Source organism: Ranitomeya imitator, chromosome 4 (genome assembly GCF_032444005.1).
Source record: "Ranitomeya imitator isolate aRanImi1 chromosome 4, aRanImi1.pri, whole genome shotgun sequence".
NCBI lineage: Eukaryota > Metazoa > Chordata > Amphibia > Anura > Dendrobatidae > Ranitomeya > Ranitomeya imitator.
This window is the reverse complement of record NC_091285.1, coordinates 675,045,257-675,117,345: the sequence shown is the minus strand read 5'-3', so window position 1 is coordinate 675,117,345 and position 72,089 is coordinate 675,045,257. Positions and strand designations below refer to the sequence as shown.

At 52.9% G+C, this 72,089-nt stretch overlaps 2 protein-coding genes across 2 annotated transcripts; both read right to left on the bottom strand.

Moving 5' to 3' along the window:
* Positions 1 to 2,072: 2,072 nt before the first annotated feature.
* Positions 2,073 to 6,670, bottom strand: RNASEK (ribonuclease K). The gene is made up of 3 exons (XM_069767322.1): positions 6,515 to 6,670; positions 2,568 to 2,650; positions 2,073 to 2,491 (listed from the first exon to the last, which is right to left on the bottom strand). Exons 1-3 carry the CDS (start codon positions 6,590 to 6,592, stop codon positions 2,347 to 2,349), a joined length of 306 nt encoding a protein of 101 aa, XP_069623423.1. The 5' UTR covers positions 6,593 to 6,670; the 3' UTR covers positions 2,073 to 2,346.
* Positions 6,671 to 15,082: 8,412 nt separating this feature from the next.
* On the bottom strand, positions 15,083 to 50,688 carry PELP1 (proline, glutamate and leucine rich protein 1). The gene is made up of 17 exons (XM_069767318.1): positions 50,528 to 50,688; positions 42,156 to 42,223; positions 41,959 to 42,064; positions 41,335 to 41,484; positions 41,182 to 41,253; positions 38,171 to 38,230; positions 37,555 to 37,705; positions 37,310 to 37,439; positions 32,412 to 32,499; positions 32,235 to 32,323; positions 32,033 to 32,155; positions 31,795 to 31,945; positions 25,631 to 25,757; positions 25,423 to 25,478; positions 21,112 to 21,318; positions 19,714 to 21,033; positions 15,083 to 15,672 (listed from the first exon to the last, which is right to left on the bottom strand). Exons 1-17 carry the CDS (start codon positions 50,657 to 50,659, stop codon positions 15,583 to 15,585), a joined length of 3,120 nt encoding a protein of 1,039 aa, XP_069623419.1. The 5' UTR covers positions 50,660 to 50,688; the 3' UTR covers positions 15,083 to 15,582.
* Positions 50,689 to 72,089: the final 21,401 nt, after the last annotated feature.

Sequence of the window (72,089 nt, the reverse complement as noted above, 5' to 3'; positions counted from 1 at the left end):
GTGAGATTTGGGGGTGACTGGCTGTGGTGGGAGGATAGACGAGGGCCCCCACAGCACAGAGGATTTCAGCACATGCCAATATGCCATATTGTGAGGTTAGATGAGGCCCCCCGCAGCACAGAGGATTTAAGCACATGCCATATTGTGAGATTTGGGGGGGGTCACTGGCTGTGGTGGGAGGTTAGACGAGGCCCCCCGCAGCACAGAGGATTTCAGCACATGCCGATATTATGTCATATTGTGAGATTTGGGGGTCACTGGCTGTGGTGGGAGGTTAGATGAGGCCCCCCGCAGCACAGAGGATTTCAGCACATGCCATATTGTGAGATTTGGGGGGTCACTGGGTGTGGTGGGAGGTTAGACGAGGGCCCCCCGCAGCACAGAGGATTTCAGCACATGCCATATTGTGAGATTTGGGGGGTCACTGGGTGTGGTGGGAGGTTAGACGAGGGCCCCCCGCAGCACAGAGGATTTCAGCACATGCCATATTGTGAGATTTGGGGGTCACTGGCTGTGGTGGGAGGTTAGACAAGGGCCCCCCGCAGCACAGAGGATTTCAGCACATGCCATATTGTGAGATTTGAGGGTCACTGGGTGTGGTGGGAGGTTAGACGAGGGCCCCCCGCAGCACAGAGGATTTCAGCATTAGCCATATTGTGAGATTTGGGGGTCACTGGCTGTGGTGGGAGGTTAGACGAGGGCCCCCCGCAGCACAGAGGATTTCAGCACATGCCATATTGTGAGATTTGAGGGTCACTGGCTGTGGTGGTAGGTTAGACGAGGGCCCCCCGCAGCACAGAGGATTTCAGCATTAGCCATATTGTGAGATTTGGGGGTCACTGGCTGTGGTGGGAGGTTAGACGAGGGCCCCCCGCAGCACAGAGGATTTCAGCACATGCCATATTGTGAGATTTGGGGGTGACTGGCTGTGGTGGGAGGTTAGACGAGGGCCCCCGCAGCACAGAGGATTTCAGCACATGCCATATTGTGAGATTTGGGGGTCACTGGCTGTGGTGGGAGGTTAGACAAGGGCCCCCCGCAGCACAGAGGATTTCAGCACATGCCATATTGTGAGATTTGGGGGTCACTGGCTGTGGTGGTAGGTTAGACGAGGGCCCCCCGCAGCACAGAGGATTTCAGCATTAGCCATATTGTGAGATTTGGGGGTCACTGGCTGTGGTGGGAGGTTAGACGAGGGCCCCCCGCAGCACAGAGGATTTCAGCACATGCCATATTGTGAGATTTGGGGGTGACTGGCTGTGGTGGGAGGTTAGACGAGGGCCCCCGCAGCACAGAGGATTTCAGCACATGCCATATTGTGAGATTTGGGGGTCACTGGCTGTGGTGGGAGGTTAGACAAGGGCCCCCCGCAGCACAGAGGATTTCAGCACATGCCATATTGTGAGATTTGAGGGTCACTGGCTGTGGTGGTAGGTTAGACGAGGGCCCCCCGCAGCACAGAGGATTTCAGCATTAGCCATATTGTGAGATTTGGGGGTCACTGGCTGTGGTGGGAGGTTAGACGAGGGCCCCCCGCAGCACAGAGGATTTCAGCACATGCCATATTGTGAGATTTGAGGGTCACTGGCTGTGGTGGTAGGTTAGACGAGGGCCCCCCGCAGCACAGAGGATTTCAGCATTAGCCATATTGTGAGATTTGGGGGTCACTGGCTGTGGTGGGAGGTTAGACGAGGGCCCCCCGCAGCACAGAGGATTTCAGCACATGCCATATTGTGAGATTTGAGGGTCACTGGCTGTGGTGGTAGGTTAGACGAGGGCCCCCCGCAGCACAGAGGATTTCAGCACATGCCATATTGTGAGATTTGAGGGTCACTGGCTGTGGTGGGAGGTTAGACGAGGGCCCCCCGCAGCACAGAGGATTTCAGCACATGCCATATTGTGAGATTTGGGGGTGACTGGCTGTGGTGGGAGGTTAGACGAGGGCCCCCGCAGCACAGAGGATTTCAGCACATGCTGATATTATGCCATATTGTGAGATTTGGGGGTGACTGGCTGTGGCGGGAGGATAGACGAGGCCCCCCCGCAGCACAGAGGATTTCAGACTGCCCGGCTGTGGTTCTATCACACAATTCTCAGCACTTTATTTCACATTTACATCTTTTAAATAACATCAAGAACTCAGAAAGATTTTGGGGGGTAAACGAGGGGTCCGGAGCCAGGAGGGGAGGTGGTTCCAGGAATGTGCACAAAAGTCAAATTTCAGGAGACCCTGCGGATTCATGATGCGAAGGTCCGAGATCCGAAGACAATGATGGAGGCCGGCGGATGATGGGGGGTCCTGGTGGCCTAGAGGGAGGAGGGGGTCCAGCGCCGGCTCGGCGGTCCTCAGCGCACCATGTACTCCTTCCTCTTGTTCAGCCGCACCTGGCAGAAGGAGAAGCCGCCCAGGAGGACGTAGATGGCGGCCGCGATGAAGCAGTTATACGAGACCTGCTCGTACAGGCGGTACAGCTGGGTGGGGGGCTTGGGGCTGCAGGAGACAAGACAGGGTTAATCAGCGGCCGGAGGAGGCGACGGGAGGAGGGCTACCTGCAGCCATCACTCACTCCTTAAACAGATCGTCCTCGGTGAAGGGGACGTCCTCGATCAGAACCGCGGAGTGGACATTGAAGAAGATCCCGAGCAGAACCTGCAGCACAGCGGACGGGGGGAGATGGAAAGTAATAAAAATATATTAACAAAGAAAATAAAATTGGTTTCCCCATTCGGAGCCCCCTGTCCGTGTTGTTCCCGTTTACTGACCTCATTCTGGGGGCGTTTCCTCCGATTTCCTTGCACTAGTTATGGGGGCGCAGGGACGGGAGAATAATTTTTTTTTCTATCTCGGGGCATTCGACTTTCTCGGATGCAGCGATAACAAACAGGAATGGTTTTTATTTTTCACACAGCCGGCATCTCCTCAGGGCACGGAGCGCCCCGTATGGCAGATGTTACACAGCCGGCACCTCCTCAGGGCTCGGAGCGCCCCGTATGGCAGATGTTACACAGCCGGCACCTCCTCAGGGCTCGGAGCGCCCCGTATGACAGATGTTACACAGCCGGCACCTCCTCAGGGCTCGGAGCGCCCCGTATGGCAGATGTTACACAGCCGGGACCTCCTCAGGGCTCGGAGCGCCCCGTATGACAGATGTTACACAGCAGGCACCTCCTCAGGGCTCGGAGCGCCCCGTATGACAGATGTTACACAGCCGGCACCTCCTCAGGGCACGGAGCGCCCCGTATGGCAGATGTTACACAGCCGGCACCTCCTCAGGGCTCGGAGCGCCCCGTATGACAGATGTTACACAGCCGGCACCTCCTCAGGGCTCGGAGCGCCCCGTATGGCAGATGTTACACAGCCGGCACCTCCTCAGGGCTCGGAGCGCCCCGTATGACAGATGTTACACAGCCGGCACCTCCTCAGGGCTCGGAGCACCCCGTATGACAGATGTTACACAGCCGGCACCTCCTCAGGGCACGGAGCGCCCCGTATGGCAGATGTTACACAGCCGGGACCTCCTCAGGGCTCGGAGCGCCCCGTATGGCAGATGTTACACAGCCGAGACCTCCTCAGGGCACGGAGCGCCCCGTATGGCAGATGTTACACAGCCAGCACCTCCTCAGGGCTCGGAGCGCCCCGTATGGCAGATGTTACACAGCCGACACCTCAGGGCTCGGAGCGCCCCGTATGGCAGATGTTACACAGCCGGCACCTCCTCAGGGCACGGAGCGCCCCGTATGGCAGATGTTACACAGCCAGCACCTCCTCAGGGCTCGGAGCGCCCCGTATGGCAGATGTTACACAGCCGGCACCTTCTCAGGGCTCGGAGCGCCCCGTATGGCAGATGTTACACAGCCGACACCTCAGGGCTCGGAGCGCCCCGTATGGCAGATGTTACACAGCCGGGACCTCCTCAGGGCACGGAGCGCCTCGTATGGCAGATGTTACACAGCCGGCACCTCCTCAGGGCTCGGAGCGCCCCGTATGACATGTTACACAGCCGGCACCTCCTCAGGGCACGGAGCGCCCCGTATGGCAGATGTTACACAGCCGGCACCTCCTCAGGGCTCGGAGCGCCCCGTATGACAGATGTTACACAGCCGGGACCTCCTCAGGGCTCGGAGCACCCCTTATGGCTGATATTACACAGCCGGCACCTCCTCAGGGCTCGGAGCGCCCCGTATGGCTGATATTACACAGCCGGCACCTCCTCAGGGCACCGAGCGCCCCGTATGACAGATGTTACACAGCCGGGACCTCCTCAGGGCTCGGAGCGCCCCGTATGGCAGATGTTACACAGCCGGCACCTCCTCAGGGCACGGAGCGCCCCGTATGGCAGATGTTACACAGCCGGCACCTCCTCAGGGCACGGAGCGCCCCGTATGGCAGATGTTACACAGCCAGCACCTCCTCAGGGCTCGGAGCGCCCCGTATGGCAGATGTTACACAGCCGGCACCTCCTCAGGGAACAGAGCGCCCCGTATGGCTGATATTACACAGCCGGCACCTCCTCAGGGCACCGAGCGCCCCATATGGCAGATGTTACACAGCCGGCACCTCCTCAGGGCTCGGAGCGCCCCGTATGGCAGATGTTACACAGCCGGCACCTCCTCAGGGCACCGAGCGCCCCGTATGGCTGATATTACACAGCCGGCACCTCCTCAGGGCTCGAAGCGCCCCGTATAGCAGATGTTACACAGCCGGCACCTCCTCAGGGCACCGAGCGCCCCGTATGGCTGATATTACACAGCCGGCACCTCCTCAGGGCTCGGAGCGCCCCGTATGGCAGATGTTACACAGCCGGCACCTCCTCAGGGCTCGGAGCGCCCCGTATGGCAAATGTTACACAGCCGACACCTCCTCAGGGCTCGGAGCGCCCCGTATGGCTGATGTTACACAGCCGACACCTCCTCAGGGCTCGGAGCGCCCCGTATGGCTGATATTACACAGCCGGCACCTCCTCAGGGCTCGGAGCGCCCCGTATGGCTGATGTTACACAGCCGACACCTCCTCAGGGCTCGGAGCGCCCCGTATGGCTGATATTACACAGCCGGCACCTCCTCAGGGCTCGGAGCGCCCCGTATGGCTGATATTACACAGCCGACACCTCCTCAGGGCTCGGAGCGCCCCGTATGGCTGATGTTACACAGCCGACACCTCCTCAGGGCTCGGAGCGCCCCATATGGCTGATATTACACAGCCGGCACCTCCTCAGGGCTCGGAGCGCCCCGTATGGCTGATGTTACACGGCCTGTGCCCACCTGTATATGACTGTGAAGTCACTCTAAATGCATATTAAGGTTTGCTGAGACTTGTAGTCCACCCATCTATTCACTCACATGGACACGATTACTACCCGGTCACTATCGGCTTTCAATGGGTCCCAGGATCAGGACAGAGATAACGGGCACTGCCAGCCCCCACAAGGCAGAGGGCGGCACATTTAACCCCTTAATACCACATTTGCCTTCACCTGCTGTTGAGTTTGTGGGGGGCAGACATCCCTTTAAATGTACAGCACACCCTGTGCGTCCCCTGGAGACCACCCGCGTCACACACAGGCGTGGGGCCATGATGTCGGGCCCCCTGAGAACAGCTATAGGACCATGTTGCTTCTTCCCAAATTGTGGGCTGCTGGGAGTTGTAGTTCGGTGCCTCAGATGATGATGAGCACAGATCTGGCCGGAGGCGGCCGCTCCTGGGTGTACATGTACACAGCGGGGTCTGATTACTGTACACAGCGGGGGCTGATTACTGTACACACAGCTCCGCGCCTCCTGTGTACAGTCAACAACACACCCACATTCCTCCACTGCTGCTCCCTGGTGTCAGCCATTTATAGAAATCAGCGACAAGAACTATTGAAGCCTCAGCGAAACGACGCGGCGCCCCCTGAGGTCAGCCATGGTATTACCGCCAACATATCCCGGAGCACTTGGCGAGATCTCCGCTTGCTGTCAATGACCAGGAGCAGGATTCTGATACTAGCTGCAACTGTAACAAACCACCAGCTGCGAGGAGCGCGGCAGCCGACCACTGACAGCGAGCAGGGATCTGACCAAAGCCGACGCGTCCATTATAAATAAAGCTTTGTCGTTCTACGACGTCCTGTGACGGGAAACAGTCGCCCCATTGTCTGACGACGCGTGAATGACCCCATAATGGAAAAAATAGCGAGGAGGAATGTTAAAGGGGTGGTGGCTGGTACGGGATATCCCTTTAAGATTCCTCCTCACAATTTGGGGAACTCCATGATTCATGGACTCTGGGTGCAGAAAGGAGAAGTGTCTGCCGCTCCCTGCGCCCGGACCAGGAAGGGTTAAACTGCCCCCAACACGATAGTGAAGCCCCCTCACTGAGATCGCCACCCTTAAAGGGACAGACCTTATCTTACACTTAAAGGGGAACTACGAGTAAGTGAATCACGTGACCAATAGGGGTCAATGACATCTCCCCCCCCCCCCCAAAATGGCCAATGCCGCCCGCACCGGGGTCCCAGGAGACGGCACTCACCAGCATGATGACGCCCCACACGCTCAGCACGATCCCGCAGGCGGCCAGCTTAGGCCCGCAGCACAGAAGAGACACCATGACCGACGCCGAGCTCCGCTCTCCTCCGACTGCCCGGCCTAGGTCAGCTGATTGCGGCCAGCGCTGCTAAGCTGCGATCCTATTGGTTGTCTATGAGGAAGTGGGCGTGGTCAAAGAGGCAGGGCAGCTCCGGGCAGCCAGGTCTAGGGTAAGTGAGAGGGGACATTTCCAGAAGTCGTTTTTCACGTGACCTCAGCGGAGACGATGATCACGTGCTGAGGACTGATCCCCGGATGGTGCCTGTATCCTGCAGTTGTGCTGATGCCTCACAAGGGGGCGCCGCTTACCCCCCTCGTTATTACAACCTAACGCCTCTCGCGAGGCTGACATGTTTTATTTTTTTTTTACAATTTTAACCCCTTCGTGACCAGGGGTATTTCCATTTTTTTCGTTTTTCGCTCCCCTCCTTCCCAGAGCCATAACTTTTTTTATTTTTCCGTCAATATGGCCGTGTGAGGGCTTATTTTTTGCGGGACGAGTTGTACTTTTGAACGACATCATTGGTTTTACCATGTCGTGTACTAAAAAACGGGGAAAAAATTCCAAATGTGGTGAAATTGCAAAAAAAGTGCAATCTCATGCGTGTTTTTTGTTTGTTTTTTTTGCTAGGTTCACTAAATGCTAAAGCTGAGCTGCCGTTATGATTCTCCAGGTCATTACGAGTTCGTAGACACCAAACATGACTACGTTACATTTTATCTAAGTAGTGAAAAAAAATTCCAAACTCTGTTAAAAAAAAAATTGCGCCATTTTCCGATACCGTTGCGTCTCCATTTTTCATGATCTGAGGTCAGGTGAGAGCTTATTTTTTTTCGTGCCGAGCTGGTGTTTTTATCGGTACCACTTTTGTGCAGATACGTTCTTTTGATCGCCCGTTATTGTATTTTATTTTGCGACCAAAAAAACGTAATTCTGGCGTATTTACTTTTTCTTCTCGGTTCGCCATTTAGCGATCAGGTTAATCTTTTTTTATATTGATAGATCGGGCGATTCTGAACGCGGCGATACCAAATATGTGTATGTTGGATTTTTTTTATTGTTTTATCTTGAATGAGGCGAAAGGGGGGTGATTTGAACTTTTATATATTTTTAAAAAATTTTTTTTTTACTTTTGCCATGCTTCAATAGTGTCCATGGGAGCCTAGAAGCTGCCACAGCACGATCAGCTCTGCTACATAGGGGCGCTGATCAGATCGCCTGTATGTAGAAGAATTGCTGACTTGCTATGAGCTCCGACCACCAGGTGGCGCTCATAGTAATCCGGCAGTGATAACCATAGAGGTCTGCAGGACACTTCTGATTGTCATGTCAACCCATCGGTGACCCGCAATCACGTGACCGGGTCACCGATGGGCGCGACTGCCGGAAGCGCTTGTAAAATTCCGCTGTCAGCGTTTGATAGCAGCATTTAACGGGTTAATACCCGCGGGTGGATTGCGATTCCATCCGTGGCTGTTCCGGGAACAAGTCAGCGGACATTTGCCGAGAAAGATGTGGGCTCACCGCTGGAGCCCACATCAAAGGGAGGGTGTCCGACGTTGGCGTACTATGACGCCCGATGTGGGAAAGGGGTTAATCAAAATCACAATAATGAAATATAATGCAGCGAGGGCCTGGTGTGAATACACGGCAGCTACAATCATCAACTGGCACAAAACTGGGCCCTGTAGGGCGTTATTGAAAGGGTTAAAGATAACCAGGATTTACCACGTAAACTACAGACAGTGCCATGCTAGTGCTGTTATACTGATTAGCACAACACCAGCGGAGAAGAAATCCGGCTTGTGGTTCTTGTGTAATGAGGCTTTTTTCTAGCTTTCCATGACTTGAGTCCTGCCTCTAGGAGCCTGTTACGAACTGTTCTTGCCGTGCACTTCACCCCAGCTGCCATTTGTCATTCCTTTTGTAGGTCACTTGATGTCATCCTGCGGTTGCTGAGTGACATTAGCGTAAGGCCACTTTCACACTGGCGTTTTTTGCCAGACGTCGCAATGCGTCGTTTATGGCAAAAAACGCATCCTGCAAAGTTGTTTGCAGGATGCGTTTTTGCCCCATAGATTAACATTAGCGACGCATTGCCACATGTCGCAACCGTCGTGCGACGGTTGCGCCGTGTTGTGGCGGTCCGCCGGGAGCAAAAAAACTTTAAATGTAACGTTTTTTGCTCCTGATGGACCGCTATTTATGACCGCGCATGCGCAGCCGGAACTCTGCCCCCACCTCCCCGCACCTCACAACGGGGCAGCGGATGCGCCGGAGAAATGCATCCGCTGCCTCCATTGTGCAATGCGCTAAACGCTAGCGTCAGAATCTCTCCCCGACGCATTGCGACGCGGAGATTCCGACGCTAGTGTGAAAGTAGCCTAAGATGACGGTCGTCCCGGTCAGTGGAGAGTCGTTTTCACCCTCTGCCGGTCTGTAGCTTTGTTGTCCCCAATATCTGCTGCTTGACCTTGTTGTAATGGACTGCAGTCTTAGAAATTTTAGGATGGAGGCAACATGATGCTGACTGTGTCCCTCTGCTAGTAAAGTCAGAACTGAGGAACTGAGCCCCTCTTTTCCTCTCTCTAGACTTTTCTTTTCAGCTCCTTTGACACGGTTAAAAGTTATTTTTTTTATTCCTATTACTTTTGGGATTTTTCTACCAGTTGTTTTGCCATCCAGCTTGTCCTATTGCAAGAGGATTGTGAACACCACAGCAGGGATTTTATACTTTCCTTCATTAAATAAGATTTGGTTCAGGTGATCACCTAATCAGAAGCTCAATAAGTAGAATGAGGTGAACTCTGGTTGGAATTCAGCTGACACTGGAATGGAATGACCGTCAGACATATAGAGAAGCTGATTGCTATAAAACTGTGCAGTGGGCTCTGAATTTTTGCCAGAGCTGTACGTTATAGGCTGTGGAGTGAAGGGTCAGCTCTTCTCCGGTCACTGTATATATACAGTGGGGCAAAAAAGTATTTAGTCAGTCAGCAATAGTGCAAGTTCCACCACTTAAAAAGATGAGAGGCGTCTGTAATTTACATCATAGGTAGACCTCAACTATGGGAGACAAACTGAGAAAAAAAAATCCAGAAAATCACATTGTCTGTTTTTTTAACATTTTATTTGCATATTATGGTGGAAAATAAGTATTTGGTCAGAAACAAACAATCAAGATTTCTGGCTCTCACAGACCTGTAACTTCTTCTTTAAGAGTCTCCTCTTTCCTCCACTCATTACCTGTAGTAATGGCTCCTGTTTAAACTTGTTATCAGTATAAAAAGACACCTGTGCACACCCTCAAACAGTCTGACTCCAAACTCCACTATGGTGAAGACCAAAGAGCTGTCAAAGGACACCAGAAACAAAATTGTAGCCCTGCACCAGGCTGGGAAGACTGAATCTGCAATAGCCAACCAGCTTGGAGTGAAGAAATCAACAGTGGGAGCAATAATTAGAAAATGGAAGACATACAAGACCACTGATAATCTCCCTCGATCTGGGACTCCACGCAAAATCCCACCCCGTGGGGTCAGAATGATCACAAGAACGGTGAGCAAAAATCCCAGAACCACGCGGGGGGACCTAGTGAATGAACTGCAGAGAGCTGGGACCAATGTAACAAGGCCTACCATAAGTAACACACTACGCCACCATGGACTCAGATCCTGCAGTGCCAGACGTGTCCCACTGCTTAAGCCAGTACATGTCCGGGCCCGTCTGAAGTTTGCTAGAGAGAATTTGGATGATCCAGAGGAGTTTTGGGAGAATGTCCTATGGTCTGATGAAACCAAACTGGAACTGTTTGGTAGAAACACAACTTGTCGTGTTTGGAGGAAAAAGAATACTGAGTTGCATCCATCAAACACCATACCTACTGTAAAGCATGGTGGTGGAAACATCATGCTTTGGGGCTGTTTCTCTGCAAAGGGGCCAGGACGACTGATCCGGGTACATGAAAGAATGAATGGGGCCATGTATCGTGAGATTTTGAGTGCAAACCTCCTTCCATCAGCAAGGGCATTGAAGATGAAACGTGGCTGGATCTTTCAACATGACAATGATCCAAAGCACACCGCCAGGGCAACGAAGGAGTGGCTTCGTAAGAAGCATTTCAAGGTCCTGGAGTGGCCTAGCCAGTCTCCAGATCTCAACCCTATAGAAAACCTTTGGAGGGAGTTGAAAGTCCGTGTTGCCAAGCGAAAAGCCAAAAACATCACTGCTCTAGAGGAGATCTGCATGGAGGAATGGGCCAACATACCAACAACAGTGTGTGGCAACCTTGTGAAGACTTACAGAAAACGTTTGACCTCTGTCATTGCCAACAAAGGATATATTACAAAGTATTGAGATGAAATTTTGTTTCTGACCAAATACTTATTTTCCACCATAATATGCAAATAAAATGTTAAAAAAACAGACAATGTGATTTTCTGGATTTTTTTTCTCAGTTTGTCTCCCATAGTTGAGGTCTACCTATGATGTAAATTACAGACGCCTCTCATCTTTTTAAGTGGTGGAACTTGCACTATTGCTGACTGACTAAATACTTTTTTGCCCCACTGTATATATATATACCGTATTTTCCGCTTTGTAAGACGCACTTTATTTCCCCCAAATTTGGGGGGGAAATGTGGGTGCGTCTAACAAAGCGGATATACCGCTTACCATTACAGGCTGGGAGGAGGGGGTGTCCGCCGCCGCTACCGCCTGCCGCCGCTGTCGTCCGCCGCCACTGCCGGGGTTGTCCGCTGCTGCCCCGGGTGATGCTGAAGGCTCCGGTGCTGCGGGGGGCTCTGGCGACATTTTGTGAAAGACCAGAGCCCCCCGGCAGTTCTTCCATGCGTTCCAGTATGACTAATTCCGGGAAAATGGCCGCCGGAATCTCGGGAGATGAGATTTCAGCGCTGAGATCTCATCTCTCGAGATTCCGGCGGCCATTTTCCCGGAATTAGTCATACTGGAACGCATGGAAGAACTGCCGGGGGGCTCTGGTCTTTCACAAAATGTCACCAGAGCCCCCCGCAGCACCGGAGACAGCCCTACAGCACAGGAGCCCCCTGCAGACCCCTCATCCCAGCCTGCAGCAAAGGAGCCCCCTGCAGACCCCTCATCCCAGGCTGCAGCACAGGAGCCCCCCTGCAGCACAGGAGCCCCCTGCAGACCCCCTCATCCCAGCCTGCAGCAATGCTCCACTCCTGCCTCCGGCAACGAGCCTGGGACCCTGATCCACCACAACCACAACCCCTGGTAAGTAATAAGACGCATGGATTATAAGACGCCCCACCAATTTATTAAAAAATAGTTTTTTCCTATTTTTCTCCTCAAAATTTGGGGTGCGTCTTATAATCCGGAGCGTCTTACAAAGCGAAAAATACGGTATATACACAGTGGGGAACAAAAGTGTTTAGTCGGCCACCAATAGTGCAAGTTCTCCCATTTAGAAAGATGAGGCCTGTAATTGACATCATAGATAGACCACAACTATGAGAGTCACAATGAGAAAACAAATCCAGAAATCACCGCGTCTGATTTATTTAGCAAACTATGATGGAAAATAAATATTTGGTCATTAACAAAATTTCATCTCAATACTTTGTAATATATCCTTTGTTGGCAATGACAGAGGTCAAACGTTTTCTGTAAGTCTTCACAAGGTTGCCACACACTGTTGGTGGTATGTTGGCCCATTCCTCCATGCAGATCTCCTCTAGAGCAGTGATGTTTTGGGCCTGAGAAGCACGGACTTTCCATTCCCTCCAAAGGTTTTCTATGGGGTTGAGATCTGGAGACTGGCTAGGCCACTCCAGGACCTTCATATGCTTCTTACGAAGCCACTCCTTCGTTGCCCTGGTGGTGTGCTTGGCATCTTTATCATGTTGAAAGAACCATCCACATTTCATCTTCAATGCCCTTGCTGATGGAAGGAGGTTTGCACTCAAAATCTCACGATACATGGCCCCATTCATTCTTTCATGTACCCGGATCAGTCATCCTGGTCCCTTTGCAGAGAAACATCCCCAAAGCATGATGTTGCCACCACCATGCTTCACAGTAGGGATGGTGTTCTTTGGATGCAACTCAGCATTCTGTCTCCTCCAAACACGAGTTTTGTTTCTACCAAACAGTTCTACTTTGGTTTCATCAGACCATAGGACATTCTCCCAATAATCTTCTGGATAATCCAAATGCTCTCTAGCAAACTTCAGACGGGCCCGGACATGTACTGGCTTAAGCAGGGGGACACGTCTGACACTGCAGGATCTGAGTCCCTGGCGGTGTAGTGTGTTACTGATGGTAGCCTTTACACAAGGCCAGTAAAATACATATATACTTTATTAGTTATAATAAAAGCAGTAAACAGAAATGGGTATATAACCACAGCACAGGCAAAACGGTGGAATACCCAAGCAGCAACTCCAAATATAGTGGTTAAATGACCCCCGGATGAAGCATTTCATTGCGAAACGCGCGTCGGGTGTGGTGGGTCCCCAGGAGCGCTCCATAGGTAATTATTGTATTATTATTGATCTATACACTTGTATCATTTATTATTATTGGCATGTTTGTACATGGTCACATGGCACATCTTTACATGGTTCATTATATTACGGAATGATTATTTAACCACTATATTTGGAGTTGCTGCTTGGGTATCCCACCGGTTTGCCTCTGCTGTGGTTATATACCCATTACTGTTTTATAACTAATGAAGTATATATGTATTTTACTGGCCTTGTGTAAAGGTTTTTTTTTTTGGTGTTTTTGCTACTATTCCCTTCATGGTCTGATGCGAAGGATATATTTAGGTGTTTCTGATGATAGCCTTTGTTACGGTGGTCCCAGTTCCATGTAGGTCATTCACTAGGTCCCCCCGCGTGGTTCTGGGATTTTTTGCTCACCGTTCTTGTGATCATTTTAACCCCACGGGGTGAGATCTTGCGTGGAGCCCCAGATCGAGGGAGATTATCAGTGGTCTTGTTTGTCTTCCATTTTCTTATTAGTGCTCCCACAGTTGATTTCATCACACCAAGCTGCTTGCCTATTGCAGATTCAGTCTTCCCAGCCTGGTGCAGGGCTACAATTTTGTTTCTGGTGTCCTTCCACAGCTCTTTGGTCTTCACCATAGTGGAGTTTGGAGTGTGACTGCTGGAGGTTGTGGATAGGGGTCTTTTATACTGATAAGTTCAAACAGGTGTCATTACTACAGGTTATGAGTGGAGGACAGAGGAGCCTCTTAAAGGGAACCTGTCACCCCGTTTTTTGAGATTGAGCTATAAATACTGTTAAATAGGGCCTGCGCTGTGTGTTCCTATAGTGTATGTAGTGTACCCCGATTCCCCACCTATGCTGAGAAATAACTTACCAAAGTCGCCGTTTTCGCCTGTCAATCAGGCTGGTCAGGTCGGGAGGGCGTGGTGACATCGCTGGTTCTTCCTCAGCTTTACGTTGGTGGCGTAGTGGCGTAGTGGTGAACAAGCAGCGCGCGATCTGCGCTGTCATCCCTTTTGTCGGTGGGGGCAGCCATCTTCCTGGGGCCGCGCGTACGCAGATCGAGTGCTCTGCTGCACGGGGCTTCAGGAAAATGGCCGCGGGATGCCGCGCGTGCGCATTAGAGATCGCGGCGGCCATTTTCCCAAAGCAGAGTTTGCATCTCGGCTTTGGGAAAATGGCTGCCGCGATCTCTAATGCGCACGCGCGGCATCCCGCGGCCGTTTTCCTGAAGCCCCGTGCAGCAGAGCACTCGATCTGCGTACGCGCGGCCCCAGGAAGATGGCCGCCCCCACCGACAAAAGGGATGACAGCGCAGATCGCGCGCTGCTTGTTCACCACTACGCCACCAACGTAAAGCTGAGGAAGAACCAGTGATGTTACCACGCCCTCCCGACCTGACCAGCCTGATTGACAGGCGAAAACGGCGACTTTGGTAAGTTATTTCTCAGCATAGGTGGGGAATCGGGGTACACTACATACACTATAGGAACACACAGCGCAGGCCCTATTTAACAGTATTTATAGCTCAATCTCAAAAAACGGGGGTGACAGGTTCCCTTTAAAGAAGAAGTTACAGGTCTGTCAGAGCCAGAAATCTTGCATGTTTTTAGGTGACCAAATACTTATTTTCCACCATAATTTGCTGTATAAATCAGACGCGGTGATTTTCTGGATGTGTTTTCTCATTGTGACTCTCATAGTTGTGGTCTACCTATGATGTCAATTACAGGCCTCTCTCATCTTTCTAAGTTTGAGAACTTGCACAATTGGTGGCCGACTACTTTGTCTCCCCCCTGTATGTTATAGGCCGTGTTCTGGTCTGTGGAGTGATGCGTCACCTCGTCTCCTGTCCTACGGCCACATTGCTGCCCCACTACTCTACAATACTATGGCGTCTTCCTCCAGCCATACTTCTCCTGCAGGCTGACGTTATTGTCTTATACATTTATGGCTGCTGCAGAGAGATTGCATCTGACTTTTCCTCGTTCTTAATAAATGAAGCCGGAAACGTTGTCACATCCCAGATTTTATTTCCCTCCCCCACCCCACCAAAAAAAAAAAAATCACAAAGTGAAAAAAGTGACAAAACTATCACGTGAACCAAAAAAACTACAGCTGCATCCGCATAAGAGCAGGCGTCCGTCACCTGCCGCAGACATATCCAGAGCCCATTCACCACCCGACAAATCGCTGCACCCCAAAAATAAGGAACATCTTGGCACCCCGACCTGCGCCACTTATGGTAAACTAAGAAATGGAGCTGGACTTGAAAGGGTAACAATAACAAGCATGGATGGAGACCACTTCTGTGAGACCCCCATGATCCAACTTTAGTCAGACTACAACCCCCGTCAATCCCTGAACACCATGGTGTGGACTGCAGGGTATGCTGGGCGTTGTAGTGTTTCTGAGCCTGAGGTGGGCCGAGGATCGATCGCAGGGGCAGTGGGCAGTTTAAATGTAAAAATGCAATGAGATGGTGAGCAGCGGTGAGGAGGGGGGCGGCGAGGTCACGTCACCAGGGGCTCCAGGTCTCTGTCGTCATCCGGGGGGCAGTCGATGAAGTCCGCCAACATGGATTCTGCATCGCGGAGTTCATCCTGGAGGCAAAGGGGGGAAAAAAAACAGTGTGGTGAAAAGGCTGATAACAGAAGACAGCAGCTTTCATTGTTCTGCATGTTAGCACACAGCCCCGGGAGCGTTCCTACCAGTGCAAACCTGGATCCTCCAGTCACATCCAGAGCTGCATTTACAATTCTACGACGGATTTTTCTCCGCCTTTTTTCACATCTCCTGCTGCTTCATACACGGAGCATGCTCAGCTGCGGTGCATTGTGGGAGATGTAGTTTGACGGGATCTCAGCTACCTAAGGTCAGAAACCTAAATGCAGCTTTGGACGTGACTGGAGCAGTAGGCTGGATGTTTGCAATAGGTCAAGTGAACAGGGGGAAGTTGACATAAGCTGAGGGGGTACCACACAGACAACAGACAAGGGGTGGGGGCTAACAAAACAGATGGGGGAGATGTGGTGCAACAACAGACGGGGGAGGGGGGCAACAGACTGCCTCCCTCGTGTAGGACGGTACAACGCTGTGCACAAGTTGTAGGCAGGCAACAAATCCCTCTTGTGTCCGGTGACCGCCGTCGCCTACACCACGGCTTCTCGGTGACTTGCCCACAGTATGGGATGTTGTAGGATTATAGTCGGGTGTATAAGTGACCACTTGTACCAGCAATGGAACACAAGGTAGTTACACTGCATCAGCAAGGTGTCTCCCAGGCAAAGATTTCAGAGCAGTCTGGGGGATTTCAAGATGTGTGGTCACCATTGAGAACCATAGACGCAGTGTTCAGCCAAGGAAACTATGTGCGGCAGACGAAAGACGCGTCCTGCTTACTTGGCTTTTACACTGGAAGATGTCTAGCAGTGCCATCAAGTCAGACGTGGCAGTGACCTGTGGGATCAGCTACAGTCATCTACTGTTTGGAGAAGTCTGGAGAAAAGTCGTCTTCATGGGAGAATTGTGGACAAACACCAAACCGTCTATGTAGGAACAAGGCCAAGTGATTCTATGCATGAAAATATAGGAACTGGGGTGCAGAAGAAGGTCAGCGTGTGTTCTGGACTGATCAGTCACAATGTGAAATATTTGGCTGTAAGAGGACCAGCTTCTGGAGAACAGCACAATAATGAGGGGCGGCAGAAATAGTGGAGCTCGGTGGAGGGTCCTGCAGGCTTGGGGATGAATCTCAGAAAATGGGAATTGGGAATCTGGTCAGAATTAATCGGTGTCCTCAATGCTGAGAAATCCATGGCTGATACTTCATCATGTAATCCCATCATCAGGAGCTGTCTGATCGACTCAAAATTATTAACAATGACCGTAAACATCCAGCGGATGTCCTTAATAACAAGGAGTCCGGGAGTTGATGATCCAGCCATGATCTCACATCATCCAGTCTGTCTGGGATCACATGAAGAGACGGAAGATCTGGGGTCAGTCCTCACACGCGGAAGATCTGGGGTCAGTCCTCACACGCGGAAGATCTGGGGTCAGTCCTCACACGCGGAAGATCTGGGGTCAGTCCTCACACGCGGAAGATCTGGGGTCAGTCCTCACACGCGGAAGATCTGGGGTCAGTCCTCACACGCGGAAGATCTGGGGTCAGTCCTCACACGCAGAAGAAGATCTGGGGTCAGTCCTCACACGCAGAAGAAGATCTGGGGTCAGTCCTCACACGCAGAAGAAGATCTGGGGTCTGTCCTCACACGCAGAAGAAGATCTGGGGTCAGTCCTCACACGCAGAAGATCTGGGGTCAGTCCTCACACGCAGAAGATCTGGGGTCAGTCCTCACACGCGGAAGATCTGGGGTCAGTCCTCACACGCAGAAGAAGATCTGGGGTCAGTCCTCACACGCAGAAGAAGATCTGGGGTCAGTCCTCACACGCAGAAGAAGATCTGGGGTCTGTCCTCACACGCAGAAGAAGATCTGGGGTCAGTCCTCACACGCAGAAGATCTGGGGTCAGTCCTCACACGCGGAAGATCTGGGGTCAGTCCTCACACGCGGAAGATCTGGGGTCTGTCCTCACACGCGGAAGATCTGGGGTCTGTCCTCACACGCGGAAGATCTGGGGTCTGTCCTCACACGCGGAAGATCTGGGGTCTGTCCTCACACGCGGAAGACCTGGGGCCTGTCCTCACACGCGGAAGATCTGGGGCCTGTCCTCACACGCGGAAGATCTGGGGCCTGTCCTCACACGCGGAAGATCTGGGGTCAGTCCTCACACACAGAAGATCTGGGGTCAGTCCTCACACACAGAAGATCTGGGGTCAGTCCTCACACACAGAAGATCTGAGGTCAGTTCTCATACACAGAAGATCTGAGGTCAGTTCTCATACACAGAAGATCTGAGGTCAGTTCTCATACACAGAAGATCTGAGGTCAGTTCTCATACACAGATCTGGGGTCTGTCCTCACACACAGAAGATCTGGGGTCTGTCCTCATACACAGAAGATCTGGGGTCTGTCCTCATACACAGAAGATCTGGGGTCAGTCCTCACACACAGAAGATCTGAGGTCAGTTATCATACACAGAAGTTCTGAGGTCAGTTCTCACACACAGAAGATCTGAGGTCAGTTCTCACACACAGAAGATCTGGGGTCTGTCCTCACACGCAGAAGATCTGAGGTCAGTTCTCATACACAGAAGATCTGGGGTCTGTCCTCACACACAGAAGATCTGGGGTCTGTTCTCATACACAGAAGATCTGGGGTCAGTCCTCACACACAGAAGATCTGAGGTCAGTTCTCATACACAGAAGATCTGGGGTCTGTCCTCACACACAGAAGATCTGGGGTCTGTTCTCATACACAGAAGATCTGGGGTCAGTCCTCACACGCAGAAGATCTGAGGTCAGTCCTCATACACAGAAGATCTGAGGTCAGTTCTCATACACAGAAGATCTGAGGTCAGTTCTCATACACAGAAGATCTGGGGTCTGTCCTCATACACAGAAGATCTGGGGTCTGTCCTCACACACAGAAGATCTGAGGTCAGTTATCATACACAGAAGATCTGGGGTCTGTCCTCATACACAGAAGATCTGGGGTCAGTCCTCACACACAGAAGATCTGAGGTCAGTTATCATACACAGAAGATCTGCGGTCAGTTCTCATACACAGAAGATCTGAGGTCAGTTCTCATACACAGAAGATCTGGGGTCTGTCCTCATACACAGAAGATCTGGGGTCAGTCCTCACACACAGAAGATCTGAGGTCAGTTATCATACACAGAAGATCTGCGGTCAGTTCTCATACACAGAAGATCTGAGGTCAGTTCTCATACACAGAAGATCTGGGGTCTGTCCTCACACGCAGAAGATCTGAGGTCAGTCCTCATACACAGAAGATCTGAGGTCAGTCCTCATACACAGAAGATCTGGGGTCAGTCGTCCTCATACACAGAAGATCTGAGGTCAGTTCTCATACACAGAAGATCTGAGGTCAGTCCTCATACACAGAAGATCTGGGGTCTGTTCTCATACGCAGAAGATCTGGGGTCAGTCCTCACACGCAGAAGATCTGAGGTCAGTCCTCATACACAGAAGATCTGAGGTCAGTCCTCACACACAGAAGATCTGGGGTCAGTCGTCCTCATACACAGAAGATCTGAGGTCAGTTCTCACACACAGAAGATCTGAGGTCAGTTCTCATACACAGAAGATCTGGGGTCTGTCCTCATACACAGAAGATCTGGGGTCAGTCGTCCTCATACACAGAAGATCTGAGGTCAGTTCTCATACACAGAAGATCTGAGGTCAGTTCTCATACACAGAAGATCTGGGGTCTGTCCTCATACACAGAAGATCTGGGGTCAGTCGTCCTCATACACAGAAGATCTGCGGTCAGTTCTCCAAGACGTTTGGAACAACCTCCTGCTGAGATCTTCCATAAACGGTGAACAAGTGAGAAGAACTGATGAAGCTGGAGGGCGGTCGCCAAATACTGATTTTGTTCACTTCGCGCTTTGTTACACGATTATCACTTCAATTTTTGCAGCACCCCTGCCTAAAACTTTTGTACAGCACTGCGCATGTGGAGTATGGTGTCTCACCTGACTGTCCGTGCACTCACCTCGGGCTCCTCCGGGACCTCCTCCTCCTCCTCCACCACTTGTGTCTCCGGCTTCTTCTCCTCCTCCTCACCTTCCACCTCTTTGATCAGCTCTTCCTCCTTGGTGGGGGGTTTCAACTCAGGGAGGGGTTCACTTTCTATGACATCAGGCACAGCACTTTCTTCTTCTTCCTCCTCCTCCTCCTCCTGTATCGGGGAGGCCGGAGGTGGAGTGAGGATTGGAGGAGGCGACGGGCTGGCTGTGACCTCGGTCTCGGAAAGCCGATCCTGAGAAGTCTCCGTCGGAGTCTCCCGCTCTTCGCTCTCCACCAGCATCAGAAGGTCTGTGTCTCCGGGGTCATCCTCCTGGACAGGGGACAGACATGGCGGCCCTTCTTCTACCTCTGGAGCGTGTATGATTGGCGGCAATGGTTCGGGTATGGTGTCCACAGAGGGAGCCATCTGTATATCCTCGGCAATTAACGCATCCTCATCGTCCACATCTTCGTCGTCCTCCTCTACCTCGGCATCCAGGTCTTCCTCCTCGTCGTCTTCTTCAGTCAGTCCTTCATCATCATCATCGAATTCTTCTTCCTCATCGTCCAGTCCTTCTAGGTCGTCGTCCTCCTCTTCTTCATCGTCGTAGAATTCATCTTCTTCCTCATCGTACATGCCTTCTTCATCTTCGTCGTCGTCCTCCTCTTCTTCATCCGAGCTGTTAATGTTGATGACCATGTCGCCCTCTGGAAGGGCAGGAGCCGAGAACGGAGGAGGCGGCGGCAGTTCTACAGCAGCTGGCATCTGTGCAGGGGAGGGACCAGGGCAGGCTGGTGGCGGCAGAGGCGCTGCCAAGGTGGGTGACGGCACTACAGGTTGGGCAGGGGTCTCTGCTGCCGGGGTCTCCTCGGCAGGAGGTTTAGCGGAGGGCGGAGAAGGTTCAGATTTCGGGGCGGGCTTCTGTAGGAGACCTTCAGGGACGATGACCACGCTGTCGTCAGAATCGCTCTCCAGGGAAATCTCCACATCAGACGCCTCTTCCTTCTCGTAGTGGATGAAGATGGGACGAAGGGTCTTTCCACCAAAAGTATCTTGAGGTGAAGGGATCAGCGCGTCGGCCGGAGGCTCTGCGAGCTGTGGAGGAACGGGGGTCCTGAGGGGGAGATGATTTAAAGGTACAGTGGCAGGGAATGTAAGTGGAGGCGCCGGGGGTCGCTGGGCCGAGGCTTCTGCCTGCATAGGAGGCCGTGAGCTGTGCTGTGGTAGAGGCCGCTGGAGGCTGGGCACACGAGGGTGGATGATAATCCTGCAGATCGCAAGAGCCTCCGAGCAGAACATGGACACCTACAACATGATGGAAAACCGTGAGAAGTGACACTACAAATCCCAGCACTCCCATATTCATCATGTCCGCCCTCCTACCTGTAAGTTCTCCTCGGTCAGCCCCACTCTGAAGATCCGGATGGCACAGTGCAGGGGGGCAGGGAGGCGCGGGCTGGGGCTCAGCGTCAGGGACAGCAGCAGCCGATACAGCTGTTTCCGACACTCGCTGCTGGTGTACGGACCCGTCCACTGGTCGGGACCCTGCTGCAGGCGGATCAGGAGGGGGATGGAGAGCTCCTGGAGGCGCTGCGGGGAGAGGAACAGTCTGATAGAGGGCGCCAACGCCTCATCACACTGCGAGGGCGCCAAGGCCTCATCACACTGCGAGGGCGCCAAGGCCTCATCGTGCGAGGGTGCCAACGCCTCATCACACTGCGAGAGCGCCAACGCCTCAACACACTGCGAGAGCGCCAACGCCTCATCACACTGCGAGAGCGCCAACGCCTCATCACACTGCGAGGGCGCCAAGGCCTCATCACACAGCGAGGGCGCCAAGGCCTCATCACACAGCAAGGGCGCCAAGGCCTCATCATAGCGCGAGCGAGACAAATCCACAGCACCAAGACTTGACCACGGTGCAAGAGTAACAACAACGCCTCATCACACTACGAGGGCGCCAACGCCTCATCACACTGCGAGGGCGCCAAGGCCTCATCACACTGCGAGGGCGCCAAGGCCTCATCACACTGCGAGGGCGCCAAGGCCTCATCACACTGCGAGGGCGCCAAGGCCTCATCACACTGCGAGGGCGCCAAGGCCTCATCACACTGCGAGGGCGCCAAGGCCTCATCACACTGCGAGGGCGCCAAGGCCTCATCACACTGCGAGGGCGCCAAGGCCTCATCACACTGCGAGGGCGCCAAGGCCTCATCACACTGCGAGGGCGCCAAGGCCTCATCACACTGCGAGGGCGCCAAGGCCTCATCACACTACGAGGGCGCTATCGCCTCATCACACTGCGAGGGCGCCAAGGCCTCATCACACTGCGAGGGCGCCAAGGCCTCATCACACTGCGAGGGCGCCAAGGCCTCATCACACTGCGAGGGCGCCAAGGCCTCATCACACTGCGAGGGCGCCAAGGCCTCATCACACTGCGAGGGCGCCAAGGCCTCATCACACTGCGAGGGCGCCAAGGCCTCATCACACTGCGAGGGCGCCAAGGCCTCATCACACTGCGAGGGCGCCAAGGCCTCATCACACTGCGAGGGCGCCAAGGCCTCATCACACTGCGAGGGCGCCAAGGCCTCATCACACTACGAGGGCGCTATCGCCTCATCACACTGCGAGAGCGCCAACGCCTCATCACACTGCGAGAGCACCAACGCCTCATCACACTGCGAGGGCGCCAACGCCTCATCACACTGCGAGAGCACCAACGCCTCATCACACTGCGAGGGCGCCAACGCCTCATCACACTACGAGGGCGCTATCGCCTCATCACAATGCGAGAGCGCCAACGCCTCATCACAGTGCGAGGGCACCAAAGCCTCATCACAATGCGAGAGCGCCAACGCCTCATCACACTGCGAGAGCGCCAACGCCTCATCACACTGCGAGAGCACCAACGCCTCATCACACTGCGAGGGCGCCAACGCCTCATCACACTACGAGGGCGCTATCGCCTCATCACAATGCGAGAGCGCCAACGCCTCATCACAGTGCGAGGGCACCAAAGCCTCATCACAATGCGAGAGCGCCAACGCCTCATCACACTGCGAGAGCGCCAACGCCTCATCACACTGCGAGAGCGCCAACGCCTCATCACACTGCGAGAGCGCCAACGCCTCATCACACTGCGAGGGCGCCAAAGCCTCATCACACTGCGAGGGCGCCAACGCCTCATCACACTGCGAGAGCGCCAACGCCTCATCACACTGCGAGGGCGCCAACGCCTCATCACACTGCGAGGGCGCCAATGCCTCATCACACTGCGAGGGCGCCAACGCCTCATCACACTGCGAGGGCGCCAACGCCTCATCACACTACGAGGGCGCTATCGCCTCATCACAATGCGAGAGCGCCAACGCCTCATCACAGTGCGAGAGCGCCAACGCCTCATCACACTGCGAGGGCGCCAACGCCTCATCACACTGCGAGGGCGCCAATGCCTCATCACACTGCGAGAGCACCAACGCCTCATCACACTGCGAGGGCGCCAACGCCTCATCACACTACGAGGGCGCTATCGCCTCATCACAATGCGAGAGCGCCAACGCCTCATCACAGTGCGAGGGCACCAAAGCCTCATCACAATGCGAGAGCGCCAACGCCTCATCACACTGCGAGAGCGCCAACGCCTCATCACACTGCGAGAGCGCCAACGCCTCATCACACTGCGAGAGCACCAACGCCTCATCACACTGCGAGGGCGCCAACGCCTCATCACACTACGAGGGCGCTATCGCCTCATCACAATGCGAGAGCGCCAACGCCTCATCACAGTGCGAGGGCACCAAAGCCTCATCACAATGCGAGAGCGCCAACGCCTCATCACACTGCGAGAGCGCCAACGCCTCATCACACTGCGAGAGCGCCAACGCCTCATCACACTGCGAGGGCGCCAAAGCCTCATCACACTGCGAGGGCGCCAACGCCTCATCACACTGCGAGAGCGCCAACGCCTCATCACACTGCGAGGGCGCCAACGCCTCATCACACTGCGAGGGCGCCAATGCCTCATCACACTGCGAGGGCGCCAACGCCTCATCACACTGCGAGGGCGCCAACGCCTCATCACACTGCGAGGGCGCCAACGCCTCATCACAGTGCGAGGGCGCCAACGCCTCATCACACTGCGAGGGCGCCAACGCCTCATCACACTACGAGGGCGCTATCGCCTCATCACAATGCGAGAGCGCCAACGCCTCATCACACTACGAGGGCGCCAACGCCTCATCACACTGCGAGGGCGCCAACGCCTCATCACACTACGAGGGCGCTATCGCCTCATCACACTGCGAGGGCGCCAACGCCTCACCATACCAATCAAACACCACCGTGCACCACCTATACCAACCTCAGATGTGCCAACCACCGTACAGCGCCCATACTACCGCGCAGCTGTGCCACGAAAGACCACCGTGCTGCGCACACAAAACTTTTCAACAACTCTTTGCAATACTCCATGTAGTAGTCAGCCATGTCCCCCACATGCTGTGTCCCTGTATATCGTCACCAACTATGTGCTTCCATAGTAATAGCGCCCCCGTGTCCTCCATAGTAATAGCGCCCCCGTGTCCTCCATAGTAATAGCGCCCCCGTGTCCTCCATAGTAATAGCGCCCCCGTGTCCTCCATAGTAATAGCGCCCCCGTGTCCTCCATAGTAATAGCGCCCCCGTGTCCTCCATAGTAATAGCGCCCCCGTGTCCTCCATAGTAATAGCGCCCCCGTGTCCTCCATAGTAATAGCGCCCCCGTGTCCTCCATAGTAATAGCGCCCCCGTGTCCTCCATAGTAATAGCGCCCCCGTGTCCTCCATAGTAATAGCTTTCCCCACATAGTAACAGTGGCCTTTTTGTGTTCCCCATAGTAATAGCACATCTTTGTATCCCCCACATAGTAATAATGCCCCCTTTGTATCCTCCACATAGTAAAAGAACCCCCTTTTTGTCCCCTTTTGACATCCCCTACATTGTAATAATGTTCTTTTTGTGCCCCTTATAAGACTAATTCCGCCTTTTGCGCCCCCCATAACCAAGAAATAATGCCCTTATTGTGCCCCCCCAGCCACGGTGCCCTCCTTTGTGCTCCCTACATACTACTCGGTGTTCCTCCCCTTGTCACACAAGGTGCTGGCTGGAGGTTTGGGCAATCTCTTGTATTCCAGGCCGGCGGCCGCAGATCTTACGTCATGTAACCCCACTGGAGACGCTGGACTTCACACTTGACTCCTGCTGCCCCTCACTGCGCCGTATACACAGAAGGCACGGTGTGCAATACCACAGCGTGTCCACATGGTGGCATCAGATATGAGGCTGAAGAGCCAACCAGATGTGTCCAATATAAAAGATGGAAGCTGACTTCAGAGAGGCAGACTAGAGCTCCACAGCGCCACCTGCTGGAAGCAGCGATCCTACAAGTCGCCAACGACCCTCTAACGAGCCTTGCATTATCCTAAGTCATATTGCTAAAGGGGCGATGGCGACATAGGATCGCTGCTTCCAACAGGTGGCGCTGTAGAGGGCAAGTCCTCCTCCGAAGAGGCAATTTGCATATTAAATTTCCCAGAGGAGCATTGCACAGCTGATCAGAGGCGGCATGTCACTCGCCACAAGGAGAAACGTTACCCCTGAGACCTTAATATAAAGAGGTCACTGTTCCCAAGACAGACCCCCGGAGACGCCCACTCACCCGGTGACAGTCATCCTTGATTACGGATCCTCCATACAGGACAATGGCGCAGAGGGCTAGAAAAGAGACAGGTGAGAACGGTGAGAGGTCGGGGGACACACAAGGACCCCCTCCATCTCCGAATTCCCGTAAAGACACTTGATAAGGGGTTTCCAAAGCCCCTGGTGCTTCCCATCCCCCACAGACATCTACAAGTCGTTCATCTCACCCCGTAGTGCCGCCGCACACAGCTCCGTATTTGCGCCGCCTTCTCGTTTCCGGTGACTTTGAAATTCGCCGTTCCCGATCTCCGAGACTTTCTGCTTCTTGGCTCCTAACTGTACAAAGCTGGACATCTGCAGAGACGAGGGAGAGTGAAGACCGAGGGGGAAGGGGGGACGAGGGAGAGTGAAGACCGAGGGGGAAGGGGAAGGGGGGACGAGGGAGAGTGAAGACCGAGGGGGAAGGGGAAGGGGGGACGAGGGAGAGTGAAGACCGAGGGGGAAGGGGGGACGAGGGAGAGTGAAGACCGAGGGGGAAGGGGAAGGGGGGACGAGGGAGAGTGAAGACCGAGGGGCAAGGGGAAGGGGGGACGAGGGAGAGTGAAGACCGAGGGGCAAGGGGAAGGGGGGACGAGGGAGAGTGAAGACCGAGGGGCAAGGGGAAGGGGGGACGAGGGAGAGTGAAGACCGAGGGGAAAGGGAAAGGGGGGACGAGGGAGAGTGAAGACCGAGGGGCAAGGGGAAGGGGGGACGAGGGAGAGTGAAGACCGAGGGGGAAGGGGGGACGAGGGAGAGTGAAGACCGAGGGGGAAGGGGAAGGGGGGACGAGGGAGAGTGAAGACCGAGGGGCAAGGGGAAGGGGGGACGAGGGAGAGTGAAGACCGAGGGGCAAGGGGAAGGGGGGACGAGGGAGAGTGAAGACCGAGGGGCAAGGGAAAGGGGGGACGAGGGAGAGTGAAGACCGAGGGGCAAGGGAAAGGGGGGACGAGGGAGAGTGAAGACCGAGGGGCAAGGGAAAGGGGGGACGAGGGAGAGTGAAGACCGAGGGGGAAGGGGAAGGGGGGACGAGGGAGAGTGAAGACCGAGGGGCAAGGGGAAGGGGGGACGAGGGAGAGTGAAGACCGAGGGGCAAGGGGAAGGGGGGACGAGGGAGAGTGAAGACCGAGGGGCAAGGGGAAGGGGGGACGAGGGAGAGTGAAGACCGAGGGGCAAGGGGAAGGGGGGACGAGGGAGAGTGAAGACCGAGGGGCAAGGGAAAGGGGGGACGAGGGAGAGTGAAGACCGAGGGGCAAGGGAAAGGGGGGACGAGGGAGAGTGAAGACCGAGGGGCAAGGGAAAGGGGGGACGAGGGAGAGTGAAGACCGAGGGGCAAGGGGGGACGAGGGAGAGTGAAGACCGAGGGGCAAGGGGAAGGGGGGACGAGGGAGAGTGAAGACCGAGGGGGAAGGGGGGACGAGGGAGAGTGAAGACCGAGGGGGAAGGGGGGACGAGGGAGAGTGAAGACCAAGGGGCAAGGGGAAGGGGGGACGAGGGAGAGTGAAGACCGAGGGGCAAGGGGAAGGGGGGACGAGGGAGAGTGAAGACCGAGGGGCAAGGGGAAGGGGGGACGAGGGAGAGTGAAGACCGAGGGGCAAGGGGAAGGGGGGACGAGGGAGAGTGAAGACCAAGGGGGAAGGGGGACGAGGGAGAGTGAAGACCGAGGGGCAAGGGGAAGTGGGGACGAGGGAGAGTGAAGACCGAGGGGCAAGGGGAAGGGGGGACGAGGGAGAGTGAAGACCGAGGGGCAAGGGGAAGGGGGGACGAGGGAGAGTGAAGACCGAGGGGCAAGGGGAAGGGGGGACGAGGGAGAGTGAAGACCGAGGGGCAAGGGAAAGGGGGGACGAGGGAGAGTGAAGACCGAGGGGCAAGGGAAAGGGGGGACGAGGGAGAGTGAAGACCGAGGGGCAAGGGAAAGGGGGGACGAGGGAGAGTGAAGACCGAGGGGCAAGGGGAAGGGGGGACGAGGGAGAGTGAAGACCGAGGGGCAAGGGGAAGGGGGGACGAGGGAGAGTGAAGACCGAGGGGGAAGGGGGGACGAGGGAGAGTGAAGACCGAGGGGGAAGGGGGGACGAGGGAGAGTGAAGACCGAGGGGCAAGGGGAAGGGGGGACGAGGGAGAGTGAAGACCGAGGGGCAAGGGGAAGGGGGGACGAGGGAGAGTGAAGACCGAGGGGCAAGGGGAAGGGGGGACGAGGGAGAGTGAAGACCGAGGGGCAAGGGGAAGGGGGGACGAGGGAGAGTGAAGACCGAGGGGCAAGGGGAAGGGGGACGAGGGAGAGTGAAGACCGAGGGGGAAGGGGAAGGGGGGACGAGGGAGAGTGAAGACCGAGGGGCAAGGGGAAGGGGGGACGAGGGAGAGTGAAGACCGAGGGGCAAGGGGAAGGGGGGACGAGGGAGAGTGAAGACCGAGGGGCAAGGGGGGACGAGGGAGAGTGAAGGGCAAGGGGGGACGAGGGAGAGTGAAGGGCAAGGGGGGACGAGGGAGAGTGAAGACCGAGGGGGAAGGGAAAGTGGGGACGAGGGAGAGTGAAGACCGAGGGGGAAGGGGGGGACGAGGGAGAGTGAAGACCGAGGGGCAAGGGAAAGGGGGGACGAGGGAGAGTGAAGACCGAGGGGCAAGGGAAAGGGGGGACGAGGGAGAGTGAAGACCGAGGGGCAAGGGAAAGGGGGGACGAGGGAGAGTGAAGACCGAGGGGCAAGGGGAAGGGGGGACGAGGGAGAGTGAAGACCGAGGGGCAAGGGGGGACGAGGGAGAGTGAAGGGCAAGGGGGGACGAGGGAGAGTGAAGACCGAGGGGGAAGGGAAAGTGGGGACGAGGGAGAGTGAAGACCGAGGGGGAAGGGGAAGGGGGGACGAGGGAGAGTGAAGACCGAGGGGCAAGGGGGGACGAGGGAGAGTGAAGACCGAGGGGCAAGGGAAAGGGGGGACGAGGGAGAGTGAAGACCGAGGGGCAAGGGAAAGGGGGGACGAGGGAGAGTGAAGACCGAGGGGCAAGGGAAAGGGGGGACGAGGGAGAGTGAAGACCGAGGGGCAAGGGGAAGGGGGGACGAGGGAGAGTGAAGACCGAGGGGCAAGGGGGGACGAGGGAGAGTGAAGGGCAAGGGGGGACGAGGGAGAGTGAAGACCGAGGGGGAAGGGAAAGTGGGGACGAGGGAGAGTGAAGACCGAGGGGGAAGGGGAAGGGGGGACGAGGGAGAGTGAAGACCGAGGGGCAAGGGGGGACGAGGGAGAGTGAAGACCGAGGGGGAAGGGGAAGGGGGGACGAGGGAGAGTGAAGACCGAGGGGCAAGGGGAAGGGGGGACGAGGGAGAGTGAAGACCGAGGGGCAAGGGGAAGGGGGGACGAGGGAGAGTGAAGACCGAGGGGCAAGGGGAAGGGGGGGACGAGGGAGAGTGAAGACCGAGGGGCAAGGGGAACGAGGGAGAGTGAAGACCGAGGGGCAAGGGGAAGGGGGGATGAGGGAGAGTGAAGACCGAGGGGCAAGGGGGGACGAGGGAGAGTGAAGACCGAGGGGCAAGGGGGGACGAGGGAGAGTGAAGACCGAGGGGCAAGGGGGGACGAGGGAGAGTGAAGACCGAGGGGCAAGGGGGGACGAGGGAGAGTGAAGACCGAGGGGGAAGGAAAAGGGGGGACGAGGGAGAGTGAAGACCGAGGGGGAAGGAAAAGGGAGGACGAGGGAGAGTGAAGACCGAGGGGGAAGGAAAAGGGGGGACGAGGGAGAGTGAAGACCGAGGGGGAAGGAAAAGGGGGGACGAGGGAGAGTGAAGACCGAGGGGGAAGGAAAAGGGGGGACGAGGGAGAGTGAAGACCGAGGGGGAAGGAAAAGGGGGGACGAGGGAGAGTGAAGACCGAGGGGGAAGGGAAAGTGGGGATGAGGGAGAGTGAAGACCGAGGGGGAAGGGGAAGGGGGGACGAGGGAGAGTGAAGACCGAGGGGGAAGGGAAAGTGGGGATGAGGGAGAGTGAAGACCGAGGGGGAAGGGGAAGGGGGGACGAGGGAGAGTGAAGACCGAGGGGCAAGGGGAAGGGGGGACGAGGGAGAGTGAAGACCGAGGGGCAAGGGGAAGGGGGGGACGAGGGAGAGTGAAGACCGAGGGGCAAGGGGAACGAGGGAGAGTGAAGACCGAGGGGGAAGGGAAAGGGGGGGGGGGAACGACCGGGGCAAGGGGGAAGGGAAAGGGGGGACGAACGACCGGGGCAAGGGGGAAGGGAAAGGGGGGACGAACGACCGGGGCAAGGGGGAAGGGAAAGGGGGGATGGACGGACAACCGGGGCAAGGGGGGAGAAACGACCGGGGCAAGGGGGGGGGGGGGGGAACGACCGGGGCAAGGGGGAAGGGAAAGGGGGGACGGACGACCGGGGAAAGGGGGGACGGACGACCGGGGCAAGGGGGGGAAACGACCGGGGCAAGGGGGAAGGGAAAGGGGGGACGAGGGAGAGTGAAGACCGAGGGGGAAGGGGAAGGGGGGACGAGGGAGAGTGAAGACCGAGGGGCAAGGGGAAGGGGGGACGAGGGAGAGTGAAGACCGAGGGGCAAGGGGAAGGGGGGACGAGGGAGAGTGAAGACCGAAGGGGAAGGGGGGACGAGGGAGAGTGAAGACCGAGGGGCAAGGGGAACGAGGGAGAGTGAAGACCGAGGGGCAAGGGGAAGGGGGGACGAGGGAGAGTGAAGACCGAGGGGCAAGGGGGGACGAGGGAGAGTGAAGACCGAGGGGGAAGGAAAAGGGGGGACGAGGGAGAGTGAAGACCGAGGGGGAAGGAAAAGGGAGGACGAGGGAGAGTGAAGACCGAGGGGGAAGGAAAAGGGGGGACGAGGGAGAGTGAAGACCGAGGGGGAAGGAAAAGGGGGGACGAGGGAGAGTGAAGACCGAGGGGGAAGGGAAAGGGGGGACGAGGGAGAGTGAAGACCGAGGGGGAAGGAAAAGGGGGGACGAGGGAGAGTGAAGACCGAGGGGGAAGGGAAAGGGGGGACGAGGGAGAGTGAAGACCGAGGGGGAAGGAAAAGGGGGGACGAGGGAGAGCGAAGACCGAGGGGGAAGGGAAAGGGGGGACGAGGGAGAGCGAAGACCGAGGGGGAAGGAAAAGGGGGGACGAGGGAGAGTGAAGACCGAGGGGGAAGGAAAAGGGGGGACGAGGGAGAGTGAAGACCGAGGGGGAAGGAAAAGGGGGGACGAGGGAGAGTGAAGACCGAGGGGGAAGGAAAAGGGGGGACGGACGACCGGGGAAAGGGGGGACGGACGACCGGGGAAAGGGGGGACGGACGACCGGGGCAAGGGGGAAGGGAAAGGGGGGGATGGACTGACAACCGGGGCAAGGGGGGGAAACGACCGGGGCAAGGGGGAAGGGAAAGGGGGGACAGACGACCGGGGCAAGGGGGAAGGGAAAGGGGGGATGGACGGACAACCGGGGCAAGGGGGGAGAAACGACCGGGGCAAGGGGGAGAAACGACTGGGGCAAGGGGGAAGGGAAAAGGGGGACGGACGACCGGGGCAAGTGGGAAGGGAAAGGGGGGGATGGACGGACAACCGGGGAAAGGGGGAAGGGAAACGACCGGGGCAAGGGGGGGGGGAACGACCGGGGCAAGGGGGAAGGGAAAGGGGGGACTGACAGATGACCGGGGCAAGGGGGAAGGAAAAGGGGGGACGAGGGAGAGAAGACCGAGGGGGAAGGGAAAGGGGGGACGGACGGACGACCGGGGCAAGGGGGGACGACCGGGGCAAGGGGGGGACGACCGGGGCAAGGGGGAAGGGAAAGGGGGGATGGACGGACAACCGGGGCAAGGGGGGAGAAACGACCGGGGCAAGGGGGAAGGGAAAGGGGGGACGGACGGACAATCGGGGCAAGGGGGGGAAACGACTGGGGCAAGGGGGGGAAACGACTGGGGCAAGGGGGGGGGGGGAACGACCAGGGCAAGGGGGAAGGGAAAGGGGGGACGGACGACCGGGGCAAGGGGGAAGGGAAAGGGGGGGATGGACGGACGGACAACCGGGGCAAGGGGGGGAAACGACCGGGGCAAGGGGGAAGGGAAAGGGGGGATGGACGGACAACCGGGGCAAGGGGGGAGAAACGACCGGGGCAAGGGGGAGAAACGACTGGGGCAAGGGGGAAGGGAAAGGGGGGGACGGACGACCGGGGCAAGTGGGAAGGGAAAGGGGGGATGGACGGACAACCGGGGAAAGGGGGAAGGGAAACGACCGGGGCAAGGGGGGGGGGGGGGGAACGACCGGGGCAAGGGGGAAGGGAAAGGGGGGACGGACGGATGACCGGGGCAAGGGGGAACGACCGGGGGAAGGGGGGACGACTGGGGGAGACAAAGAGGACGACAAGGGAAGAGTAAGTGGCGGCGGGTCTCACCTTCAGGGAATCTGCGGGCGGAGTGATGTCACTGAGCAGATGTGCCAGCAGTATATCTGAGTGGTGCGCCATGCCTTGCAAGACGCCAGCCGAGACTCCGCACACGGTTACCCAGCGCTCCAGGACCCGGTAGACGGCCCCCCGGAGTGAGCTGGAATAAAGCATCACACAGTAATGTAGGAAACAGAGGAAAGATGGCGGCAGGACCCCGCAGACTACATCGGCGACAGACACCCACCTATAAGGCTTCTCCTGCCCAGATGGGAACCCGCCTGCTCCTCTTACAGATGCCCAGGAGCTGAGGAGTTGTGGAAATAATCTGCAGATGACGGACGAGAGCGGCAGGAGACGAGGACCGCACCTGGGGAAGAGACACAGCCGGGGGTACGGAGCAGCCCAGGGTGAAGACCCCACAAGAGATCAGGAGCGGTGCTACTCACGCCAGTATGGCGGCCTCCAGGATGTCCAGGGCCGTCTTGTGGACTCCGGGCAGCAGCAGCAGCTTCAGAGCCTCCTCACCCTGCCAGCTCTGCAACACAAGGACACCATGACCAGCGACGTACGGATGGTGGGAGGAGGGCGACGCTGCCGCCATCACCACCCCACGAGGTTCTTACCAAGTTCTTGGCGCTCACGTTGACCACTCGACAAACCAGATTGAGGATATCGGAGACTGGAACCCGCACCGGAGCCGGGAACTGTCCCCTGCAAAACACACGGGTGAGACCTTGGATAGAAGTGCAACAGTAACGCGGCCCACCCTGACCACACGTCCTGGATATGCAGTAATGCACTGATTGTTTTCTCGTTACGCCGTTTAACGATCGGTTTAATTAATAGTTTGATAGATCGGGCGATTCTGAACGTGGCGATAACAAATGTCTGTATTTTTGTTATGTTTTTACTTTGACTGGGCGAAGATTTGAACTTTTTTATATATATTTTTGATTTTTTAACCCCTTTACCCCCAAGGGTGGTTTGCACGTTAATGACCGGGCCAATTTTTTCAAATTCTGACCACTGTCCCTTTATGAGGTTATAACTCTGGAACGCTTCAACGGATCCCGGAGATTCTGACATTGTTTTCTCGTGACATATTGTACTTCATGATAGTGGTAACATTTCCTAGACATTAGTTGTGTTTATTTGTGAAAAAAAATGCAAATTTGGTGAAAATTTCGCAATTTTACCAACTTTGAATTTTCATGCCCTTAAATCAGAGAGAGATAGATATATATATATATATATATATATATATATATATATATATATATATATATATGTATAGAAAATATCCAAGTGTGACACCATTCTAAAAACTGCACCCCTCAAGGTGCTCAAAACCACATTCAAGAAGTTTATTAACCCTTCAGGTGCATCACAGGAATTTTTGGAATGTTTAAAAAATAAAATAAAATGAACATTTAACTTTTTTTCACAGCAAAATTTACTTCAGATCCAATTATTTTTCTTTTACCAAGGGTAACAGGAGAAAATGGACCCCAAAAGTTGTCCAATTTGTCCTGAGTACGCCGATACCCCATATGTCGGGGTAAACCCCTGTTTGGGCGCACGGGAGGGCTCAGAAGGGAAGGAGCGTCGTTTTACTTTTTCAATGCAAAATTTGCTGGAATTGAGATCGGACGCCACGTTTGAAGAGCCCCTGATGTGTCTAAACAGTGGAAGCCCCCAGAAGTGACACCATTTTGGAAACTAGACCACCTTTGGAACTTATCTAGATGTGTGGTGAGCACTTTGAACCCCCAAGCACTTCACAGAAGTTTATAACGTAAAGCTGTGAAAATAATAAAATTAAAAAAACAAAAAAAAAACATTTTGCCACAAATAAAAAAATTTTATTTAGGCCCCAAATTTTGCAATTTCATGACAGTACCAGGAGAAATTGCTCCATACAATTTGTTGTGCGGTTCTCCTTAGTACTCCGATACCCCATATGTAGGGGAATACCACTTCTGAGGCGCAGTGCAAAGCTCAGAAGGGAAGAGGCGCCATATTGGAGTTCTGATTTTGCTGGAATGGTTTGAGGATGCCATGTCACATTGGCAGAGCCCCTGAGGGGCCAGAACAACAGAAACCCCCATATATGAGCTCATTTTACAAACTACACTCCCCAATGAATTCATCCAGGGGTGCAGGGATCATATTGACACCACATCGGCCTCACAGAATCTTATGCCATTGGGAAGTGAAGACAAAATAACTACATTTTTACCCCCAAAATTTTGTTTTTAGCCAAAGATTTTACACTTTCACACGAAGTGGGTAAAAATGGCACCAAAGCGTGTCCGACAATTTCTATTGAACATGGCAATACCCCATATGTGGCTGTACAGTACTGCCTAGCCATACGGAGAGACTCGGGAGGGACAGAGCGCTGTTTTACTCCTGTAGCGCAGATTATCCTAGAAGAGTTTGCGGATCCCCTAATTGCTAGAAGAGAAGAATCCCCCCTCAAGTGACCCCATTTGGGAAATTATACCCTTTGGTGAATTTATCTACAGGTGTACTGATGATTTTGCTTCCATGGGTGTTTTCCAGAAACAGGAAGCAGTGGATGTTGCCAAGTGAAAATTACAAACTGCCGTTGTAGTGACCGGTACGTTGTAGTGACCGGCACGTTGTAGTGACCAGTACGTTGTAGTGACCAGTACGTTGTAGTGACCGGTACGTTGTAGTGACCGGTACGTTGTAGTGACCGGTACGTTGTAGTGACCAGTACGTTGTAGTGACCAGTAGGCTGTAGTGACCAGTACATTGTAGTGACCGGCACGTTGTAGTGACCGGCACGTTGTAGTGACCAGTACGTTGTAGTGACCACCACGTTGTAGTGACCACCACGTTGTAGTGACCACCACGTTGTAGTGACCACCATGTTGTAGTGACCACCACGTTGTAGTGACCAATACGTTGTAGTGACCGGCACGTTGTAGTGACCAGTACGTTGTAGTGACCAGTACGTTGTAGTGACCGGTACGTTGTAGTGACCGGTACGTTGTAGTGACCAGTACGTTGTAGTGACCAGTAGGCTGTAGTGACCAGTAGGCTGTAGTGACCGGCACGTTGTAGTGACCGGCACGTTGTAGTGACCGGCACGTTGTAGTGACCGGCACGTTGTAGTGACCAGTACGTTGTAGTGACCACCACGTTGTAGTGACCACCACGTTGTAGTGACCACCATGTTGTAGTGACCACCACGTTGTAGTGACCAATACGTTGTAGTGACCGGCACGTTGTAGTGACCGGTACGTTGTAGTGACAATACGTTGTAGTGACCAGCACGTTGTAGTGACCAGTACGTTGTAGTGACCAATACGTTGTAGTGACCAGTACGCCCAGCCCGTGCTTCTAGAGACATGTACCCATAAGTTGCGCGGACTCTCATCGCTTCAGAAATGCCAAACGTGGTCGCTCTGTGGTTTAGGTACACTGTGGGGCTAAGAAGGGAGGGAGCATTTGGATTTGGGAGCACAGAATTTGCTGAATTTCTTTTGCCGGGTAAGGACCCATTTTGCTTTTCCAGAGCCTTTGTGCTACCAGTAACGTGGAAGCCCCCTATGTTTCCGTTAATAGATGACGGACCTGAGTGGGGACTTGCTTTTTTTGTGGATTGAGTTGAAGCTTTTATTGGGAACATTTTACGTCAGGGGTGTCAAACTGCATTCCTCGAGGGCCGCAAACCATGCAGGTCTTCAAGATTTCCTTAGCATTGTACAAGGTGCTCGAATCATTCTCTGTGCATGTGATTAAATTATCACCTGTGCAATACAAGGAAATCCGGAAAACATGACCTGTTTGCGGCCCTTGAGGAATGCAGTTTGACACCCCTGTTTTACGTAACATTTGGGATCACAGTTATCCGGCGCTCTACGCTGAGCACTTACTTTGGGGTTTCCATCTAAATCTATGAGTGATGTGACAGAAGAAACCCCCGATGGATCCATTCACTATAATGAGGCAGCAGAGTTACTCTAGACTAAGTCTGGCCTTTGTTCCACGGTGTCTTTTTCAGAAGTGCGCAAAACTGTGGCCGACTGCACTTTTATGCAATCCTAAAAAGACGGACACCGCAAGATCACAGGTCCTATGGCATCCACCGTGCCTCCATCTGCCTCATTATAGGGAATCTTCCACCGGGGTTCTGTCTGAATCACATAATTCAGCGATTTACACGGAAACCCTGATGCAAGAGCTCCGGGCAGAGCGCAGGATAAATGTGTGCTGAGCTTTACTGTGATCTTTGGGAGGCAGAATGAAAAAAGGAACAGTAGGTGAAGAAATGGTTTTATTTATTTTTTTATGCCATTCCTTGTGCGGTATAAGTGATTACATGACTTTATTCTTCAGTCGGTGCGATTACAGTGATACCAGATTTAGGTCTCTTTCACACGTCAGTGTCTCCGCTACGTGTGGTGACCGTTTTCACACATATCAGAGACACTGACACACATAGACCCATTGAAGTGAATGGGTCTGTGCACGTCTGTTTTTCCGCAGACAGTGTGTCCCTTTTTTTAATGTCCACACAGGCCGCAAAACGTCCCGCACATGTGCACACGGATAACACATTTCATCTGTGTGACACACATAGGCGCTGGGCAAGAAGCGTTACAGTAAGTGCTGTTCCCCAGTGCTGGGTGCTGAACATGGCTGCCGGCGATCAGCGCGAGCAGGGGAGAATGATTAGACTTACATTTAAGTCATAAAAGAGACAGCAGATGGCGGCTGATGAGACTATTACTCGCATCAGCCTCCCCCTGCTGCCGCTAATAACAGTGACAGCAGGAGGGACGGATAGGGGGATTCATCACAGGACGCCTGCGGTAGAAATAAATGAATGGGAAAAAAAAAACGGCGTGCGTACCCCTGTATTTTCTATAACCAGCCGGGCAAAACTCAGTTGGGGGCTGCAACCCACAGCTGTCAGCTACAGCAGGGCTGGTTATGAAGAATAGAGGGGTCCCCACGCTGTTTATTAAAATTATCTAAATAAATTTAACATAACAGATCAGCTGTTATGAGCCAAGAAAGATGCAGGCTCAGCGCCAGAGCTCGCCCCAAACAGAGGGAGGCAACCGATGACATATGTCATAGGTCACGTATGAGCTAAAGTACATAAAAAGAAGCTAAAAATATATATATATATATAATTTTTTTTTTTTAGATAATCCCTTTTTTCCCTCCATTAAAAAAAAATTTAATTGGGAAAATGAGGTGAAAATTCAAACTTACGATTTTTAAGAAGTTATTTTTACTTTTCCCTCATTTTGTTTGTCCCCCAGAGGCCCTGTTCCTGCAATCTGCGCCGTACTGTACAATGTGATAAGTCGAGACAGTGACACGTATGACAGCAGCATTTAAGGGGTTGAACCGCAGCGATCGGGGTGAGCTCCGGTTGCTGCTGATAGAGGCTGATGCCCCATGCGCCCGGCCCAGAAGTGTGATCTACTTGTATGTTACATGTCGGGAAGGAGTGAAGACTCGGCCGCACCCTTACCTCAACAGCAGACGGACGCATTGTGCTAGGGCGGTGAACCTCCTCACCAGCTGGAGGATACTGGAAGCCCCATCATCGTCCAGGACGGGGAGCTCCAGCTCCGTGCCGGGACCTTCGTAGCGAGTGGTGTCTGCGGAGAAGAAACGCAGCAGAACAAAATGATGGCTACACCAATCAGTCCCAAGTAATAAGGATCGGGGGGGAGCTAATGTAAAGAGCTTGAGGGGCTGAGGATTTCCACTCACCGGTCTCGGCCGCCTGGTACAACTGCTGGAACACGGCGTGCAGCGAGCACAGGACGCTCTGCATCTGTCGCTCCCAGTTCTCTGTGTGTTTTACGCCTTGTGAGAAGCCGGAGCCCAGAGTCGGCAGCAGACAGAAGCACTGGCAGGCGAGCTGCGGACACAGACACGGGATATTACAGCAGAACCTGAACATACCGCGGGCGACTGTACCCCCGCAACCAGGGCACACACGTACGTCCGGGACGCCGCGGTCTGAGGAGTCGCCGCTCTCTAACATGTCAGCTGCCTTGGATGAAACGAGAAGTCTGGAAGATTACACCATCACAAATATTTAATATTTGTGATTTAGTATTAATGACCCTCAATGAAAGGGATTTTCCCATTCATCACCTGTCCAGAGTGTAGGTGACTAATAGTGGGGGGTCCAATCACAAGTATGAAATGGGTTTATGACCACCAGTCCGATACACGCACAGATGTGACTGCAGCGGTGGTCGCTCCATTCATTTTGGAGACCACAAAATCCCAGTGGTCGGACCGCCACCCATTATACAGCTTTCTCCGAACCTGTGGAAAGATGAGAATGGTTTCTCCTCTCTGGTTTCTACATCGTTACCTCTTGGATTGCCACATTTTCTTCATCCAGGAGACTGAGAAAAAACGCTGTGAGCTTCCCCTGAAAGGTTAAGAGAAAAAAAATAAAAAAATAGTAATACATGCAAGTCTGGAAACCGAGAGACATCAGGAAAGGTAAGAAAATACAATGCAAGAGGGTGTGGAGTCACACGCCGGGCTGTGCCCAGAGCACGACACGGACCCTCAACCCCTCTTTGTAAACCCCCAGGCCAGAAACTCTACAATACAGCGTATGGACAGGGGGAAATATGTGATAACAAGAGGATAACTGATAAGAGGTAGAGAGGACATGATGGGTGATAACAAGAGGAAAAGCTTCTGTATGGAGGCTGTAGAGAGGACATGATGGGTGAGAAGAGGAAAAGCTTCTGTATGGAGGCTGTAGAGGGAGAGAGATGACATGATGGATGACAACATGAGGAAAAGCTCCTGTATGGAGGCTGTAGAGAGGATATGATAGATGATAACAAGAGGAAAGGCTCCTGTATGGAGCCTGTAGAGAGGACATGATGGGTGATAAGAGGAAAGGCTCCTGTATGGAGGCTGTACAGAGGACATGATGGGTGAGAAGAGGAAAAGCTCCTGTATGGAGGCTGTAGAGAGGGCATGATGGGTGAGAAGAGGAAAAGCTCCTGTATGGAGGCTGTAGAGAGGGCATGATGGGTGAGAAGAGGAAAAGCTCCTGTATGGAGGCTGTAGAGAGGGCATGATGGGTGAGAAGAGGAAAAGCTCCTGTATGGAGGCTGTAGAGAGGATATGATGGGTGAGAAGAGGAAAAGCTCCTGTATGGAGACTGTAGAGGGAGAGAGATGACATGATGGATGACAACATGAGGAAAAGCTCCTGTATGGAGGCTGTAGAGAGGACATGATGGGTGAGAAGAGGAAAAGCTTCTGTATGGAGGCTGTAGAGGGAGAGAGATGACATGATGGATGAAAACATGAGGAAAAGCTCCTGTATGGAGGCTGTAGAGAGGATATGATGGATGATAACAAGAGGAAAGGCTCCTGTATGGAGGCTGTACAGGTGAGATGACAGGAACAGACTAACTGGTATGATGGGCGATAACATGAGGAAAAGCTCCTGTATCCCACTGGAGTCTGTAAAAGGGAGATAAGAGCGGAAAGTAAAATCCTCTTGCAGCTTCTAACGTCCCATACTGTCATACAGAACAAGACATGGAAACATTTTTTAGATTGCGGCCAAATTCTTCCTCCTGGAATGTGGAGTTCGGCCTCATCTGGAAGCCAAAACCCCGAGCGAGAGGTAAGGTGACATACATGTGTATGGGAGGACGCAAACTCCACTCTAGTGATCAGTGTCAGGCAGCTGCTGCCGAGGCCAAGAACGTCATGGGTTAACTGTACGAGCAGTGACACTATGGATTCTTTACCATACGAGCAGTGACACTATGGATTCTTTACCGTACGAGCAGTGACACTAAGGATTCTTTACCGTACGAGCAGTGACACTATGGATTCTTTACCGTACGAGCAGTGACACTATGGATTCTTTACCATACGAGCAGTGACACTATGGATTCTTTACCGTACGAGCAGTGAGACTATGGATTCTTTACCGTACGAGCAATGACACTATGGATTCTTTACCGTACGAGCAGTGACACTATGGATTCTTTACCGTACGAGCAGTGAGACTATGGATTCTTTACCGTACGAGCAGTGACACTATGGATTCTTTACCGTACGAGCAGCGACACTATGGATTCTTTACCGTACGAGCAGCGACACTATGGATTCTTTACCGTACGAGCAGCGACACTATGGATTCTTTACCGTACGAGCAGTGACACTATGGATTCTTTACCGAACGAGCAGTGAGACTATGGATTCTTTACCGTACGAGCAGCGACACTATGGATTATTTACCGTACGAGCAGTGAGACTATGGATTCTTTACCGTACGAGCAGTGAGACTATGGATTATTTACCGTACGAGCAGTGAGACTATGGATTATTTACCGTACGAGCAGTGAGACTATGGATTATTTACCGTACGAGCAGTGAGACTATGGATTATTTACCGTACGAGCAGTGAGACTATGGATTCTTTACCGTACGAGCAGCGACACTATGGATTCTTTACCATACGAGCAGTGACACTATGGATTATTTACCGTACGAGCAGTGAGACTATGGATTCTTTACCGTACGAGCAGTGACACTATGGATTCTTTACCGTACGAGCAGTGACACTATGGATTCTTTACCGAACGAGCAGCGACACTATGGATTATTTACCGTACGAGCAGTGAGACTATGGATTCTTTACCGTACGAGCAGTGACACTATGGATTCTTTACCGTACGAGCAGTGACACTATGGATTCTTTACCGAACGAGCAGCGACACTATGGATTATTTACCGTACGAGCAGTGAGACTATGGATTATTTACCGTACGAGCAGTGAGACTATGGATTATTTACCGTACGAGCAGTGAGACTATGGATTATTTACCGTACGAGCAGCGACACTATGGATTCTTTACCATACGAGCAGTGACACTATGGATTATTTACCGTACGAGCAGTGAGACTATGGATTATTTACCGTACGAGCAGTGAGACTATGGATTCTTTACCGTACGAGCAGCGACACTATGGATTCTTTACCATACGAGCAGTGACACTATGGATTATTTACCGTACGAGCAGTGAGACTATGGATTCTTTACCGTACGAGCAGCGACACTATGGACTCCTCTACCACATGATGTAATGTCTGATTCTCTACAGTAGCGCCTGGATGCCTTTATGATACAGGTTACGGGCACTGAATCCTGTGGGGGGCGCTGTACAGGGAGCTTGTCTGATCCCCTATGTGGAGTTGGTAGTTTCGGCTATTATGGGACATTTAGGATCTGCCGTCGTCTGTATGAATACGTTGGGTCACAGGTGTAATTGATGGACTTGTGTCTTCTCCCACCCTTACAGTGATGACGGTGTGAGCGGCCCCCAGACGCACACTTACCCGCAGTGACCCACAGGCCCGGGGGTAGGAGATCAGGCAGGAGCGGATTCCTTCCAGTGCAGGCATCAGACACTAGGAGATAAAGGTCGCATTAAAGACTCTGATCAGGAGTCACATGTCGCACCCCCGCCAGCCCGCCGCCGCCGCACTCACCTGACGCCTCAGGCCCAGTAAGGAGGTGAGGAGTCCGGGGATGTGATTGGTGGAGATCTCTCTGGATAATTCGGGCAGGGCGGAGGAGTGGGCGAGGAGAGAGCGGAGCACAAACACTGCCATGCTGACCACCCGCGGGGGGTCCGGAGACTGTGGGAAGAGGGAAGCCACAAGGTAAAATGGGGGCTCTGCAGACACTGGTCACCCCGGCACAGCACCCAGTGCTGGACTAGAGAGTGGTGGGAGACCCCGAGCCCAGTGAGGAGACCCCGGACAGAGCACCTGCAGGGCGCAGCGCTTCATCTCCTCTTCATCCACGTCTGTTCCACTCTGAAAGAAGAGTCGGACGCTCATCACCTGCAGTCACCGCGGCACGGCCCCCTGCGGCACAGCCCTTCCCCCCCCCCCCCCCCGCGGCACACACACCCGCAGCACAGAGCATTTCAGGATATGGGGAGAACGGGCCAAATCAGAGGCGGTGACCCACACACTTACCGAGGACAGGAAGAGTCAGGCCTGGGCGACACAGGGACCTGTGGAACTACTGTATACACACACCTATATATTGCCATGGTTACAGACCGCCCAGCAGTCACCATGGCTACAGACCACCCGGCACCTCACCTGTATGACCTGCAGGACGCTGCGGATCCAGGAGACACAGTGCTGCTGGAACACATCTGTGCAGGACTCCTCCACAACCAGCGAGAGCAGCGACAGCCCCTCAGTCCTGCAAGACACCCACAGATCAGCACACGGCGGGGGACATAGGGGGCAGCGGCGGGCACGGGGCAAACGGGCGCGCCACCGCAGGTACATACCGGGTGGCTGCAGACAGCAGGTGAGAGTTACAGCAGCTGAGGAGGCCGGAGACTGCAGCAGAGGAGGCCTGAAATCAGAGGAAACAGCGTCACAAAACCTGCTCCTGATGGGGGTAGTGGTACACCGGGGCTAGGGGGATGATGGGGGTAGTGGTACACCGGGGCTAGGGGGATGATGGGGGTAGTGGTACACCGGGGCTAGGGGGATGATGGGGGTAGTGGTACACCGGGGCTAGGGGGATGATGGGGGTAGTGGTACACCGGGGCTAGGGGGATGATGGGGGTAGTGGTACACCGGGGCTAGGGGGATGATGGGGGTAGTGGTACACCGGGGCTAGGGGGATGATGGGGGTAGTGGTACACCGGGGCTAGGGGGATGATGGGGGTAGTGGTACACCGGGGCTAGGGGGATGATGGGGGTAGTGGTACACCGGGGCTAGGGGGATGATGGGGGTAGTGGTACACCGGGGCTAGGGGGATGATGGGGGTAGTGGTACACCGGAGCTAGGGGGATGATGGGGGTAGTGGTACACCGGGGCTAGGGGGATGATGGGGGTAGTGGTACACCGGAGCTAGGGGGATGACGGGGGTAGTGGTACACCGGGGCTAGGGGGATGACGGGGGTAGTGGTACACCGGGGCTAGGGGGATGACGGGGGTAGTGGTACACCGGGGCTAGGGGGATGATGGGGGTAGTGGTACACCGGGGCTAGGGGGATGACGGGGGTAGTGGTACACCGGGGCTAGGGGGATGACGGGGGTAGTGGTACACCGGGGCTAGGGGGATGACGGGGGTAGTGGTACACCGGGGCTAGGGGGATGACGGGGGTAGTGGTACACCGGGGCTAGGGGGATGACGGGGGTAGTGGTACACCGGGGCTAGGGGGATGATGGGGGTAGTGGTACACCAGGGCTAGAGCGATGACAGGGGTAGTGGTACAACGGGGCTAGGGGGATGACGGGGGTAGTGGTACACCGGGGATGATGGGGGTAGTGGTACACCGGGGCTAGGGGGATGATGGGGGTAGTGGTACACCGGGGCTAGGGGGATGATGGGGGTAGTGGTACAACGGGGCTAGGGGGATGATGGGGGTAGTGGTACAACGGGGCTAGGGGGATGATGGGGGTAGTGGTACACCGGGGATAGGGGGATGATGGGGGTAATGGTACACCAGGGCTAGGGGGATGACGGGGGTAGTGGTACAACGGGGCTAGGGGGATGACGGGGGTAGTGGTAGACCGGGGCTAGGGGGATGACGGGGGTAGTGGTACACCGGGGATAGGGGGATGATGGGGGTAGTGGTAGACCGGGGCTAGGGGGATGACGGGGGTAGTGGTACACCGGGGATAGGGGGATGATGGGGGTAGTGGTACACCGGGGCTAGGGGGATGACAGGGGTAGTGGTACACCGGGGCTAGGGGGATGACGGGGGTAGTGGTACACCGGGGCTAGGGGGATGACAGGGGTAGTGGTACACCGGGGCTAGGGGGATGACGGGGGTAGTGGTACACCGGGGCTAGGGGGATGACGGGGGTAGTGGTACACCGGGGCTAGGGGGATGACGGGGGTAGTGGTACACCGGGGATAGGGGGATGATGGGGGTAGTGGTACACCGGGGATAGGGGGATGAAGGGGGTAGTGGTACACCGGGGCTAGGGGGATGACGGGGGTAGTGGTACACCGGGGCTAGGGGGATGATGGGGGTAGTGGTACACCGGGGCTAGGGGGATGACGGGGGTAGTGGTACACCGGGGCTAGGGGGATGACGGGGGTAGTGGTACACCGGGGCTAGGGGGATGACGGGGGTAGTGGTACACCGGGGCTAGGGGGATGATGGGGGTAGTGGTACACCGGGGCTAGGGGGATGATGGGGGTAGTGGTACACCAGAGCTAGAGCGATGACAGGGGTAGTGGTACAACGGGGCTAGGGGGATGACGGGGGTAGTGGTACACCGGGGATGATGGGGGTAGTGGTACACCGGGGCTAGGGGGATGATGAGGGTAGTGGTACAACGGGGCTAGGGGGATGATGGGGGTAGTGGTACACCGGGGATAGGGGGATGATGGGGGTAGTGGTACACCGGGGCTAGGGGGATGACGGGGGTAGTGGTACACCGGGGCTAGGGGGATGATGGGGGTAGTGGTACACCGGGGCTAGGGGGATGATGGGGGTAGTGGTACAACGGGGCTAGGGGGATGACGGGGGTAGTGGTACACCGGGGATGATGGGGGTAGTGGTACACCGGGGATAGGGGGATGATGGGGGTAGTGGTACACCGGGGCTAGGGGGATGACGGGGGTAGTGGTACACCGGGGCTAGGGGGATGACGGGGGTAGTGGTACACCGGGGCTAGGGGGATGATGGGGGTAGTGGTACACCGGGGCTAGGGGGATGATGGGGGTAGTGGTACAACAGGGCTAGGGGGATGACGGGGGTAGTGGTACACCGGGGCTAGGGGGATGATGGGGGTAGTGGTACACCGGGGATAGGGGGATGATGGGGGTAGTGGTACACCGGGGGTAGTGGTACAACGGGGCTAGGGGGATGACGGGGGTAGTGGTACACCGGGGATGATGGGGGTAGTGGTACACCGGGGCTAGGGGGATGATGGGGGTAGTGGTACAACAGGGCTAGGGGGATGACGGGGGTAGTGGTACACCGGGGCTAGGGGGATGATGGGGGTAGTGGTACACCGGGGCTAGGGGGATGATGGGGGTAGTGGTACACCGGGGCTAGGGGGATGATGGGGGTAGTGGTACACCGGGGCTAGGGGGATGATGGGGGTAGTGGTACAACGGGGCTAGGGGGATGACGGGGGTAGTGGTACACCGGGGATGATGGGGGTAGTGGTACACCGGGGCTAGGGGGATGATGGGGGTAGTGGTACAACAGGGCTAGGGGGATGACGGGGGTAGTGGTACACCGGGGCTAGGGGGATGATGGGGGTAGTGGTACACCGGGGATAGGGGGATGATGGGGGTAGTGGTACAACGGGGCTAGGGGGATGACGGGGGTAGTGGTACACCGGGGCTAGGGGGATGACGGGGGTAGTGGTACACCGGGGATAGGGGGATGATGGGGGTAGTGGTACACCGGGGATAGGGGGATGATGGGGGTAGTGGTACACCGGGGCTAGGGGGATGATGGGGGTAGTGGTACACCGGGGCTAGGGGGATGACGGGGGTAGTGGTACACCGGGGCTAGGGGGATGACGGGGGTAGTGGTACACCGGGGCTAGGGGGATGACGGGGGTAGTGGTACACCGGGGCTAGGGGGATGACGGGGGTAGTGGTAGACCGGGGATAGGGGGATGATGGGGGTAGTGGTACACCGGGGATGATGGGGGTAGTGGTACACCGGGGCTAGGGGGATGACGGGGGTAGTGGTACACCGGGGATGATGGGGGTAGTGGTACACCGGGGATGACGGGGGTAGTGGTACACCGGGGCTAGGGGGATGACGGGGGTAGTGGTAGACCGGGGATAGGGGGATGATGGGGGTAGTGGTACACCGGGGATGACGGGGGTAGTGGTACACCGGGGCTAGGGGGATGACGGGGGTAGTGGTACACCGGGGATGATGGGGGTAGTGGTACACCAGGGCTAGAGGGATGACAGGGGTAGTGGTACAACGGGGCTAGGCGGATGATGGGGGTAGTGGTACACCGGGGCTAGGGGGATGATGGGGGTAGTGGTACACCGGGGATGATGGGGGTAGTGGTACACCGGGGATAGGGGGATGATGGGGGTAGTGGTACACCGGGGCTAGGGGGATGACGGGGGTAGTGGTACACCGGGGCTAGGGGGATGATGGGGGTAGTGGTACACCGGGGATAGGGGGATGACGGGGGTAGTGGTACAACGGGGCTAGGGGGATGATGGGGGTAGTGGTACACCGGGGATGATGGGGGTAGTGGTACACCGGGGATGATGGGGGTAGTGGTACACCGGGGCTAGGGGGATGACGGGGGTAGTGGTACACCGGGGATGATGGGGGTAGTGGTAGACCGGGGATAGGGGGATGATGGGGGTAGTGGTACACGGGGCTAGGGGGATGATGGGGGTAGTGGTACACCGGGGATGATGGGGGTAGTGGTACACCGGGGATGACGGGGGTAGTGGTACACCGGGGCTAGGGGGATGACGGGGGTAGTGGTAGACCGGGGATAGGGGGATGATGGGGGTAGTGGTACACCGGGGCTAGGGGGATGATGGGGGTAGTGGTACACCGGGGCTAGGGGGATGACGGGGGTAGTGGTACACCGGGGATAGGGGGATGATGGGGGTAGTGGTACACCGGGGATAGGGGGATGATGGGGGTAGTGGTACACCGGGGCTAGGGGGATGACGGGGGTAGTGGTACACCGGGGCTAGGGGGATGACGGGGGTAGTGTTACACCGGGGCTAGGGGGATGACGGGGGTAGTGGTAGACCGGGGCTAGGGGGATGACGGGGGTAGTGGTAGACCGGGGCTAGGGGGATGATGGGGGTAGTGGTAGACCGGGGCTAGGGGGATGACGGGGGTAGTGGTAGACCGGGGATAGGGGGATGATGGGGGTAGTGGTAGACCGGGGATAGGGGGATGATGGGGGTAGTGGTACACCGGGGCTAGGGGGATGACGGGGGTAGTGGTACACCGGGGCTAGGGGGATGACGGGGGTAGTGGTACACCGGGGATGATGGGGGTAGTGGTACACCAGGGCTAGAGGGATGACAGGGGTAGTGGTACAACGGGGCTAGGCGGATGATGGGGGTAGTGGTACACCGGGGATGATGGGGGTAGTGGTAGACCGGGGATAGGGGGATGATGGGGGTAGTGGTACACGGGGCTAGGGGGATGATGGGGGTAGTGGTACACCGGGGATGATGGGGGTAGTGGTACACCGGGGATGACGGGGGTAGTGGTACACCGGGGATGACGGGGGTAGTGGTAGACCGGGGATAGGGGGATGATGGGGGTAGTGGTACACCGGGGCTAGGGGGATGACGGGGGTAGTGGTACACCGGGGATAGGGGGATGATGGGGGTAGTGGTACACCGGGGATAGGGGGATGATGGGGGTAGTGGTACACCGGGGATAGGGGGATGATGGGGGTAGTGGTACACCGGGGATGATGGGGGTAGTGGTACACCGGGGCTAGGGGGATGACGGGGGTAGTGGTACACCGGGGCTAGGGGGATGACGGGGGTAGTGGTACACCGGGGCTAGGGGGATGACGGGGGTAGTGGTAGACCGGGGCTAGGGGGATGATGGGGGTAGTGGTACACCGGGGATGATGGGGGTAGTGGTACACCGGGGATGACGGGGGTAGTGGTACACCGGGGATGACGGGGGTAGTGGTAGACCGGGGATAGGGGGATGATGGGGGTAGTGGTACACCGGGGCTAGGGGGATGATGGGGGTAGTGGTACACCGGGGATGATGGGGGTAGTGGTACACCGGGGCTAGGGGGATGACGGGGGTAGTGGTACACCGGGGCTAGGGGGATGACGGGGGTAGTGGTACACCGGGGCTAGGGGGATGACGGGGGTAGTGGTACACCGGGGATAGGGGGATGATGGGGGTAGTGGTACACCGGGGCTAGGGGGATGACGGGGGTAGTGGTACACCGGGGCTAGGGGGATGATGGGGGTAGTGGTACACCGGGGATAGGGGGATGATGGGGGTAGTGGTACACCGGGGCTAGGGGGATGATGGGGGTAGTGGTACACCGGGGATGATGGGGGTAGTGGTACACCGGGGCTAGGGGGATGACGGGGGTAGTGGTACACCGGGGCTAGGGGGATGATGGGGGTAGTGGTACACCGGGGCTAGGGGGATGACGGGGGTAGTGGTACACCGGGGATAGGGGGATGATGGGGGTAGTGGTACACCGGGGATAGGTGGATGATGGGGGTAGTGGTACACCGGGGCTAGGGGGATGACGGGGGTAGTGGTACACCGGGGATAGGGGGATGATGGGGGTAGTGGTACACCGGGGCTAGGGGGATGACGGGGGTAGTGGTACACCGGGGATAGGGGGATGATGGGGGTAGTGGTACACCGGGGATAGGTGGATGATGGGGGTAGTGGTACACCGGGGCTAGGGGGATGACGGGGGTAGTGGTACACCGGGGATAGGGGGATGATGGGGGTAGTGGTACACCGGGGCTAGGGGGATGATGGGGGTAGTGGTACACCGGGGCTAGGGGGATGATGGGGGTAGTGGTACACCGGGGCTAGGGGGATGACGGGGTAGTGGTACACCGGGGATAGGGGGATGATGGGGGTAGTGGTACACCGGGGCTAGGGGGATGACGGGGGTAGTGGTACACCGGGGATAGGGGGATGATGGGGGTAGTGGTACACCGGGGATAGGGGGATGATGGGGGTAGTGGTACACCGGGGCTAGGGGGATGATGGGGGTAGTGGTACACCGGGGATAGGGGGATGACGGGGGTAGTGGTACACCGGGGATAGGGGGATGATGGGGGTAGTGGTACACCGGGGCTAGGGGGATGACGGGGGTAGTGGTACACCGGGGCTAGGGGGATGACGGGGGTAGTGGTACATCGGGGCTAGGGGGATGATGGGGGTAGTGGTACACCGGGGATAGGGGGATGATGGGGTAGTGGTACACCGGGGATAGGGGGATGATGGGGGTAGTGGTACACCGGAGCTAGGGGGATGATGGGGGTAGTGGTAGACCGGGGATAGGGGGATGATGGGGGTAGTGGTAGACCGGGGATAGGGGGATGATGGGGGTAGTGGTACACCGGGGATAGGGGGATGATGGGGGTAGTGGTACACCGGGGATAGGGGGATGATGGGGGTAGTGGTACACCGGGGATAGGGGGATGATGGGGGTAGTGGTACACCGGGGATAGGGGGATGATGGGGTAGTGGTACACCGGAGCTAGGGGGATGATGGGGGTAGTGGTAGACCGGGGATAGGGGGATGATGGGGGTAGTGGTACAACGGGGATAGGGGGATGATGGGGGTAGTGGTAGACCGGGGATAGGGGGATGATGGGGGTAGTGGTAGACCGGGGATAGGGGGATGATGGGGGTAGTGGTAGACCGGGGATAGGGGGATGACGGGGGTAGTGGTAGACCGGGGATAGGGGGATGACGGGGGTAGTGGTAGACCGGGGATAGGGGGATGATGGGGGTAGTGGTAGACCGGCGCTAGGGGGATGACGGGGGTAGTGGTAGACCGGGGATAGGGGGATGATGGGGGTAGTGGTAGACCGGGGATAGGGGGATGATGGGGGTAGTGGTAGACCGGGGATAGGGGGATGATGGGGGTAGTGGTAGACCGGGGATAGGGGGATGATGGGGGTAGTGGTAGACCGGGGATAGGGGGATGATGGGGGTAGTGGTAGACCGGGGCTAGGGGGATGACGGGGGTAGTGGTAGACCGGGGATAGGGGGATGATGGGGGTAGTGGTAGACCGGGGATAGGGGGATGATGGGGGTAGTGGTACACCGGGGCTAGGGGGATGACGGGGGTAGTGGTAGACCGGAGCTAGGGGGATGATGGGGGTAGTGGTAGACCGGGGTTAGGGGGATGATGGGGGTAGTGGTACACCGGGGCTAGGGGGATGATGGGGGTAGTGGTACACCGGGGATAGGGGGATGATGGGGGTAGTGGTACACCGGAGCTAGGGGGATGATGGGGGTAGTGGTAGACCGGGGATAGGGGGATGATGGGGGTAGTGGTACACCGGGGATAGGGGGATGATGGGGGTAGTGGTACACCGGAGCTAGGGGGATGACGGGGGTAGTGGTACACCGGGGATAGGGGGATGATGGGGGTAGTGGTACACCGGGGATGATGGGGGTAGTGGTACACCGGGGATAGGGGGATGATGGGGGTAGTGGTACACCGGAGCTAGGGGGATGATGGGGGTAGTGGTAGACCGGGGATAGGGGGATGATGGGGGTAGTGGTACACCGGGGATAGGGGGATGATGGGGGTAGTGGTACACCGGAGCTAGGGGGATGATGGGGGTAGTGGTACACCGGGGATAGGGGGATGATGGGGGTAGTGGTACACCGGAGCTAGGGGGATGATGGGGGTAGTGGTAGACCGGGGATAGGGGGATGATGGGGGTAGTGGTACAACGGGGATAGGGGGATGATGGGGGTAGTGGTACACCGGGGCTAGGGGGATGACGGGGGTAGTGGTAGACCGGGGATAGGGGGATGATGGGGGTAGTGGTACACCGGGGCTAGGGGGATGACGGGGGTAGTGGTACACCGGGGATAGGGGGATGATGGGGGTAGTGGTACACCGGGGATGATGGGGGTAGTGGTACACCGGGGATGATGGGGGTAGTGGTCACATGACCCCGGGCACAGGCTGCACACAATGGCGGCCGCTCCTCACCTCTCCCCGCACGGCTCCGTGCTCCCGCAGCGCCCGGATCGTCTCCCCCAGCTCTCCCTCAGTCAGGTCATGTTCCAGGAGCCCGCTCACCGCCGCCTCCATCATCCGGACCCCGACACACGTCGCCGCCATCTTCCCGCCACCACGTCATCAGCCGGCGCGACTTCTACGTGACGTCACGGAACCGCGCCGCCAGCGGTATCCCAGCAATGGAGAGATCCATGGCAACCAGGACGGCAACCTATGGTAATCACGTGACCGCCAGAGCATAACCATAGTTACCTCTCCTCATCACCTCTAACCACAGCATAACCTTAGCAACCACTATTAATCGCATAGCAACCACTGTGTAATCATAGCAACCAGTGCTAATCACCTTATAACCACAGTGTAACCATAGCAACCTCTGCTCATCACCTCTGACCACAGCACAACCCTAGCAACCGCTATTAATTCCATAGTAACCACAGTGTAACCATAGCAACCAATTCTAACCACATAGCAACTAGAGCATAACCATAGCAACCAGTGCTAACCACATAGCAACCAGTGCATAACCATAGCAACCAGTGCTAACCACATAGTAACCAGAGCATAACCATAGCAACCTGTTCTAATCACCTTATAACCACAGTGTAACCATAGCAACCTCTGCTCATCACCTCTGACCACAGCACAACCCTAGCAACCGCTATTAATTCCATAGTAACCACAGTGTAACCATAGCAACCAGTGATAACCACATAGCAACTTGAGCATAACCATAGCAACCAGTACTAACCACATAGCAACCAGAGCATAACCATAGCAACCAGTGCTAACCACATAGTAACCAGAGCATAACCATAGCAACCTGTGCTAATCACATAACAACCAGATAACCATAGCAACAAGAGCGTAACCATGGCAATCAGTGCTAATCTCATAGTAACCAGAGCATAACCATAGCAACCAGTGCTAATCACATAGTAACCAGATCATAACCATAGCAACCAGAGCATAACCATAGCAACCAATGCTAATCACATATTAACCAGATCATAACCATAGCAACCAGTGAATAACCATAGGTACCAGTGCTAACCACATAGCAACCAGAGAATAAGCAGAGCAATCAGTGCTAATCACATAACAACCAAATCATAACCATAGCAACCAGTGCTAAGCACATAGCAACCAGAGTGTAACCAGAGCAACCAGAGCATAACCTTGGCAACCAGTGCTAACCACATAGCAACCAGAGCATAACCAGAGCATAACCTTGGCAACCAGTGCTAAGTACATAGCGACCAAATCATAACCATAGCAACCAGATCATAACTATAGCAACCAGTGCTAATCACATCGCAACCAGATCATAACCAAAGCAACCAGAGCATAACCATGGCAACCAGTGCTAATCACATAGCAATGAGAGCATAACCATAGCAAATAGTGCTAATCGCATAGCAACCAGATCATAACCATAGCAACCAGTGCTAATCACATAGCAACCAGAGCATAATCATAGCAACCAGTGCTAATCGCTAGAGATGGGACTAGAGATGAGCGATCGATTCATGGGACTCCGATCCAGCGTCCAGGTCAATGGTACCGGACGGCTGGACGGAAGACCTCAAATCTCTATCCTCCCTGTGTCCCCGGTGGGCTGGAGTGACGTTGTCTGTGCATCCTGCTCATCCATAGTTGGTCCCCGGAGAAGGAGGAGATACAGGAGCCATGGAGACGTCAGAGTTGAATATAGAAGCCGGGGCCAAAGCAATGAGGTATCGGGACAGCGGGACAGAGCCGCTGAGCGTGGGGCAGTTGGGGGCTATGGAGTTCTATATCTACAGTCGGGGTAACCTGGCCTTGTCCACATCTTTTTCCCTTACACCCACAAACTGTAATGTATTTTATTGGGATTTTATGTGACGTGATGGACATGTTGACCACGTTCCCCCTTAAAGAATATTTAAATTGTTGCAATGTGAATTGTATTAAATATGCTAGTAATGTTGAATTGCTGACAGTAGAGATGGCAATGGTTAATGTTTGGGCGAGCCCAGGGTGGGAGGTGATAAGCTCAAGGGGCAGAAACAGTTTCCTTGTAGTCAGGCAGATAGGGCCCGGAGAAAGGACCAACGTGAGCAAAGCCGCATTCTGGGGTGTTCCGAAGGATAGAGGAGACCGAAGGAACAAGATGGCGAGATCCGAAGCAGAAATGACTGAGAGACAGAGTGATTTATCAGAGAGTGTTCCTGGGAGAGGACACCTAGCTGTATTAAGGTCCAGAGTGTATGACTCCAAGAGGGACAGAGTATGCGGGACAAAGAAAGAGCCCAGGTAGGAGTTCCAGAGAAGGTAAGTACTGGCAGCATAGCTCCCTTATGGGGAAGAAGACACAGAACCAAGGTTTCAAAAAAGGACTCTCGCTAAGTGGACTACTGAGCTAGATCGTGATGCAGTAGTGAGAACCATCCCAGTTTCAGCAGCACTGTCTTGATTTGAGGACTCAGTCCCACCCTCTATTACTACCCCTCAGACGTCTTCATTTCTCCTCTCTGCATTCACATAAATTGTTATTCACACTTCTACTTTGATCAGGTCTCGCCAGGGCTGGAACTCACATCTCCACAACCTTCTCAGGCAGCAGCTCTAGCTATGAGGCACAGCCCATAATGGTGGGAGAATTTGGTACTCTTGAGATGTCACTAGACTTCTGTGTACTTGATCTGTATTGCAGGCCCTGACTCCACAGGCAGATTATACTGATACATTGCACAGAGCTGTGGATTTTTATGTCTCTGTATTCTAGAGGCAGACTAAAAGAGATTTTTTACTACCTATAAAATAAAAAAAAAAATGAAAAACAAATACAACAATGTCAAAATAGTAAACATCACCAATCAGAAAATAACACGGATATTTAGTTTCCCTGTAATCGTGAAGACCCGCACGTCACAGCAATCAGATTATCACTTTATTAAGTGCAGAATCAAAGCTTTTCTGTAGCATAAAAAGCACTTAAAAACGCGGCTTCACTTCTGCAGAAGAAAGGCATTAAATACGGGGGAAAAGGCCTAAAAAATGCAGCAAAGATGCAATAACCAGAAAGGATTGTTATTGTGTAGTTTGGTGCGAATCCTGCAAAAAAACACAGAATTTATGCAACATGTGAACACGGCCTTACAGAGACAAAAGCCGGATGTCATACTGTATAGTGACGGTACATAAAGGTGAGAAAGTTCTGGCGGCTCCGACTGTGAATGAAGGAACCAAAAATAATCCCCAGGTCTGAAGAAATGAGCAGGACACATAGAGGACGTCGCTCCGACTATGGGTGATCAAAAGCCACGTCAGGGACACTGTAAAGTAAGAGATTTGTGGCCTCCCGTCCTGCCACCAATTACCACTGACCGGGATGCCGGACCGGAATCGATCGCTCATCTCTAGTCCCAACCGTCCTGGATACAACGGACAGTCCCGGATTTGGGTCTACACCCTGCAGTCCCGGGGGTCTGCTGAATGTCCCTCACTGCCACCGTCCCTCTGACATCTCCTCCTGTCAGGGGAGAAAGAAGTGGTAAATTGGTGTGGATTAATGTGTGGGCAAACACCTTTTGGGCGTGCGGATGACAAGTCCCCCTTTCTATTCTTCAGAAGTTGAGAGGTATGGAAATAGAAATACAGAGGACAAAATAAAGAGCATAAAGAGGAAGGAATCTGTGTGAGGAAAATTCTCTGTGTCGTGAAACCATCAAGATATGACCCGCTATCTTCTATATCTAACCCTCCCCTAGTTAATGTTCAGTAAAATATTTATTTTTGACTGGTGGTCTCCCTCATGGAACTGTCCAACGCCTGGTCCCGGCAAATCAAAGTCATCGGTTACATGCGGCCTGCACAGGCATAACCCCCTCACAGCACAAGTCCACACAACCAGCCAGGACCCCTGTGGTGAAATATGTATAAATATATATATATATATATATATATATATGTATATATATATATATATATATATATATATATATATAAAGAAAAAAACTTTTTGTTTCTCCAGCGATCAGTCCAATGGTAGAGCAAAATATACCTTTTATTTATCCATTAAAAAGTTCCAGATTTTGGACCTGGAGGAAGACACGTGGTGTCGAAACATGTCATGTGAGTGTGCAGTGGACTATGTATAGATTGGCAATAATGTACCATCTGTCTTGAAAAGCTGCAGGTCACACCCAGATGTTAATATGTACTTTCCTGGGACAAGTAGACTTCTGTCTCCAATCTCACCAGGGGGTCCTGCTGGAAGCCAAGAAGAAAGGTAACATTTGACACCTCCTAGCTCTTGGAAGAGAGAGGTTAATTACGGCCTGATAGTATCTCTGTGAGAACTTTTACACAAAGGATCTCAAGAGAAAATAATATATTCATTGGGGGGCGCAGCTGTGGTCCAATCAAAAAACAAGCAATTATGATATTAACCTGAGGGGCTGGTCTAGAAACCTGACCTCCAGACCAAAGCTATAAATTAGTCCTGTTTACCTAAAAACATGTTCACATGTGAGGGCAGCCTGAGGTGCTGATGTGTTCCACCAACCCCATTCACCCACCTTCCCCCTCTGGGAGCAGAAAGCAAACTACCAGTTAGATGATTTCTGTAAGTTTTCTCCTGTTTATTTTTATACTGCTTTGCATAAGTTGTATGTCTTTTATCATTTTTATACCTTTTTCTTACTGTAAGCACTGAACCTTTTTGTATTAAAGTATAAAACTTTAACAAGTTGAACCTTGAATGTTCTAAAAGAATCCATAGCCTAAGGTGTGTGAGCCTTATGAGTGGTAGACATTATTAGTAATATTTCCGGGACTCATCGCCTGTGTATTCGGTGAGTGGTGGCAGCGTGTATGAGCAGATGTGTGACCTGGGTCGGTGTGTGAGTTATAGTTACAGTATAGGACAGATGTTGAATGCTGGACTGAGAGTGGGGACATAGATTAACCCTTGCAGGCACAACCACAAGTCACGTGCTGAGAGCGGGTATGTGACAAACTAATGACACCATGGAGAAGGGATCCGTTACAACCCCCACCGTCATGTAGCGTGGAAGACAAGTACCTCGCCCATGGCTACAGACCCGCGCCATGCTACAGTACCAACACAAAGTTAGTATTTGTGATGTGTAAAGGAAATTATAAAAGGATTTTATAAAATAAAAATACAAATCTGGACATTGTGACTTGCATTTGTATTCAGCCCCCTGTAGTTTCATCCCTAAATAAAATCCAGAGTGACCAATTCTCTCAGTAGTCATATCATTTGTATACTGACTCAGCCTGTGTGTAATTTCTTCTCAGTATAATAACAACTGAAATGTAAAGGCCTTAAAGGTTTGTGTGAGAACATTAGGGATCAAACAGCATCATGAAAAACAAGGAGCCCACCAGACAGGTCAGGGCAACCCTGAAGGAAAAGCTATTAGAGGCTGCAAAAGGCTTAAGACTGGGGCATTTGTTCACATTTCTGCAGGGCAACGACCCTAGACATCCAGCCAGAGCTATAATGGATGGTTTAGGCAAGGGATAGACAATTGTTTTATTCCGAGGGGCACATGACAGACTGTGGCTGTATACTGTATCAGCCCCCACATAGCCTCATGTGTACAGTATCAGCCCCCACATGGCCTCCTATATTCAGTATTGTCATGGGTGTGTCAAATACTACAGACAGTCGCTCTGCATCTGGCTGCAGAAGGTCTTTGCGTTTGACATTACAGATGCCTCCTTAATCCTTCTGACTCTAGGACCCAGTGGCAATCTCCCTCCGGCTCTAGTTGACACTCCTGGACCTGGGTGTTTATAAATCCCCAGTCTGCTGCAGAGAGTTGCCGGTGATATTTACATGTTTCACTTATGAAGGCTTGGAGCTATGGCAGTTGGCTAACTTCCTCCCTGGAGCTGTTTGAGGACGTTTGGTGTTAGCTCTCTAAGTCTACTCAAGCTAAGTTCATTCTCCTTGTCTGTCCACCTTTTTGTCTTTAGTATACAGTGGGGATTGACCAGTGCTCATCCCCTCGCCCTCCCTATCCAGGGCCTAGCTCTTGGGAGATACAGGGCTTAGATTCCGGCTCGGCGATTGGTGAGGAACCAATTTATGGACTGTAGGGCGGGTAGGGTGTTATCAGATCTGCCTTTCGGTCTGACCAACGCACCTGCGGTATTCCAACATTTCATTAATGATGTTTTCCATCATTTGGTGGGCAGGTTTATGGTGGTCTATCTGAACAATATTTTGGTTTACTCACCTGATTTTGAGACACATCGGGGGCATGTTAAACAGGTGCTCCAAATATTAAGGGATAACAAACTATATGCCAAACTAGAAAAATTGTTCCCCCTGCTTCTGCTACCCCTGCACGTTAAAGGGTTGTCCTGCCACATGGAATAAAGGACACTAAGCTTTTTTAAGAAGCAATTGTGAGTGCTGTTTCTTTTTCCAATATTGACTACACTTGGTCTTCAACACATTTTTCATGCACCACCGAGCTCACTATCAGGTGGTGTGCTTTATATTAAGGACTGATTGAGACTGCAGTCAACAGTTTAGTGCCGTTTTTTTCTGCTTTCTAACTTTTTGCTAGAAAAATGTGTTTTCGCCATCCAGGAAGTGCAGTCTTTGGGGTGTTTGTTGTCATCTTCGGGTTTTCGGATGGATCCTGAGAAGGTCCATTCTGTCCTTGATTGGGACCATCCCAAGAACCTGAAGGCTCTACAACGCTTTCTGGGCTTTACTAATTTTTACCTGAAATGTATCCAAAATTATTCAGTAATTGTGAAACTTCTTACTGACATGACAAGGAAGGGGTCGAATTTTTCCAAATGGTCGGATGCCGCCCTGCAGGCTTTTTCCTCCTTAAAGAGCTGTTTTGCAATGGCCCCTATTCTCAGTCAACCCGATGTTTCCCAACCCTTTGTTGTGGAGGTTGATGAGTCTGAGGTGGGGGTTGGGGCTGTGTTGTCTCAGGGTTCCTCCCCGGGTAAATGGCGTCCATGCACTTTCTTTTCTACAAAATTGTCTTCAGCTGAGAGAAATTATGACGTGGGTAATGAGGAACGTTTAGCGATTAAATTGGCATTTGAAGAATGGCGACATTGGTTTGAGGGGGTTGTCCATCCTATTGCTGTTATCACTGACCATAAGAACTTGTCATATCTTCAATCGGCTAAACATCTCAACCTTAGGCAGGCTAGATGGTCCCTGTTTTTTATTAGGTTCAATTTTGTTGTCACTTTCCATCCAGGGGTCAAAAATGTCAAGGCAGATGCTTTGTCCTGGAGCTTCCCTGGTGGTGGTGACCATGAGAACCCTGCCCTGATTTTGCAGAAGGAGGTAGTCATTTAGGCATTGTACCCTGAGCTAAAGGGTGAGGTGTTGGAGGCCCAGGGGGACGCCCTTGCCTCTTGCCCTTCAGGAAGGTTATTTGTGCCATCTAATCTGCGCCCTTAAGGAACATCTCAACTCTGTTCTTGCTGGTCATCCAGGTGGTAAGGCAACTGCGGACCTCATTTCTCGTTGTTTTTCGTGGCTGGGGTTGCATCAGGATGTGGTTGAACCCGTATCCACTTGTAGAATCTGCACGCATTCTAAAGTATCGCATACCCGTCTGTCTGATACTCTTCTTCCACTACCTATTGCCAGCAGGCCATGGCCACACTTGTTCATGGATTACTTACTATTAGTTTTATTACTCACCTACCGGTATCTGCAGGCAAGACTGTGGTGGTACAGGTGTTACTGGAAGCCATGGGACTTTGAGTTGTCCCAGGCCAAGGGTATAGATGGAGAAGAGTAGGGGTCCTACTACAGAGCCTTGAGGGACACCAACAGAGAGAGGGCGTGATGAGGAGGTAGTGTGGGAGTAGGAATCGCTAAATGTACGGTTGGAAAGTGCTAGGACTGTGGCCGCTACTCACCTTGTCCTCCCCACCCCTGCGTCCCGGCGTGCTGCTGGATGGGGGTTGCGGCGCATCTCTCCAGCGCTGCCAGTCTCACGATCTGCGACGGAACTTCGTTTTTCGCGCATGCGCCTTAGGTCACGACCGCATGCATCGCCCGTACTTTTAGCAACAGCGGTTCCCTGACCCAGAAGCACCGCTGGGCCAATGAAGTAGTGGTACCAGGTATATCAGGCCGCCTTCACTTATTGGAGGCTCCTCATTATTGTGTATAACTCTGTACCTATACTTAGGCTCCTATTTGTGGGTTTCCCCTTTGTGCTTGTCTACTCTGTTAAATCATTTTTTTTCCTTTGTCTCTCCTACAGCCCCAGTCTCCTCCATCTGTTCCTGGAGGTCCTGTACCCACTCATTCCCGTTGTTCTCTCTGTTCTCGGACCCTGTCCTTCGGCTTCTGCTCCCCTCCAGTCCTAGTCCTTCTGCGTTCCGTGTGGTTCAATTTCATTAGTTCTTCTAGTTCCCTCGGTCCTGCGTATTATTGTTTTTCCGTTACCCTACTTCCCTATGAGCCTCCCTCTTGGTACCGGCTGTGGAGGTTTTTGAGTCCCCTCGGCCTGCCCTAACGATCCCTGTATAGGTGTCAGTTTCACCTGGATAGCTCACCCAGGGGAAGTTTAGTACCACTCTAGGAAGCTCGCCTCTCCAAGGCGCTACAGTAAGGTATGAAGAGATCCAGGATAGGGCAAGGTTTTTGACGCCAAAGGAAGAGGGGATCTGCCGTAGGAAGCAGTGGTCAACTGTGTCGAAGGCAGAGGACAGGTCTAGGAGGAGGAGTATAGAGAATTGTCTGTTAGCTTTAGCTGTAAGAAAGTTGTTAGTAATTTTGGTCAGGCAGTCTCAGTGGAATGGTGGGGACGAAAGCCAGATTGTAGGTTATCGAAGAGAGAGTTAGATGCAAAGTGAGAGGAAAGTTCAGCATGGACGTGCTGCTCAAGGAGTTTGGAAGCAAATGGGAGCAAAGATATGGAGCGATAGCTGGACATAGCGCTTGGGTCAAGGGATGGCTTTTTGACGATAGGTGTGATTGTGGCACGTTTGAAAATAGAAGAGAAGGTACCAGAAATTAGTGATAGGTTGAAGAGATGGGTTAGTGATGAGATTAGTGTGGTGGTGAGGTTGGGGAGGAGGTGGAATGGGATGGGGTCAAGCATACAAGTGGTGAGGTGTGATTTGGAGAGGAGATGAGTAAGCTCCCCTTCAGTGATTTTGGAGAGGGAAGTTATGGGGTTAGGGCATTGGTCTGGTATACAAAGGGGCTGTGGTGGTCAGACAACAAAGACTTGCCTTGTTTGGGCGATCTTATTTTTGAAGTGCGTGGCAAAGTCTCCTATATACAATATGAGCCCACACATGCCCCCCTATATACAATATGAGCCCCCACATGCCCCCCTATATACAATATGAGCCCACACATGCCCCCTATACACAATATGAGCCCCCACATGGCCCCCTATATACAATATGAGCAGCCACATAGCCCCCTATATACAGTAATAGACGTCTATATAAAGTATGAGCTCCTACATAGCGCTCTCTATACAATATGAGCCCCCTCATAGCTCCCTATACACAGCATGAGCCCACACAGCAGACGCAATTTATTTATTTTAATCACTTGTATAGCGCCATTAATACGACAGTGCTTTGCAGACATTATCGATGTAATGAGTTTGTCGTGTTTTCGTGGCACACGCTGAATGGTGGAGAAAGGAGCCAGCGGCTCTGTCCTCCATCAATGTATTCATTGCTGTCTGAAATCCCGTGGATGTAGACAGCGATGACATCTGGACATGGGTGGCGGCAGACCAGGGGGTGAGTATGAGCATGGCGCGGCCTTCAGCTGTCTCTGTCGGTGGGCCACACCATGTCCAGGTCTGGGTTAGATCACAGCATATCCATGTGTGTGATTCCAGATCGAAATCCCATTGAGAATCTGTGACAAGACGTGAAAACTGCTGATCATCGATGTCGCCATCCGTTCTCACAGAGCGAGTGTGCAAAGAAGAAGGGGCAAAATGTCATCTCTAGATGTGCAAATCTGGGACGGACAGACCCCAGAAGACTGCAGCAGCAACTGCAGCGGAAGATGGTCCTACAGAGTATACATTTAAGTTTGTGGTTGTGAAAAAAATGTGGAAAAGTTCACGGGGTATGAATACTTTTTCAAGGTATAGTGTACAGGTTTATTCTGTCCCTGCACACTTGCAGTCACCAGGGGGCGCTGTATTATCACTGTGGCGGGAGAGCTTGTGTTTGGCGCCTCAGTGTGTAATGTGGCTCTGCAGGTCGGGTATTTTCCGCTCCGTAATGGGAAAGTTGTGTTGTAAGAGCCGACAATGTGTGAGGACAATCGTCCGCGCAGCGACAGTACAATGCAGCGAGTTGTCTGGCGGCATGTTCATGTACGCGGCCTCCCTCCACAGTGCTCACACCTGTCTGTATGCCTTCTCATAAATCTTTAACCCCTTCAAGCAGAGGCCAATTTTCATTTTTGCGTTTTTTGAGAGGTCCCGGATTTGGAGACGCTGTCCCCCTGTCCCTAGGCCCGCGGCGAGTCCCCCTACTACATTAGTATCTCTATTACTATAGTAGTTCTCTCTGCTCCACCATTCCTCTGTGCCATCTGAGGCTCTGCGGGGGTGAGGGGCACTGGGAGAGCATCGTTCTGTCTGGGGGGCACTGAAAGTATCATATTGGGTTTGTAGGGCATTATCATCTTGGGGAGTGCTGGGAGTGCACCATACTGTGTGGGGGGCACCGAGGGAGAATGATAATGTTTAAGGACTGTGGGGGCTTGATGTGTTTGTAGGTCATTATCTATGTGGGGAGGGTTACTGTGCGTGCGCCATACTAAGTGTTGGTACTGAGGAGGCAATGTGTATGTGGGGGCATCATACGGTGTGGGGGACACTGAGGGAGAATGATAATGCCTAAGGACAACTGTGGGGGCTTAATAATGTGTTTGTAGGTTATTATCTATGGGGGGAGGGTTACTGTGCGTGCAGCATACTAAGTGGTGGTACTGAGGAGGCAATGTGTATGTGGGGCATCATACGGTGTGGGGGGCACTGAGGGAGAATGATAATGCCTAAGGACAACTGTGGGGGCTTAATAATGTGTTTGTAGGTCATTATGGGGGGAGGGTTACTGTGCGTGCGCCATACTAAGTGGTGGTACTGAGGAGGCCATGTGTATGTGGGGGCATCATACAGTGTGGGGGGCACTGAGGGAGAATAATAATGAGTAAGGACTGGGGGCTTGATGTGTTTGTAGGTCATTATCTATGGGGGGGAGGGTTACTGTGCATGCGCAATACTAAGTGGTGGTACTGAGGAGGCCATGTGTATGTGGGGGCATCATACAGTGTGGGGGGCACTGAGGGAGAATAATAATGAGTAAGGACTGGGGGCTGGATGTGTTTGTAGGTCATTATCTATGGGGGGGAGGGTTACTGTGCATGCGCAATACTAAGTGGTGGTACTGAGGAGGCCATGTGTATGTGGGGGCATCATACTGTGTGGGGGGCACTGAGGGAGAATGATAATGAGTAAGGACTGTGGGGGCTTAATGTGTTTGTAGGTCATTATCTATGGGGGGAGGGTTACTGTGCGTGCGCCATACTAAGTGGTGGTACTGAGGAGGCCATGTGTATGTGGGGGCATCATACGGTGTGGGGGCACTGAGGGAGAATGATAATGTGTAAGGACTGTGGGGGCTTAATGTGTTTGTTGGTCATTATCTGTGGGGGGAGGGTTATTGTGCGTGCAGCATACTAAGTGGTGGTACTGAGGAGGCCATGTGTATGTGGGGGCATCATACAGTGTGGGGGGCACTGAGGGAGAATGATAATGTGTAAGGACTGTGGGGGCTTAATGTGTTTGTTGGTCATTATCTGTGGGGGGAGGGTTATTGTGCGTGCAGCATACTAAGTGGTGGTACTGAGGAGGCCATGTGTATGTGGGGGGCACTGAGGGAGAGTGATAATTAGTAAGGACAACTGTGTGGGCTTATTAATGTGTTTGTGGGGCATCATACTGTGTGGGGAGCACTGGAGTACTGTGGGGGGCAATGAGGGAGTATCAGAATGTATAGGGGCACTGTGTTTGTGGGGCAATATAATCTGTGGGGGGAGCGTTACTGTGAGTGCACCACACTGTGTTTTGGTACTGAGGAGGCATCACAATCTGCATGTGTGGGCATCGTACTGTGTAAGGGTCACTATGGGACATCTTGAGGGAGCCTTGTGAGGGTATTATCATGTGTGGGGGGGAATCATTCTTTGTGTAGTGGCATTGTGATTTCACTGAAACATGTGGGGGTTATACTGAGCCATCTTAGTGCAGGGAGTACTATGGGGGCATGTGTGGACCTATTTCCTGCCTTTCAGACATGTCTTAACTCACTTTCCTTCATTCCTTACTAGGTCTTCCGAGGTGGCCCCTGATGCGTCGTTTGCTGCCCCGTTGGTCGCGTCCTGGTCCCGGTGCCTGCTCCATTCCTTGCTTCCTAATTACAGTTTTACCATAGACTTCATCAAGTCATTTTCTGGTTATGATAAATGGCCACGTTCTAGGATATGTCTGAGGTCTTTACCAACAGGGTGTGGCTCACAGGATAATTATGCAGAGCAGCCTGAAGACACTCCCCCGAGGATCCTGTGCACCACACCTCCTTAGTAAAGACAAGTAGATAAAAAAACATAAACATATCTCCAGAGCAACATGGCGGATTTGAAACAAAAAAAAATGGAGACCTCAGAGGAGCAGCGGGAATAAAATAAGAGCAAGAACTGACCACTTTTTGCCTCGTGAGAGGTCTGAGGTCTTCTGTAAAGAGACAGCATGGAATTACAGGGCATGAGCCGAGTTTGTTGTCTCGCTAAAGCTTTTATTGGAGGAGGAACATATAAATGGGACGGGGTGCCTTTAAGAATCTTTTTCGCGAGCATATGGCAGTAATAAAGGTGATGTTTGTTCTAATGTTACAGCGGCCGCACCTGGTTATCTCATCGATTGGTTATAATGGCTCATTATCATGCGCTATAGGAGTCGCTCCATCTGGCCGGCATCTGTACATGTCAGACCCGGAGATTAGACCCCACGTGCGAGCCGTGGATGCTCCGACACACCACATATAGCCGGGGCCAGGGCCGGACTGGGACTAAAATTCAGCCCTGGCATTTGAAGGTACAAAGGCCCACTTGTCACATGGTGACTGTATAATATCTTTGTACACTTGTGAGGGGAGTGTAACACGACTATATAACATATAATCACAGCTGTATCCAGCATTACAGCTCAGTCCTATTTATTGCTTTTAGTTACAGAACCAAGAAAAGCCGCTACTTTACCTACATAACTGGATCTCGTAGATAATGAAGGGATGAGACGACCAAAGGCTATAGAACCTCATTCTGATGCTCCATACACTTTGCCTACAGCCACTTTTGGTTCTGCTGCGCAGCACAAGACCCGGTGACTCTGACGAGCGGTGACTTCAGTAACGTCACCGCACTTCAGATATTCCGGGTCTTGCGCTGAGTTCAGCGACTGTGAAGAGTGGTATTGTTACTACCGTCACCGCTCTTCAGAGTCTCTGGGGGGTCTCGCCAGGTCTGGGCTACTAGTGGGGGTGTCTGATAGACACCTCTCCATTACTTACATCAGGGATTGATAGCAGCTGACATTACGCAGCTGACATCAACCCTAAAAATCATTACACATACCAGAAATAAATGCTTTGGCGGCTGGGAAAAGCAGTAGAGTTAGCGCTATTCCCAGGCGCCGGGTGCTAACTACAACTGTCATCATCCTTGCCTGGTCTCCCTGCGAAGCATTTCTGTTGTATTTACATGCGCTGATCTCAGGCCGCTAAACGAGTGAGATCGACAATACTGAAGTCGTTCGCTTGTTTCCCGGCCTCTTTACACCAACTGAGAAAGAATGAAGGGAACAGAACAATCACAGTTAGATCAATCTGTCCCCATACAGTATCATGTTATCAGCAGCACATCTACTGTTTACACCGGCGATGTGCTGCTGAGAACAAGGATTTCTGTTCCCACATAAACAATCCAATCACTCGATTACTAGGCAGCATTTTGCTTGTTTAGTATAATACACCCCATAGTCCTCCATATATTATAATGTGCACCTCAGTCCTCCATATTGTATAATACACTCCTCAGTCCTCCATATAGTATAATACACTCCTCAGTCCTCCATATAGTATAATACACTCCTCAGTCCTCCATATAGTATAATATACTCCTCATAGTCCTCCATATAATACACTACTCAGTCCTCCATATAGTATAATACACTCCTCAGTCCTCCATATAGTATAATACACTCCTCAGTCCTCCATATAGTATAATATACTCCTCATAGTCCTCCATATAATACACTACTCAGTCCTCCATATAGTATAATACACTCCTCTGTCCTCCATATAGTATAATACACTCCTCAGTCCTCCATATAGTATAATACACTCCTCAGTCCTCCATATAGTATAATACACTCCTCAGTCCTCCATATATTATAATATGCACCTCAGTCCTCTATATAGTATAATACACTCCTCAGTCCTCTGTTATGACCTGGTGGTCAGGACAATAGTGGACCTGGTGGTTAAGAGCACACAGAATGACCTGATAGTTACTGATAATAAGGACGAGCTCTGGGACGTGGGAACTCTGCTGACCGCAATCCCTAAACCTATCAAACACACCAGAAACAGCCGTGGATTGCGCCTAACGCTCCCTATGCAACTCGGCACAGCCCAAGAAACTAGCTAGCCCTGAAGATAGAAAAATAAAGCCTACCTTGCCTCAGAGAAATTCCCCAAAGGAAAAGGCAGCCCCCCACATATAATGACTGTGAGTAAAGATGAAAATACAAACACAGAGATGAAATAGATTTAGCAAAGTGAGGCCTGACTTACCGAACAGACCGAGGATAGGAAAGGTTACTTTGCGGTCAGCACAAAAACCTACAAAAAGACCACGCAGAGGGCGCAAAAAGACCCTCCGCACCGACTCACGGTGCGGAGGCGCTCCCTCTGTGTCCCAGAGCTTCCAGCAAGCAAGACAACAAATTAAATAGCAAGCTGGACAGAAAAATAGCAAACCAAAGAAATACAAGCTGGAACTTAGCTTCTGATGGGAAGACAGGTCACAAGAACGATCCAGGAGTGAACAGACCAATACTGGAACATTGACAGGTGGCATGGAGCAAAGATCTAAGTGGAGTTAAATAGAGCAGCAGCTAACGAATTAACCTCGTCACCTGTGAAACTCAGAAACAACCCAGCATAGCCAGCCACTAGACTCTAAAACTTAACATTTAATATGTATACCTCTAAAATTATGTGTACTTTAAAAACAATTTGGTGCTCATGTTTAAACGTGCACTAGACAAGAAAAATGGCATGATCTCACCCAATTGCTGTCTCTCTTCTTGTTACAGATTCTTGTGCTTATTGAGAGCACGGCGTGGGACGGAGACCAATAGACCTTTTCCAATGGGGGGGAGAAAAAAAAAAAATATATATAGGTAGGTGGGGGGGAAGGGTTTGAAGCTATCTTCCCTGTCGTGCCCCGTGTATAAGACTCCCGCCCTAACAAGGGCAGTCCCCAAGTTTGAGCCTACTTAGTGAAGCCCTTTAGTTAGTATAACCACCCTGGATGATATGTCCTCTTTCTCTTCCCAACGCGTTTCCCTCCCCGTTACGGGGGTTCATCAGGGGAATAAAATGTCCAGGTTAAATGTCCAGGTTAGTGGAGGTATTCTGCAGTGGCAGACATAACCTCATTCAGCGGCGTCCTCCCTAAGGGGACTGCCTTATCCTCACATGGAGGACGCCTTGGACAGAACCAGCCGAAGTACCATACATGACCACAGGAGGGAGCCCGACAACAGAATTGACAACAGTCCTCCATATAGTATAATACACTCCCCATAGTCCTCCATATAGTATAATACACTCTACATAGTCCTCCATATAGTATAATACACTCTACATAGTCCCCCATATAGTATAATACACTCCTCAGTCCTCCATATATAATACACTCCTCAGTCCTCCATATAGTATTATACACTCTACATAGTCCTCCATATAGTATAATACACTCCCCATAGTCCTTCATATAGTATAATACACTCTACATAGTCCTCCACATAGTATAATACACTCCTCAGTCCTCCATATATAATACACTCATCAGTCCTCCATATAGTATTATACACTCTACATAGTCCTCCATGTAGTATAATACACTCCTCAGTCCTCCATATATAATACACTCCTCAGTCCTCCATATAGTATAATACACTCCTCAGTCCTCCATATAGTATAATACACTCCTCAGTCCTCCATATAGTATAATACACTCCTCTGTCCTCCATATAGTATAATACACTCCTCAGTCCTCCATATAGTATAATACACTCCTCCGTCCTCCATATAGTATAATACACTCCTCAGTCCTCCATATAGTATAATGTACTGCCACAGTCCTCCAGTACTCCATGTAGTACAATTCACTTCCCATAGTATAATGCACCCCATAGTTCTTCATATAGTATAATGTATTCCCCATAGTCCTCGATACAGTATAATGCAGCCCACATATAGTATAATGCAGGCACCCCAGAATATAATGCAGCCACCCCACAGAATATATTGTAGCCCCGAGTATAATGTAACCCCCCAGAGAATATAATGTAGCCCCCTCATGTAATAGCCCCTGCATCTATAATATATGGAAATCTACACACCAAAATGATACCAGGGTCAATAATGTATAGAACATTGCAAAACTTTATTAATTAAAATTGCCAATAGTTTAGGTGCAAAGGGGAAGATGTGTAATAGATATAACATACATAATAAAACATTGCAACAGTATGGGCACGCACAGGAAAGTGGTATGGAAATGAGGAATGAATCTTGCCTCACTACAAACAGACAATATTTGACCAATCACATGTCTAGTACCAATGGGGATTAATTATTATTCCACCCCTACTGTGCCCTATATGGATGTCAGCCCCCATAGAATGTAATGCAGCCATCCCCCATAGAATGTAATGCAGCCAGCCCCAATAGAATGTAATAAATCCCCCCATAGAATGTAATACAGCACAGCTCCCGTAGAATATAATACAGCCAGCCCCCATAGAATGTAATACAGCCAGCTCCCATAGAATGTAATACAGCACAGCCCCTATAGAATGTAATACAGCACAGCCCCCATAGAATGTAATACAGCACAGCCCCCATAGAATGTAATACAGCACAGCCCCCATAGAATGTAATGCAGCACAGCCCCCATAGAATGTAATACAGCACAGCCCCATAGAATGTAATACAGCACAGCCCCCATAGAATGTAATGCAGCCAGCCCCCATAGAGTGTAATGCAGCCAGCCCCAATAGAATGTAATAAATCCCCCCATAGAATGTAATACAGCACAGCCCCCATAGAATGTAATACAGCACAGCCCCCATAGAATGTAATACAGCACAGCCCCCATAGAATGTAATACAGCACAGCCCCATAGAATGTAATACAGCACAGCCCCCATAGAATGTAATACAGTACAGCCCCCATAGAATGTAATGCAGTCAGCCCCCATAGAATGTAATACAGCACAGCCCCCATAGAATGTAATACAGCCAGCCCCATAGAATGTAATACAGCACAGCCCCCATAGAATGTAATACAGCACAGCCCCCATAGAATGTAATGCAGCCAGCCCCCATAGAATGTATTGCAGCCAACCCCCATAGAATGTAATGCAGCACAGCCCCATAGAATGTAATACAGCACAGCCCCCATAGAATGTAATGCAGCACAGCCCCCATAGAATGTAATACAGCACAGCCCCCATAAAACGTAATACAGCACAGCCCCCATAGAATGTAATACAGCCAGCCCCCATAGAATGTATTGCAGCCAACCCCCATAGAATGTAATACAGCACAGCCCCCATAGAATGTAATACAGCACAGCCCCCATAGAATGTAATACAGCACAGCCCCCATAGAATGTAATGCAGCACAGCACCCATAGAATGTAATACAGCACAGCCCCATAGAATGTAATACAGCACAGCCCCCATAGAATGTAATACAGCACAGCCCCCATAGAATGTAATACAGCCAGCCCCATAGAATGTAATACAGCACAGCCCCCATAGAATGTATTGCAGCCAACCCCCATAGAATGTAATGCAGCACAGCCCCCATAGAATGTAATACAGCACAGCCCCCATAGAATGTAATACAGCACAGCCCCCATAGAATGTAATACAGCCAGCCCCCATAGAATGTAATACAGCACAGCCCCCATAGAATGTAATACAGCACAGCCCCCATAGAATGTAATACAGCCAGCCCCCATAGAATGTATTGCAGCCAACCCCCATAGAATGTAATACAGCACAGCCCCCATAGAATGTAATAGAGCACAGCCCCCATAGAATGTAATACAGCCAGCCCCCATAGAATGTATTGCAGCCAACCCCCATAGAATGTAATACAGCACAGCCCCCATAGAATGTAATACAGCACAGCCCCCATAGAATGTAATACAGCACAGCCCCCATAGAATGTAATGCAGCACAGCCCCCATAGAATGTAATACAGCCAGCCCCATAGAATGTAATACAGCACAGCCCCCATAGAATGTAATACAGCACAGCCCCCATAGAATGTAATACAGCACAGCCCCCATAGAATGTAATGCAGCCAGCCCCCATAGAATGTATTGCAGCCAACCCCCATAGAATGTAATACAGCATAGCCCCCATAGAATGTAATGCAGCACAGCCCCCATAGAATGTAATGCAGCACAGCCCCCATAGAATGTAATACAGCCAGCCCCATAGAATGTAATACAGCACAGCCCCCATAGAATGTAATGCAGCACAGCCCCCATAGAATGTAATACAGCACAGCCCCCATAGAATGTAATGCAGCCAGCCCCCATAGAATGTATTGCAGCCAACCCCCATAGAATGTAATACAGCATAGCCCCCATAGAATGTAATACAGCACAGCCCCCATAGAATGTAATACAGCACAGCCCCCATAGAATGTAATGCAGCACAGCCCCCATAGAATGTAATACAGGCAGCCCCCATAGAATGTAATACAGCACAGCCCCCATAGAATGTAATACAGCCCCCCATAGAAGGTAATACAGCCCCCCATAGAATGTAATACAGCCCCCCTTAGAATGTAATACAGCACAGCCCCCATAGAATGTAATACAGCCCCCCCATAGAATGTAATACAGCACAGCCCCATAGAATGTAATGCAGCACAGCCCCATAGAATGTAATACAACCCCCATAGAATTTAATACAGCACAGCCCCCATAGAATGTAATACAGCACAGCCCCCATAGAATGTAATGCAGCACAGCCCCTATAGAATGTAATACAACCCCCATAGAATTTAATACAGCACAGTCCCCATAGAATGTAATACAGCACAGCCCCCATAGAATGTAATACAGCACAGCCCCATAGAATGTAATGCAGCACAGCCCCATAGAATGTAATACAACCCCCATAGAATTTAATACAGCACAGTCCCCATAGAATGTAATACAGCACAGTCCCCATAGAATGTAATACAGCACAGCCCCATAGAATGTAATGCAGCACAGCCCCATAGAATGTAATACAACCCCCATAGAATTTAATACAGCACAGTCCCCATAGAATGTAATACAGCACAGCCCCCATAGAATGTAATACAGCCAGCCCCCATAGAATGTATTGCAGCCAACCCCCATAGAATGTAATACAGCACAGCCCCCATAGAATGTAATACAGCACAGCCCCCATAGAATGTAATACAGCACAGCCCCCATAGAATGTAATACAGCCAGCCCCCATAGAATGTAATACAGCACAGCCCCCATAGAATGTAATACAGCACAGCCCCCATAGAATGTAATACAGCCAGCCCCCATAGAATGTATTGCAGCCAACCCCCATAGAATGTAATACAGCACAGCCCCCATAGAATGTAATGCAGCACAGCCCCCATAGAATGTAATGCAGCACAGCCCCCATAGAATGTATTGCAGCCAACCCCCATAGAATGTAATACAGCACAGCCCCCATACAATGTAATGCAGCACAGCCCCCATAGAATGTAATACAGCACAGCCCCCATAGAATGTAATGCAGCACAGCCCCCATAGAATGTATTGCAGCCAACCCCCATAGAATGTAATACAGCACAGCCCCCATAGAATGTAATACAGCACAGCCCCCATAGAATGTAATGCAGCACAGCCCCCATAGAATGTAATACAGCACAGCCCCCATAGAATGTAATGCAGCCAGCCCCCATAGAATGTATTGCAGCCAACCCCCATAGAATGTAATACAGCATAGCCCCCATAGAATGTAATACAGCACAGCCCCCATAGAATGTAATACAGCACAGCCCCCATAGAATGTAATGCAGCACAGCCCCCATAGAATGTAATACAGGCAGCCCCCATAGAATGTAATACAGCACAGCCCCCATAGAATGTAATACAGCCCCCCATAGAAGGTAATACAGCCCCCCATAGAATGTAATACAGCCCCCCTTAGAATGTAATACAGCACAGCCCCCATAGAATGTAATACAGCACAGCCCCCATAGAATGTAATACAGCCCCCATAGAATTTAATACAGCACAGCCCCATAGAATGTAATGCAGCACAGCCCCATAGAATGTAATACAACCCCCATAGAATTTAATACAGCACAGCCCCCATAGAATGTAATGCAGCACAGCCCCTATAGAATGTAATACAGCACAGCCCCCATAGAATGTAATGCAGCACAGCCCCTATAGAATGTAATACAGCACAGTCCCCATAGAATGTAATACAGTACAGCCCCCATAGAATGTAATACAGCCCCCCATAGAAGGTAATACAGCCCCCCATAGAATGTAATACAGCCCCCCTTAGAATGTAATACAGCACAGCCCCCATAGAATGTAATACAGCCCCCCATAGAAGGTAATACAGCCCCCCATAGAATGTAATACAGCCCCCCTTAGAATGTAATACAGCACAGCCCGCATAGAATGTAATACAGCCCCCCCATAGAATGTAATGCAGCACAGCCCCATAGAATGTAATACAACCCCCATAGAATTTAATACAGCACAGCCCCCATAGAATGTAATACAGCACAGCCCCATAGAATGTAATGCAGCACAGCCCCATAGAATGTAATACAACCCCCATAGAATGTAATGCAGCACAGCCCCATAGAATGTAATACAGCCAGCCCCCATAGAATTTAATACAGCACAGCCCCCATAGAATGTAATACAGCACAGCCCCCATAGAATGTAATGCAGCACAGCCCCTATAGAATGTAATACAGCACAGTCCCCATAGAATGTAATACAGTACAGCCCCCATAGAATGTAATGCAGCCAGCCCCCATAGAATGTAATACAGTATAGTCCCCATAGAATGTAATACAGCACAGGACCCATAGAATGTAATGCAGCCAGCCCCCATAGAATGTAATAC

Excerpts from the sequence above, each read along its gene's own strand:
- RNASEK (XM_069767322.1), bottom strand. The coding sequence starts at position 6,592 with ATGGTGTCTCTTCTGTGCTGCGGGCCTAAGCTGGCCGCCTGCGGGATC. Across the intron at positions 2,651-6,514 it reads TGTGGGGCGTCATCATGCTG|GTTCTGCTCGGGATCTTCTT; the intron begins GTGAGTGCCGTC and ends GCTGTGCTGCAG. Across the intron at positions 2,492-2,567 it reads GAGGACGATCTGTTTAAGGA|CCCCAAGCCCCCCACCCAGC; the intron begins GTGAGTGATGGC and ends TGTCTCCTGCAG.
- PELP1 (XM_069767318.1), bottom strand. The coding sequence starts at position 50,659 with ATGGCGGCGACGTGTGTCGGGGTCCGGATGATGGAGGCGGCGGTGAGC. Across the intron at positions 42,065-42,155 it reads CTGCTGTCTGCAGCCACCCG|GACTGAGGGGCTGTCGCTGC; the intron begins GTATGTACCTGC and ends GGTGTCTTGCAG. Across the intron at positions 32,156-32,234 it reads CTGGAGGCCGCCATACTGGC|GTGCGGTCCTCGTCTCCTGC; the intron begins GTGAGTAGCACC and ends TCTCTTCCCCAG.